The sequence below is a fragment of the Malania oleifera genome, chromosome 2, assembly GCF_029873635.1.
Source record: "Malania oleifera isolate guangnan ecotype guangnan chromosome 2, ASM2987363v1, whole genome shotgun sequence".
Lineage (NCBI taxonomy): Eukaryota > Viridiplantae > Streptophyta > Magnoliopsida > Santalales > Ximeniaceae > Malania > Malania oleifera.
The window spans coordinates 23,514,794-23,586,882 of record NC_080418.1 but is presented as its reverse complement, the minus strand read 5'-3'; the positions used below and the strand labels follow the sequence as shown (position 1 = coordinate 23,586,882).

At 36.4% G+C, this 72,089-nt stretch overlaps 4 protein-coding genes and 1 long non-coding RNA gene across 7 annotated transcripts; 4 read left to right on the top strand and 1 right to left on the bottom strand.

The window, feature by feature from the left end:
* Positions 1-7,803: 7,803 nt before the first annotated feature.
* LOC131149852 (vicilin-like seed storage protein At2g28490) lies at positions 7,804-10,292 on the bottom strand. Its single transcript, XM_058100623.1, has 5 exons — positions 9,655-10,292; positions 9,337-9,521; positions 9,135-9,215; positions 8,554-9,042; positions 7,804-8,460 (listed from the first exon to the last, which is right to left on the bottom strand). Exons 1-5 carry the CDS (start codon positions 9,977-9,979, stop codon positions 7,993-7,995), a joined length of 1,548 nt encoding a protein of 515 aa, XP_057956606.1. The 5' UTR covers positions 9,980-10,292; the 3' UTR covers positions 7,804-7,992.
* A 1,355-nt stretch (positions 10,293-11,647) lies between these two features.
* Positions 11,648-12,259, top strand: LOC131148085 (uncharacterized). Its single transcript, XM_058097821.1, has one exon. The coding sequence runs from the start codon at positions 11,648-11,650 to the stop codon at positions 12,257-12,259; it is 612 nt and encodes a 203-aa protein (XP_057953804.1).
* Positions 12,260-25,518: 13,259 nt separating this feature from the next.
* Positions 25,519-30,442, top strand: LOC131149851 (exonuclease V, chloroplastic-like). Of its 3 annotated transcripts, none has more exons than XM_058100620.1 (7): positions 25,519-25,998; positions 27,192-27,296; positions 27,981-28,102; positions 28,461-28,613; positions 28,772-28,925; positions 29,442-29,518; positions 30,031-30,442. In XM_058100620.1, the coding sequence occupies exons 1-7, from the start codon at positions 25,621-25,623 to the stop codon at positions 30,245-30,247; spliced, it is 1,206 nt and encodes a 401-aa protein (XP_057956603.1). In that variant the 5' UTR covers positions 25,519-25,620; the 3' UTR covers positions 30,248-30,442. The 3 variants fall into 3 exon arrangements, with proteins under 3 accessions (XP_057956603.1, XP_057956605.1, XP_057956604.1); XM_058100621.1 differs by having other exon boundaries at positions 25,539-25,998; positions 27,228-27,296; XM_058100622.1 differs by lacking the exon at positions 27,192-27,296.
* Positions 30,443-42,551: 12,109 nt separating this feature from the next.
* On the top strand, positions 42,552-47,769 carry LOC131149850 (uncharacterized). Its single transcript, XR_009135308.1, has 2 exons — positions 42,552-42,770; positions 47,281-47,769. It is a non-coding gene; the product is annotated as an uncharacterized LOC131149850 (long non-coding RNA).
* A 16,765-nt stretch (positions 47,770-64,534) lies between these two features.
* LOC131149849 (exonuclease V, chloroplastic-like) lies at positions 64,535-71,779 on the top strand. The gene is made up of 7 exons (XM_058100618.1): positions 64,535-65,130; positions 67,697-67,801; positions 68,589-68,710; positions 69,780-69,929; positions 70,106-70,259; positions 70,852-70,928; positions 71,278-71,779. Exons 1-7 carry the CDS (start codon positions 64,549-64,551, stop codon positions 71,489-71,491), a joined length of 1,404 nt encoding a protein of 467 aa, XP_057956601.1. The 5' UTR covers positions 64,535-64,548; the 3' UTR covers positions 71,492-71,779.
* Positions 71,780-72,089: the final 310 nt, after the last annotated feature.

Here is a 72,089-nt window from a genome sequence, read left to right as displayed (position 1 = left end):
TGAAGTATAGGGAGTCCTAAGGTCAGTTTAAGGCCTTTGAGAAATAACCCTAAGATCATTTGGTCCCTATGGTCATTCTATGGTCATCTGAGCGTTTGAAACATATCATGCAGATGCATGCATTATTACAGACCAAAGATAAAAATTAAATGCAATACAAATAAAACACAAATGTCTTCTTTTTTCTTCTTTACTCTTTAATTCTATGGAATACGCCAGATATGAACTTTATGTTCCTTCAGGTTTCCATGTCCTTTACCTCATGTGTGTGTTGAATTATGAGCCTGTTCAAAAACACTAAATGCATACATGAGATACTTGTACTTTGTCAGCATCAAAATAAGGATCGGACTTAAAAAGTAAACATTCGTAGTATAAATAATTAAGAATTTAAATCATCCACGCAATTTATATGTGCTGAAAATAAAGAGTAAGGGAAAGAAAGAGTGAAATCGGGATTTTTACGAGGTTCGGCTTATACCCAGCCTACGTCCTCGCCTTTGGCAAACTACCAAAGGATTACTAAAATTAGTTTCTTTGCCGGGTGGAACAACACCATTTACACACTCCTTTAGTAGGCTAGAGCTCGTCTCTCCAAGTGATATCTCCTCACTTGGTCACTCCTTCAATTAGGCTAGAGCCTGCCTTTTCAAACAATATATTGTTGTTCGGTCCAATGATTCAACACTCGAACCATCAATAAATTTGCTAAAAAGATTTGAAACAAGATGTACAAGAATTGCTCCTAAAAGAGCTGATTAGTACAGTTCAAAATTATATACTTCAATGTAATTTACAATATGAAATTCAGATTGAAGCTTTAGAAGTATTTCACCATATGATTCTTTCAATGGATGAAAGAATTAGTAGTTGTAGCACAATATCAGTGAGAGAATCAGCTAGACTTTAGTAAACTTCGTGCCAATTTACAGCAAAAGAGAGCTTTGAGAATTTCAGAACACTTGAGAGAAATTTTGAATGCTGAATTGAATTCTTGTATATTGAATCAATATAACTTGGGTGTATTTATAGATGTAGAAAGGTATCTAACTTTTTCCCCAAGTTTACTTGGAGTAGGGTCCAAGATTTAAATAAGTTTGAGTCCCAAGCAATTGAAAATTTCAAAATATGTCTGTTATTTTTTTTTTAAATTTTTCCGCGTGACAGTCGACTGTGAGGACTCTGGCAGTCGGCTGTTAGTGTATTTTACATATAAAATTCACAAACAGTAAGGTGATAGTTGTCTGTCAACAGGGAGTCAGGCTCCTATCACTGAACAACTCATTTTTTTTTTTTAAAAGATTGGAAGGGTGACAGACAACTGGCAAAACACAGTCAGTTGTCTCAAGTTGCACTGACAGTCGCCTGTCCAGTTCTAGACAGTTGACTGTCATGATTTTGTCTGTTTATTTAAAATCCTTTAATATGGCAGTTGACTGTCCATGTGCAGTCAGTCGCCTATCAACAATTTTTTCTTGTTTTAAAATATTTTTGTTCTCTCTCTTCTTTGCTTATTCAATCTTGGAATATCAAATTTTTTTTTCTTTGAAAAATATGTTCCAAGACTTAAAACTAAGGTCGCTAAGTCTCATTTGCCTAATGAGCTTCAAAATGAAAAGTCATACTTGAAGTACTTACAAAACTTGTTCTAAAGACTCATTTGACTCTTCTTTGCTTTAAGTTCTCTTTATAGTTGAGCTTCAATGATCCTGAAATTGATGTGAGCTTTCAAGATTCATCTCTCTTGATCTTTCAATATTACTTTAGATTATAAACTTCATTGATCTTTGAGCTTTCCATGTTGATCACTTGAGCTTTCATTCTTGAAGCTTTTTCTTTAATATCAATGTTCTCATGATTTTCATCCATGCCTTAAGCTTGATATAATCATCCTTCTTTGAAGTACAAGCTTTCATGAATTCTTTAACCATCATTCATCATTGAGTCTTGAAAAGACATTACTAAACAAAGCATATTTAGTTCTACTTGTTTGTTAGCATCAAAACAGGATGTTAAGCCTTGTAAGGCCAACACATGTCAGCAGGTAAAAGTAGAGCACTAGAGGCCAACTGGACCACTACAGCCACTTGATATCCCTAAGTGGAAGTGGGAGCATATCTCGATGGACTTTGTATCAGGGTTGCCTTCGATAGTGCATGGGCAGAATGCTATCTGAGTTATTGTGGATCGACTGACAAGGACTACGCACTTCGTCCTGCTTAGAGTCAGTTACTTTATGAATAGGCTGGCAGAGCTTTATGTACAAGAAATTGTACGACTCCATGGCGTCCCGATTTCTATTATTTTAGATCAAGATCCATGACTTAATTCTCGGTTCTGGAAGAGTTTGCAGGACGCTTTGGGATCTCAACTCACTTTCAATACCGCGTTTCACCCACAGAGGGATGGGCAGTTCGAGAGGATCATTCAGATTTTAGAGGATATGCTGCGGCGTGTGTGCTAGATTTTGGGGATAGTTGGATTCGGTATCTACTGCTTGTTGAGTTTGCATATAATAACAATTATTAGACCAGTATCGAGATGGCACCATATGAGGCTTTGTATGGTCGCCGGTGCTGATCTCCATTGTAGTGGGATGAGGTAGGTGAGCGAAAAATTTTGGGGCCAAATTTAGTTCAGCAAACCTTTGCAAAGGTTGAGCTTATCAGGGAGAGGATTAAAGCAGCACAGAGTCGACAGAAGAGTTATGCGGATATTCGTCGACGGGAACTAGAGTTCGAGATTGGTGATATGATATTTTTGAGGATTGCTCCGATGAAAGAGGTGATGAGGTTTGGGAAGAAAGACAAGTTAAGTCTTAGGTACATTAGGAAATTTGAGATCCTAGAAAGAATTGGTCCAGTTGCCTATCGAGTGGTGTTACCCCCAGCATTGTATAGGGTTCATAATGTTTTCTACATATCAGTACTAAGGAAGCACATGCCAGATCCTTTGTGATACCTCGTGAAAGAAAGACTTAAAAAGATTAGATGTTACTACCCATATCAACAAGGTGCACCTTTTTTTTTTTTTCAGGAATCTTCGCATAAGAACTCTACGGTTAAGTGTGCTTGGCTTAAAGTAATCTTAGGATGGGTGACCTTCTGGAAAGTTTTCTTAGAAAGTGTGTGAGTGAGGATAAAACACATTGAAAAGGACATGTACTGGTCTGTGGGGCCAGTCATTAGTCTGATAAGGCCCACCCCCTGTTGTCTGATCCAAGTAGAGGAAGAGAGACGTAGTGCTCCCTGAAAAACCCAGGTTGGGGCGTTACATCCTTTGCACATGATAAGTTATGAGCCTTTGGAGATTGGGGATGCTCTAGCATACGAGAAGGTACCAGTTCAGATTCTGGATTGGAAAATATAGGAATTGCATACTAAGGATATATTATTAGTGAAGGTGCTCTGGCGTAATCACGTAGTAGAGGAGGCTTCTTAGGAGTTAAAGACAAAAATATGCTAGAAATACCCACAACTTTTAAGAGAGGTTTAACCCCAGATAGATTAGTAGGCAACATAGGTAAGTGTTAGTTTTATTTGCAGGTTAGGTAAGGTAGGTTTGTTTAGTTTATTAGTTTGTTATGGTTTCTGTATATGGATGGTCTTTGGAAGAGTTTTGTATGATATTGTAATCTTTTGAGACTTTGTGTGTAACAACAATATTCTTCCGTCATAAGTGATGGTAATTAATAAACTTGGGTTGGGGCTGCTATGTGGGTGGCTACCGAATCTTCGGTAGAGATGGATCGTGATTTTAGAAAGTGATTAGTATAAGTTAGCGAATTTCGAGGACGAAATTCTTATAAGGAGGGGAGATTGTAGAAACCCGAACCTAGAAAATAAAAGAAATAAATAAGAAAAGAAGAAATGAAATTTAAAAAGGGCAAAGCAGTAGGGTTCGTTGACGAATCCCCTAATTTCATCGATAAATGCTTTTATGTTTCTCGTCGATGAAGTTTAGGCGTCGTCTATGATGAAATCCCAAACAACAAGAATTTCAAACTTAAGGTTTGTCGACAAACCCTTCCTTTCGTCGACGAACATCCTTCTGCAATTCATGGACGAAGGCACCATTTCGTCGACGAATGCGTCTAGGTCAACGACCTATAAATAGCTTTGGAATTACTTGATTAAGAAATCAGAAAATATCTCTCTTTCTCTCTCTAAAAATCGCACCCCTCACTCTCTCTCTACGATATCTCGCCATTCGTTTCTAGAATGGACAATCAGAAGTTACCATGAGGATAGGGGAAGTTCTCTACAAGTCTAGCGGAGTGAATTTTTGAACAGGGTCTTTCTAGGCATCACTCTAAAGTTGAGGTAAGGATAGAAATGAGCCTTCTGTCTAGCATATAACTAGTTAAATAGAGTGTATGGATCTGGGGATATTTAATGGTTGCTAATCTGGGGTTTGTGTTTATTAAATTGGGGAAATGTGTTTTCAGGGTTCTAAAGCCCGTATCACTGTTGGGTGGGTTATAGGAGCGTTGTAGGAACTCTCCTAGTGAACAGGTAAGGGGATTATGTTAAGTCGGGATTTTTCTAAAGTTGAACTGATTAAATTGTTATATATGTATATTTATGTTTTCAGTTATTATTACAAAAACAAACCGTTCAAAATGAAATTTTCAAACCTAGGATATATGATATGGTATTTTGAGTAAAAATGAACTGTGGAAAGTTTGGTAAATATACTGTGTTTCTTGGTTGCCTACGAGTTATGTTCAAAGTACTAAAATCGTGTAGCAGATGAATACTATTTTGAGGGTTATTGAATAACCGAGCTTGTCAATGGTTTTGAAATACTAGAACTATTTGTCAAAAATATAGGGATTTTATTTAGCGGTTGAGAACCAAGTGTTATATAACGGCCGTGGGCCGAGATTTTATTTAGCGGCTGAGAGTCGAGTGTTATATGACGGCCGAGAGTCGAGATTTTATTTAGCGGCAGTGAGCCGAGTTTTATATGACGGTTGAGAGCTGAGTTTTATATGACGACCGAGGGCCGAGTTTTTATAATACAACATGGTTTATACTAAAGACATTTTTATTACTTAAATTGCATCATATTCTTTAAGAACTCTGAGAACCAATTATGTTATGAGCACGATACCGTTGCTAGAGATTCAGTAGTTGACCACGTGAGCCCACACTGTGTTGGATAGAAGTGTAGGGTGGTCCCAACCAATTAGCCTCAGTAGAGGGTGTACCTTCCTTGGAAGTCCGAACCAGGAAGTGGTGAGGCAATTGAACCCGCAATTGAGTTGTGGATGCCTGCAATCGTAGTTAGCAGCAGATGTATGATTTTGACTTGTCTGGGTTGATCCCCCAGGGCTTAGTTCAGCCTTTGGACCACACAACCCGTACCATGGGGGAAGTAAATGATGTTTAGTCATAGGGAGTATCTTTTATGCATATCTGTAGAGTTATGTAAATGATGTTACTTATTTACCGAATTGTTTATACTATGGAAACGAGATGATTATTTTCAACTATGTAAAGTGAGTACAATGTGAAATAACTATTTTCAGTTAAATGAAGGATGTATGTTTTCTGTAAACATTAAATGCATGCTGACCACACATTGATATTAACTTAATCTTCCTTACTGAGAAGTGTCTCACCCCAATATACAAATTATCTTTTCAAGACCATCTCTAGGTTGAGTTTAGTGAACTCCAGAGCAGTGTGATAGCCAGTTAGTTTTTGTGAGTGTCAGTAAGAACTCTACTGTATTTAAGTTGGGTTTGAAGCCCTTGAGATATGGACTGAGTTATTTTTGGTATTGTACTATGGTTTGTATTATGAGTATTGGGAGATTCTGGTGTATATTAGTAACATAGAACTTTGGTAATGGATTATGGAGACTATTTTTTTTCTCGCTACATTTAAATAATGATTATGATATGAGGTACATAGACGTCACTAAAGTAGCTCCCCGGGCCCACGTGGCGGGCCAAGGCTTTACATTATGCATATGTTGTTGGAAGCTTGATAATTTCTGCAAAATAACAAAATAAATTCTTACAAATGATAATTCCTGTCTTTGTATTATTTCGACATCTTAAGAATTTGAAGATTCTAAAGGGTTATGGCTATCAACTTCTCCAAATTAATCTTAACACATGGTTGAGGAAACTAGCATCTAGCTACAATGACTATTTTTTTTTTCTTTATTGAGGGTTTTCCCTATTGACATTTTTATCCTTAGAAAACGCTTGCTTCTTGAAATATTCAATCTAGCTATGTACCCAGAAACTTGATCATGATTGACATAAATGTGATTCAATCGACATCTAACTTAAAATAGGGCTTTTGTGTTTAGATTTTTAATTAAGGGCCTACAATAAGTTGAATACGCACCAAAAACATCTTCTTAAGATCATCTAAGACATCAAACTTAGCAAGATAGTAGTTATACGTACTTAAATAAATGAGCTTGAAATCTCCTTTCGTAGCTCATTTTGCTTTTGTCTTATCATCAAGAGGTTGAAAGACAATGATCTTCTTAGTTGTTTGATGATTGATGACTATTTCCAAATTTTTTTTGATCCAAGTTAGCTCCTTTTGAAAGTAAGATATATGACCAAAAGGGAATCAATTTCCTCTCACTCCTACTTTGACTCCATATAATTTCTTTCTTATTGTCACAATGTGCAACCTAGAAACTTTTCTCTATGACTCAATAGTTAGGGTTTAGTTTTAGGTTGGCAAAGTGGTGTAGTAGGTCTGCATTCACCTTATTCCATTATGGTATGGTGTTGGGGCAAGGGAGAGTTTCTTTAAAATCATTTTGATGTTATTTCTATTTTCTGTTTTTGTTTTCGTTTAGTAAAGAAATTGATATATTATGACAATGCATTTGTTTTCAACTCTTTTTGAAAAAAAAAAACACTAAAAATTTAACCTGACAACTTATGGCAACAAGACTTTAATTAATATGCATAATCAACTTCTAGAAATTAAATCATAATTTTTTGTTACAACTAAGATAAAATCACTTTGAGAATTTGAATTAAATATCCACAAATTTTATAAAAGTTTGGGAAAAATCATTTAAAAATATTTTACTATTATTAAATTTTCATGCATAAAAAAATTATTCTTGTAGCACTACATGTGTATTTTAAAATATAATAATTAAGTAAAATAATTATAGAAATTTCTATTATAAAATATTTTAAATTTGTACTTTAATATTTAAATAATTTTTTAATTTTTATTTAATTCACAAACAGAAGTAAGCATTTGTACAATCAAAATTTTAATTTGTATTAGCTTTTAAAAATATTGACATACAAAGTGCTAGTTTTTGATATTTAGATTTTGTTTTTATATGTTATTAGTTTTTATTTTCATAACTTTTAATAATGAAGCCAAACAAAACCTTAAAGGCTTAAACTTCCGAATTGAACACGAGTCAATGGTTTGAATTAAGGGAGTGACCACTTTACAAATCCCTCAACTCCTCAATTAATCATTCCCTCTAGGTGGACCTATTTCCTTGTCCACTCTTGATAGTTTAATACAATAAGAATGTAAATGCCCACTTCAAGGATCTGATTAATTGGAAATGTTTTTTAATTTAATGAAGATTCAACTGACTTTGATTTTTTACGTTGGATTGTTGTTGTTAATATGTAACTTGTAACCCAAGACTCAAACATTGTGGTTCAATTTTCGATTTAGCCTATAATTAATTAATGTAAACCTTGTCTTGCTTTTTACGTAGAGATATTAAGAAGAAATGCATGCATGGCACTGACAGAAAAAAAGTTCAGAATATTTCCAACGCCGCAAATTGGAGAAGATGAAATAGTGTCAATTCATCTTATTCACAGCTCTCAAACCCCTCGAGAAGATAAAGACACAGCAAGAAACAAAAGAAACAGAGAAACAAGAACGCTTCTAAAAACACTTTTCTAAACTAGCTAGCCAAAGCTTCTACCCACCCCATCTCCCAGTCTTCCCAATAATCAGAGCAAACCTATCAATTTTCATTCAACCTACCAGTGCCAAATCCTTTGATGACCCTCTCGATCCTCGTCATCTCCTCATCCACCTCCTCCTCCGTTCCCGGCGGCTCTGCGTATCGCGACGGCACTATCACAGCCTCCGTTTGAGCGGCGGCGACCAGCTCGAACTTCTTCTCGCTCATCCCGAACGCCGCCGCCATCTCCGGCCCCCTCATGACGTCGAGCAGCGAGTTCGCTCCGATCAGGAACTGCGGGTGGTTCTTGTGCGCCGACGTCGTGAACCCGAAGAACTCCAGCGGCCCACCGCGCGACGCGATCTGGCAGAATGGGAAGTACTTTGGCACCCAGAACACGTCTCCTCGCTTCACCCTCGCCGTCGTCCCCGTTCCGTTCGGAAACACCACCTGGATCGTCCCCGTTCCCCTCAGAACGATCCCGTATTCCGTCGCCGTCGGATTCACATGGGGCGCCATCATCGATCCCTGCAAAATCAACACGAAGCGAAGTTAGCTAGGCTAATTAATGCGCCACAATAACTAAACGCACAAGCATCCACCAACTGTTCGATGAATTACCGCAGTGAGATTGACGAAGTAGATGCCGATGCCGGATTTCTTGAGAGGAGTATAATCAGACTCGTCGAGGGCAATGCTCCACCCATAATCGTTCTTGAAATCGGGTCTCCTCTCGTAGAGGTTGTACGATTCTGGTTCGTCCACGGATTTCTTCGAGTTCTCTTCTCTTGGGGAGATGATATGTTTGAAGAGCTTCATCCACCACCATGACCTCTCTCCTCGCTGATAGCGTTCCTCTTCAATTTGCGCCAGTACGCTCCACAGCTGTCTGAGTCTATATTGGCGCTTCTGCTTTGTGAATTCCGATGCCGTGCTAGGTTGATTCAAATCCCTCTCGATCAGCACCAGCATTTTCTTGAGCTGTTTGAACCTGTCCTGCTGCTTCAGTTTCAGGATTTCCGACCAGAAGAATTCCTGTTCAGAATCTATGGACACGATGGGTCCTTCGTCAAGCCTGGTCGTCATCTCCTTCACTTCCGCAATCGATACCTGTCATGAGATTTCCGTCAATCGAACTGATTTGATGTCCAAATACGTTAAATAACCTAAATTCGGAGTTTTTTTTTTTTTTTTCTTCTTACATTTAACGCAGCCGAAAGCGTCTCCAAGCCGAACCCAGCAAGTACGGAAACGGGGTTATTTCCTCCACCGATGAAGAATGACTGCAGAGAGACTCGAGTTGAGTTATGTGTGTTAAAACATTTCTTAATAAATTAAAAATTGATCTGCTGTATATAGTACTGATCGTGATTAATGATGGATTTCATTGGTAAACGTACGTACCTGGAAAGCACCTCCCATTCCCAAGCTCTCGGAAGGATCAATGCTGCAAATGATGTGAAGCCTCTGCCCCTCCCCTGTGTTCACCAAGTAGAAGGTGTTACCAGCTGGGATTCTGTATAGATCTCCCATCTTCAACTTCTTCTCCACCAGCTCGTCTTTGTAGGTTGTTCCTATCTTTGCTTCCCCTGCAGCATTCAATCATTACCCAACGTTCACCATCAACGCCTCAATTACAGAACGCTGCATTTCTGATGAATTAATTGAAAACCTACACTAATTAATTAATTAATATTTGAATACAGAGAAATGGGTACGTACCGCTGTGAATGAAGAGGATCAAACTGGAGTCCAGGTACTGAGGGATGAACAGACTGCGAGGTTCCATGGTGATGAAGCCTATGTGGAGAGGCTTCTCCACAATTCTGCCTCCATAGCTTTTCACCACCCTCATCTCCCCTGCTTTCGTCTTAACCACGCGTTTGGACTCCTGCAGCAGGAAGATGTCCCTCCCGGCCTCTTCCTCCGGAAATCCAATGTCGACATCTCCGGCCACCGCTGCCGCAACCGCAAAGCAGAACACCTGCAGCAGCATCAACAGCAGCAGCGCCAGCACCGGCACCCATGGCGTTGCTCTGTTCCCCATGATCGAATACTTCCTCTGCTTCCTTCTCTCGATCTGAACTGGGTTAATTCTCCAACTTAATGAATTGGGTAGTGTTGATTGATGATCATCAGTTGCCGTCAGTGGAGATGGTGTGGAGGGGGAAGAAGGGGTAGTGGGGTTTATGAAGGAAAAGAGTGAGAGAATTACGGCGGACAAGTGTCGGTCATGCAGGGTAAAATGGGTGTGCTGGCATTTTCTGCAGTGAACACAGTTGAGGCCTAGAGAGAGAGCCGATCGGCGGGAGACAGGGTCTCGGAAGTTATCGATGTATGACTTGAAATGGTCTAAAATCTCAGTGTCATCAAAAGCAGAAAAAAACAATTTAAGGGTTCTAATTTGTAACATCTGATCTAAGTTGAGCAAGCGACAAAAGTAGAGAAGATAACTATTCAGTGCCAGGAAACGAATTTATACATATATACTGCATGTCCTTAGACACGGACACTTGTGGGTAGAAGTTAGATTTGGTTTATACTAGTAAATTTTCATGTCCAAAATAAATTAGCCAATAAGAGTAAGACAACACTTGATTTGTGGTCCCCCTCGAAATCAAGCAATTTGACGAGAGTAACTAACTCCAACTCAATAAAGAAGAGGAGAGATCTATGCCAGCGGCTTAAATCATTGAATGATGTACGCGAACAGTTTATGATCCGGGAGCAAATCAAGTCCCGCGCAATAAAGGCAAATCACTCAAAGGATCAACTCTAACTCCTATAAGAAGGGGGACAAGGAAGAGGCTGAGGTAAGTTATTCAACTCATTCTTCTGTTGTATTTCGCCTCTCTAAAAGCATTTCTCTTACTTAAGCATCAGAGTGATCCCCTGAAGCTCACCCCGGGTCCTCCAAGCCTTCCTTCTTTTCCCCTTTCAGGTCGGTGGAAGTCGAATGAGCAACCCTGCTAATTTTACTCAGCAATAATTGGCGCTGTTTGTGGGAACCTGCTTTTGAGAGGCGATCATATCTTACTCTCGACTTTCGACATTTAGGCAATGCCAACCTCACACAGTTCTACTTCCATCCCTGCTACGAGAAAAGAATCGTCCCAGTCCATCCACTCCACACCCATGCAACCAACGGGTGTCAGCAGGGAGGAATTCCTCGCTTTCCAAAAGGAAATTAAGGATATGCTCAACCAACTCTTACAACAAAAGAGTCAGGAAGGGCACATCCTCCACCAACAGCAAGAGAGCCCCAGTACAAACAAGAAAGCTGACAAACCAAAGGAAAACGAGAAAAAAAATCTACCTCAACAAGAAGGTAGAGGACGCAAACAGTGTAGATGTCAACCAACCAAGATCCACGGAGCTCAAAGAAAGGATCAAGAAAATAAATCATATAGAAAAGATGATAAAAGAGGGCAGAACCAGACTCTTCTACGGGGAAGCGTCCCTAAGGTCCTCAGAGCCACCATTCAATAAAGTGATCATGGAGGCTTCATTGTCAAGTAGACTCAAGATGCCCACCTTCGAAAGGTACGAAGGTCTGTCTGACCCAATTGATCATTTGGACACCTTTAATATGGCGATGCAGCTGCAAGGGGCTCCAGACGCCATCATGTGCTGAGCTTTTGCAACAACCCTTAAGGGTACTGCCAAAGACTGGTACCGAACTCTGCGACCCGGATCGATCGGTTCCTTCTTAGAAATGGAACAACTGTTCACCGGTCACTTCCTTAGTAGTCAGAGAATTGCTAAAACAACGGATCATCTCATGAGTATGGCGCAAGGAGAGCAGGAAACTCTAAAGAAATTCATGCACTGTTTCAACACAGCAACACTAGAAATCTGCAACCTAGATATGGGGGTGGCTTTAGCAGCCTTGACAATGGCTCTTCAGCTCGAAAGTTTCTTATACTCTCTAAGGAAAAAGCCGTCGATGGATATAGGGGAGTTGATGGCTCGAGCACAGAAATACATCAACCTGGAGGAGATGATGGACACAAGAGGAAGTCGCGTAGAATGGAAAAGGAAAAGTAGTAACAGGGAGATGGGAGAATCCTATAGATCTGCGAAAAGACAAGAGACTAGTACACTACACGCAAGCCCAAAGATAAGAGGGCAACCCAGTAAGTTCTCCACCTACACACCCCTGAATGTACCGCACTATGAATTACTAATGCAGATTAGAAAGAAGGATTACATTTCGTGGCTCGAGCCCATGCGAACAACTCTTCACAAGCGAAACGTGTCCAAGTTCTGGGCATTCCATAGGGATCATGGGCATGACACAGAGGAATGCATCCATTTGAAGGAATAAATCAAAGCTCTAATAAGAAGGGGATACCTGTCAAAGTTTATAAAGAAAGAAGATCCACAAAGGGAACCTCTCGAGCAGATGAGGTCCAGCGTAAAAGAGAAGGAAGAGCATGTCGTAGGAGAAATTGCAGTGATCTTCTGAGGATTCGCTAGCGGAGGAGATATTGGGGGTGCTCGCAAAAGATATGCTAAATAGGTGCTTTTGATGGAAAAAGGGGAAATAAGTAGCAAACGAAACAAAAAAGATAACGACATAATCTTTGGCAGTGGAGACAAAGAAGGGGTACAACAGCCGCATGATGACGCACTGGTACTCTCCCTACTAGTGGCGAATTACAAAGTCAGACTCATATTGATAGATAATGGGAGCTCAGCAAACGTCATGTTCTGGTCGGAATGAAAATCGGTAAGGAACGACTCAAACTAGTCTCAACTCCCTTGATCGGATTCAGTGGAGACGTTGTTCACCCCTTGGGTACAATCACGCTACCGGTGACAATGGGGACAACCCCACAACAAATTAGTAGGCTGACAGAATTTCTTGTGGTCGACCGACCTTCGATATACAATATCATATTGGGCCGCCCTTTGCTTAATGCAGTTCGGGCTGTAACATCAACATATCACCTCAAAATCAAATTCCCTACACCACACGGGACAGGGTTTGTCAAGGGAGATCAAGCAGCTGCTCGGAGCTACTATGTAACGGCTCTAAAAGGAAAGATGGAGGCAAGAGAAACCTTAACGGTGGAGGACATAGAAGTAAGGGGCAAATATCCTCTGATCAGTATAGTGGATGTAGTGATCCGAAGAATAATAACATTTTAATAATAAGAGGGAGAGAAATACAGAAACATAAGGAGGCCGTAAACTTCGTCGACGAACAAAGAGCGTTCGTCGATGACATTTTGTTCATCGACGACATTGCATTTTGGAGATAATATTAAATAATCATAAATTCAGGAAATTGCCCAGCTTCGTCGACGAACATAGGGTCTCGTCGACGAAGGTCTTCAGAATTTCGTCGACGAACACAGGGCCTCGTCGATGAATTTTGTGAAGGGCTCGTCGACGAGGTGATGTGTCTCGTCGATGAAGTTGACCCTATAAATAGTAGAAACCCGGGATATTTTACCATTTTTCACCGAGCTCTCTCTCCTCTCTCTCTCTCTCTCTCTCTCTCTCTCTCTCTCTCTCTCTCTCTCTCTCTCTCTCTCTCTCTCTCTTTCTCTACGTCTCCCTCTCCCTTCTCTCTTCGATTTCGACCCCACCAGTCGCCGAATCGACATTCCGAAGCTATTACGATGCTCTTGGTGGAGTTCTCTGCAAGACTGCCAGAGCGGATCGTCAGGAAATCGAAGTTGGATTTCATCCCAAATTCAGGGTAAGGTCTTTTATTCAGTTTTTGACTTCCTGACAGGTATACGAAATGATATAGGCAGAAAAATACTGATGTTATGTTCTGGCATATGTTGGTTTCAAGGTGTTTTGTAGAAGGCCCTGCGGGTGTTAGACTTGTATTTCCTAGGGGCTTTTCAAAGTTAAGGTAAGGGAAATTTGCTATATTAGGAAATTTCTAAATATTATACAGTTTATTTAGTTACAAAAATTATGTATTTTAGTATGGTGTGGCTTGTGATTATATATATGGTACGAGGATATGTTTTACGAATTTAGTTTCCTGATTTTATGAATTCCAGTATTATGGTTATACGAACTTCAGCACCATGATTTTACGATATTTTAGTACCATGATTATACAAATTCCAGTATTACGAATATGCAATTCCATGTTATGATTATTCAGATTTTAGTACGTTATGCAACATCATGGTTATTATAGTTACTTCAGAATCATGGTAAATCAGATAGATATGTATAGAAATATACTATATGATATCAGACCCTGTTGGACTTGCAGCTACAGAGCACGGTACCGTTGATACAGATACTATGTTACTTTATGAGTGCAACCACCTATTCAGATAATACGTGGTACGGTCGACCACCTAGGCCCTTGAAGAGGTTAGGCTCCCCATCCAGATATGGGTTGAGGTGGGCAGGTCGACTGACGGAGTTCAGTGATTTATTCTTGGTTGGCCAATCAGGGTAAATCCAGCCTACAGACCGTACAACCTCGTCATGAGGGGCATGTCATGACACAAATAGCCACAGGGAACAGTTTCAGTTACTATTACTTACGTATTGATTTACAGAAACGGGGATCCTACTATATATACTAGAAGTATTTTGAATTATAACCATAATACTGATATGTCAAGCAATAGGGAAAAGGGGTGGTGTACTTTATTATTTGTGTTGTACTTTTGTACTCAGTTATTCATGTTTATATGAAACAGATTTCATGATATATAGTAGCTCATTTGCCACACACTAGTAATAACATATTTCTTCTTATTGAGCGTTGGCTTATCCCAGTGTTGAAATATTTTTCCGGTGATCCAGGTAAGCGAGTAGATCAGGCTTGCAAATAGAGGGGCGTCTGTAGTGCTCTGTCAAAGAGTGATTATCATTTTTGGGAGCGTTTTTATACATCCCAGTATAGTTGAGGGAATTTTTGAAAAACAGTTATATGTGTATATTTTGGGAAACACAGTAATACTCTGGTATTGGTTTTGTATTGTATAGAAGGGTTATGTTTGTATGATTTCCGCTTCTTGCTACTTAGGTTTATGAATGGGTTTTTACTCACTATGGTATCAGAGCATGTAGAATATTATAATATGGAAAAAAAAAAAACCATTTAACTAAGCAGATCGTTACAGTGGATATGTTAAAAAAAAATACTATTCTTGAGTGTTTCTTACAACGTAGTAATAAAAGTTCCGATTACAGCAATTGTACTACGTCAATAAAGTTTAAGAATATATATATTACAAGTAAAGTTCCAGCCGACTAGCTTGCCTTGCTCCCCTCTCTAGCTTCCTTTTCCTCCCCATCTTCTTCCTCGTCCAGATCTTCCCCAGATTCGGGACTCTCGTTGCCATATTCGTGTGAGCTCACACCGTCTAGGGGAAGGTCAGGGTGCTTGGTTTTGACCTGTTCTCGGCACCACCTGAACCCCACCCTGTAAGCTTTGGAGGTGTCCATAACGAGCCGCAGTAAAGGAGTACAATGGCTCCACACAATTCGTTACTTCCCAAGGTACGACACATTTAAACATGCATTTATCACATTTCCGTAGGATAAATAGGACGATGATGACGCCTCGGAAAAAGGGTTAGATTGAAACCCCTAATAAATGAGCACGACTCATTAAGCATCAAAGGCCTAAATGACGAGTACGACTCGTAAGGCCAAAAACAGCCCAACATATGAGCACGGCTCATTAGGCACAGAGACTAAACTGACGAGCATGACTCAAAAGGCCGAAAACAGCCCAGCAGATGAGCACAACTCATTAAACATCAAAGGCCCAAGTGACGAGCACGACTCGTAAGGTCAAAAACAGCCTAGCACATGAGCACAACTCATTAGGCAAAGAGGCCAAACTAACGAGCACGACTCAAAAGGCCAAAAATAGTCCAGCATATGAGCACGACTCATTAAACATCAAAGGCCCAAATGACGAGCATGACTCGTAAGACCAAAAACAGCCCAACAAATAAGCATGACTCATTAGGCGTAGAGGCCAAACTGACGAGCACGACTCGGAAGGTCAAAAATAGACTAACAGATGAGCACGACTTAGTAGGCATAAAAGGCCATGAAGCTGATTGGTAAAATCAGTTCGGAAAAACTCGCTCTATGAAGCAGCTTGGCACGAACTGCTTGGCAAACTTATTCGGCAAGCTCTACTCTGAGAAATTGCTCCATGAAGCTGCTCGGTAAGATCAGTTTGACAAAATTTGCTCCATGAATCAGCTCGACACACTTAAGTCCCGCTCCAAAAAATTGCTTCATGAAACTGCTTAGCAAACTCAGTTCGGAACATGAGCTCGGAAAATGTTCTCCACCACTCAGTTCGGAATATGAGCTCGGAAAACATTCTCCACCACTAAACTCGGAACATGAGCTCTGAAAATCTCCTCCACACTCAGTTCGGAACATCAGCTCAAAAAATTCTCCCCAGCTCGGAACAGTTTGGTAAAAGCCCTCCATGAAGCAGCTCGGAACATCAGCTCGAAAATTCTCCCAAGCTCAGAACATCAGCTTAAAAAATTCTCCCCAACTCAAAACATCAGCTCGAAAAATTCTCCCCAACTCGGAACAGTTTGATAAAAGCCCTCCATTAAGCAGCTCGGAACATCAACTCGAAAAATTCTCCCCAGCTCGGAACATTAGCTCGAAAAATTCTCCCCAACTCAGAACAACTCGGTAAAAGTCCTCCACGAAATAGCTCGGAATATTAGCTCGGAACATTAGCTCAGAAAATTCTCCCCAGCTCGGAACAACTCTGTAAAATTCCTCCACAAAGCAGCTAGGAATATCAGCTCGGAACACCCAAAAAAGAAAAAAAAAGAGGAGGAAGAGAGAAAGAAAGAAGAAGAAGAAAAAGAAGAAGAAGAGGAGGGAGCATTACATATTCTGGGGGGAGAGTGCAGATTCAAAATTTTGTCCAGAAATTTGAAATTGAGGGGGGGACAACTGATATGCCCAAAATAAACCAGCTAATAAGAGCAAGACAACACCTAACCCGTGGTCCCCCCCTGAAGTCAAACAATCTGATGAGAGCAATCAACTCCTACTCAATAAAGAGGAAGAGAGATCTATGCCAGCGGCTTAAATGGCCGAGTGATGTGCGCGAACACTTTATGACCCGAGAGCAATTCAAGCCCTACGCAATAAAGACAAATCACCTAAAGGGTCAACTCTAAGTCCTATAAGAAGGGGGGCAAGGAAGAGGCTAAGGTGAGTCATTCAACTCATTCTACTGTTGCATTCTGCCTCCTAAAAGCTTTCTCTCACTTAGGCATCGGAGTGATCCCTCGGAATTCACCCCAGGTCCTCCAAGCCTTTCTTCTCTTCCCCTTTCAGGTCAGTGGAAGTCGAAGGAGCAACCCTGCTAATTTTACCCAGCAACAAGTATGAAATCTAATGTTTATCCTGAATCTATTAAGAAATCATTTAATAGATTTTTCTCATGCAGACTTTGTGAGGACGATTTCGTAATCTGAAACAAGAGAATGGTTACTTACACTGTGCCTATTAATTCCTATTGTCAAAATTTAAATGTTGAATGCCACGTATTGAAAGTTTGTGTAAGTTAAAGATTAAAAGGTTAAATTGTAATTATGATAAAACTGTACATGTTTAAGATAACATGAAGAAAGTAGCTATGACTCCTCTCCTTATTGTTATCTTTTAAAAATACTGAATAAGTATTATTGTATTTCTTATCAACAAGAGTATACATGGGTGCCTATTTATATAGGAGGCATGAAATGCTGTACAAGTATAGTACAAGTGCAGTACAAATGTAGCACAAGTAAATACGAAATACACGTTAACTAAATAAGGAATACACATTAACAGCCCCCCTTGAACTCAAGGTGGGTGGGAGACCAGCTTGAGCTTGTCAACTAAAGCACGATGACGTCCCTTAGGATGTGATTTGGTGAAGATATCTGCAAACTGATCTCTAGAAGAAACTGAGAAGAGCTTGAGAACACCATGGACAAGGTGATAACGAATAAAATGACAATCAATCTCGATGTGTTTAGTCCGTTCATGGAAGACATCATTGTGAGTAATGTAAATGACACTTTGATTGTCACAATAAAGAGGAGTTGCTAAAGATGTGAACACACCTAAGCCCTTGAGAAGCCATCGTAGCCAAAGGAACTCAAATATGGTATCAGTAAGGGCAAGATATTCTGCTTCAGTACTAGAGCGGGCCACAAGGGTTTGTTTCTTACTTTGCCAACAAATCAGAGAAGTGCCAAGAAGAAAAAAATAACCAATGTTGGACCTGCGATCAGTGGGATCTCCTGCCCAATCAACATTAAAGAATGAACAGAGAACAAGAGGAGACTGAGTAGAGTAGAAAATGCCATGGAAGAGAGTGTCCTTCAGATATCGAAGAATGTGCAGAATAGCAACATAGTGAGTCGATCATGGAGCAGACGGATATTGGCTCTCTTTGTGAACAACATAGGAGATGTCTGGACGAGTGATAGTGAGATAAACTAGGCTGCCAACCAAGTGTCTATAAAAATGTGCTTTGATACCATGTTAGAAATACTGAATAAGTATTATTATACATGAGTGCTTATTTATATAGGAGGCATGAAGTGCTGAAAAAGTGTAGTACAAGTGCAGTACAAATGTAGTACAAGTAAATAAGGAATACACGTTAACATTACCAAAGCAAGGTCATCTAACCCCCGCCCCCCTAAAAAACATTAATGTTTTTACGAATTTTACAGCAAGGTTACAAACATTAGAGATGTTTGTGAGAAGACCTTTGTGAGTGGCATCAATAGCAAACTAACCATTTTCTATCATGTCAGCTTCTTCCCAAAATACAAGAGTCTCACTACCAATGACAAGCTCCTATTGCTTATCTTCCATGCCGCCTCGATTTATCAGTCTATGGCGATGCTCAATTCCAAAGAGGGTATCATGAATACCTAATTAATCTATTTTTTGTTTGACATTAATCATTGATCAGAAGAAAATATTCTCTGTAATACCATCTCCCTTCCTAAAACTAGCAATCTCTCTTTCAACTCATTACTACCACTAACACTACTACCATTACTCTTCTTAATTTTCTCTAATTTTCTTTTATTGTTTAAACCTAGAATAGCCATCCTTTGCCTTTTGTATCTGATCTCATAGGCATTGCACAAAGTGTAACGCCCTGAACCTATAATCCCGGGTTCGGTGCGTTATACCTAATAATATCCTGATTATCCATAATTCAACATATACGCAGCGGAAAAACATGAACATAACCTCCATAAACAATACCATAATACCGTAATACCATAATGTCGTAATACCAGAGTTTACTATCTCTTTCTAAATTCCATATTAACCATCCAACACTTGCATTTCCATGGATACATACATCTTCAAAACATTTCAGTATTTTAACAAGCATTCCTTTCTCAACGGGCTTAAAATATAAAGACATAAAACATAAGCTTAAACTTAAAATTTGTACAACTCCTCATTTTATAAAAAATATACCCTTTCCTCTTTACAACCCTCAAAAGGCTATAAACCCTCGAGCTCCTAAGCCTGACCTCGAGGATGTCGTGAAAAAGAAACATTCATATTCGCATGAGACACATCTCAGTAAGGGAAGAAATATACATATTAAAATAGCGTGTGGCTTACATAAGGTATATAGATATTATTTTAAATACATTTGTAAATCATTAACAAATTCTGAAATCATTTTCTGAACCTAATCAAATACATGCAAAGATTTGACACACGAGATTACCTAAGGATAGGGGTGATTACCCGCCCATAAAAGTAGCACCTCTCTACTCTGATACTTAGGTAACCCCAAGGTCACAACCAAAGCATACCAGGACACTCACCTTATTTAGTAAGTCCTCAAGTGTTAGTTTGATCTCCTACTCACACTGTTCAACAATGGCTTACTGGCAAAGACCCTAACGATAGGGAAATCTACTTGCCCATATACGTAGATTCCCTCTACCCTAGTACGTTATGCGGCTATTGTCACATCTTAAGTTACTAGTACACTCGCCTTTCTTAGCAAGCCGTCAGGCGAAGAGTACGCCTCGCCTATTCATAACATGTTCTACGTATATAGATACTTCTAGTACCATATTACATTATTCTTTCTATCATTATTCATTCATACACATATGTTCATGTTCATAGCTTAAACATTGCATTGCGTTTCACTTTACGTAATTCTTCAATATTACATCATTCACATTTTTCATTTCATTCTATTGTCATTCCTTGTCATTTCATTACATTTTCCTTCCTTTCCTTCATACTACAGCTAGTCTTTAATCATCATCAGTTAGTCTACAGCTCCTTTTAGTTGTCATCAGTTAGTCTACACAGAAGTGTGCTAGAATCTGCCAATATGACGGTCTTTCAATTGTCTTACATTTACATGGTTGCATTTAACATACACAAACAACATAGTCCTTATCATATTTTAATCTTAATACTTTACTTACTTAGCCTGCATTTCATACATTTAACATATATTTGCATAGAATCTCATGCCACACAATTTAACAGTAAAATTCATATATATTCCTGTAAAATAGGTCAACCCACATTTAACATTTATATGCTGAAAATACATTTCATTTCTTACATAATCCCTCATCAATCACTTTCATCCGCTTACTTTCACATATACATAGCTACATAAGCAATCCTAGACTCATAAACATAGTTTTACATGGTTGGCATTTTGTACCCATTTAAAAACATATATACATAAATAATACATAATTCATTTTAATTCTTGAAAACCTGATTTAATACATAAATTTTCCCTTACCTGATTTCTGAACTATGCTAGTAGGATCCCTGAATCGATACTCACAACATTCACTTGGATCTTGAATCCAAAAATCCTAGTTTAATTAAAATAAATTCCAATTAACTTAAATCTTAAGAAAAATACTTATTTACTACTTCTTAGACTCCAAATAACAACATTCGTTAAGGAAATCCCAAAATAACACACTTACCCTGATTTTGGGATGTTTCCCAAACCTCTCAAACTAATGATCAACTTCTACAGTCTTGTAGAGAATGATCCCACGAACCTCGTGGTGGTTCCGGATTGTCAAACCGGGTCTAATCTGACTCGAAATTGAAGAGAGAAGGCTGGAGTTTCTTTTTTTAAGAGAGAGAAGGAGACAATTCTCGAATTTTATGCTGAAAATGAAGAAAAACTCTATTTATAAGTAGGACTTCGTCGACGAGACACGTGAGTTCATCGACGAGGTATCTTCTCGTCGATGAAATTCAGAGTTTCAAATATACTCTCTCAGGATTCCTTCGTCGATGAGGAACTGGAGTTGGTCGATGAGCTCTAGAAGGACACTCGTCGACGAAAACAGGACATTTGTCGACGAGGCTTGGTACTTCTTCTTCTAGTTTCGTTCCTTTTCCCCCTATTATCCTTTAATCCATCTCATTTATTATATTTTCTAATTATTTCAATAATTTTAATTCTCCGGGTAATAGAGCATTGATAAAATCATCAAATAAAAAAGGATCATTCTAGGTGCAGATTGTGGCTAGGATGTTAGGTTGAGGACGAAGGCTGTCATTGCGCGCCAAAATAACCAAAGCCCTTGTCGTCGAGCAGCCGCTTGCGATCTACATCGTTGACAAGGTTCTCCTACTAGGGAGCTCTTGAAGGTAGGGACGCCAACGCTAGCATTGAAGGTGGAGGCATAAAAGAAGCCCTTTAAAAATTATAAGGTCCTTCAGTGGATTTCGGTGAGGTACACATGATATTTTTCTTATTTTTTGCCATTTAATTTCTAGAGAGTTAAGGATAAGGTGTAGAGAAGGAAGATGCAATACATTAGCTACAAGAAAAGAAGAAACAACTACAATAAATATATATTTACTTTACAAAGCGTTCAAAACCTCTTACAACTTGGTCGTGAAATTTTGTAGTGGCAACGTCATCGGTAGTCTTTAGTCCCTTGAGAAAATTAAGCCAGTTTAAACTGCTAAAGACGTCAATATTTTTTGGAAGTCAAAAGGGCTTATTTTGGTCACTGAGGGCTACAATCAACTTTGTTCAGTCTTGTTTATTGATTTCACAAATTTCCCTATGGTGCGTTATTTGGGGTGTAAACAACGATAGTCCTCTTCTTCTAGGAGAGGAGCCACAACCGAATGGCCAAAGCAATATGTGAAGAGTTAATTATATGATTTTTGTTGTTATAAAATAATTATTTTATTAAAAATAGTAGGTTAAGAATATTTTTGGCTACATTTTAAGATTACGTTCAAATTAAGATTGATGTAATGTGTTAGTACTGTGATCTAAAAAGAAAGAGCAGCATTTCAACATTTTAAAAAAGGAGACTATATACACCAAAGAAATAAAACCATCATATTTTGCAAACAACAGAGCATTTAAATATTTTCCGAGTTATATTTGATTTCTTAAAATAAAATAAAGCAATAATGATACGTATATATTATATATGAATATAATTGATTATATATATAAACGATGCTATTTTGAGGTGAATGGCCGCACAAAAATTGACATATTATTTCAACTAACATTAGATAGCATGAAAATAAGCATTTTATGACAAAATTTGAAAATAATAATTATCCTTAAAGTATGTCGTGTTGAATCAACTTTGTCATTTTCATTTCATTTTAGAATAGTAAATACATTGTATGAACAATTAGATTATACTTTTACACGATCACTATATTAATTATACTAAATTAATCCTATTCCATTAGGATAACTATTTATTCTTTTTTAGGCGTGTGCATATAATTAATTCTCTCAAAAAGTAAGACCCACATAACATTATCACTCACCCTACAATATGTATAATATATATGAGCATGAATAACATAATCACAAACAAAGTTTCAAACAAATATATGTTGATAAGGAAAATGCTAGCCTTGTTGTTTTGTTTAAGAAATTCAATATTCCCATCCACATGAAACAATTTGTATCATTCACGGGCCCTTTGCATATGTTGGCATCAAACTACGGCAATAGGTGCATTAACTTGAATTCCATTTTTGCGCCCAACTTTAAATTCCCATTCTCCTTCGAGCTCTCTTCCATGCCTTTTGTGTCAAAATACTCGAGTCTACAAGTAGGCCAAAAAGAAAAAAATAAGAAAAAAAAAAAAAGGATGGCAAACAAAGCAATCATAGCTACTTATTATATAACTGTTGGAAGGAAAAATCACATTAAAAAGGTAGGTTGATCAACATAACGCTTATCTCAAAAAGTACTATTATAGTTTGCACTTTTCTTGAAACACCCTAATTACCAAGAATTGAAACACGTATTTAACTATAAGTATAAAAGATTAATTAATGAAAAATAGATTATCATAATCACTTCTTTCCAAATCTCCACTAATACCAAATTTTTTGGTGATATGACATATACCAAATACTAACTTATTTCCCTTCTATTAAAATTGTGCCTCCCTTATTAAAATTATTTTGCATAAACTTTTATGAAATTATATTATTTTTGTCGTAACAAAAACATTTATACTATCTTTGAGTTTATGCATTTTGGGTTAGAAATATGGATTTGGATGGAATGATTTGAACAAAATTCAATATAATTTTATATATATATATATTTAAAAATCTACATAAATCAAAATTTAAGATCTATCCCATCGATGTATATTTGGTACTTATAAATAAAAATTTTAAAATTAAATTAAATTTAGCACTTCATATAAATTTTTCATCAAGTCCTTTCTTTTTCCATCTTAACAAACCCAGCACATTAATGTTCTTTTTCCAATCCACTAAAGCTTTGGACGAATAGATTTTCTCCCTTTACCTTTTCCTTTTATTATCCTTTTTCTCGGGAAAAAGCAACGTACGCAATGTCTTGCATCTTTTTGCGCGTCTTTATATCGGTTGCCATCTTTTGCACTCAGTGTCCGCAAATTACTTATTCAGTAAGAAACCACACCATCACGTGACTTATGTCATGCATGCATGCTCCTTGATTGCGGACCAACTGTTGTGCCCAACAAATCAGAGCATGCCATGTGCCACAGACATGCAGGGGTAGCAGACTATTTAGGTTCGAGTGTTAAAGAGTTTTTTTCCGGTTTATCTTTTTTTTAAAATAACATATATTAAATAACACCTTATAATATTTCTCAGAATGACCATTTCTTGATCCAGCGAGATTTGGATGAGATTTGGTTGGGGAGGTCAAAGTTTAATGGGCTCAATATCCTCGATCCTCCGCCGTCGGAGATGCATCCGTTGATCATGTCCAGAGAGGTTCCCAGGCAGAGCCCAGACTGGAGTCGTCGAAGAAGAAGTTGCCGACGGTGGTCGTAGTAGTGTTGGCGTTGTCGATGCAGGAGACGATGGGATCCTGTGTTGGAGATTGGGCGGATTTGTCCTGTGCCAATTCCATGATTAACGAGGAGATTTGCCTGCTGGAGTTGCATGTTGATGAGCTCGGCCTGGGCTTTGGTCAGCTGCGCTTGCAAATCGCTCACCTGTTTCTGCAGCTGGCAAATTGCCCTTGCGCATCCGTAAACAGGGTCTGGAAAATGGCCATTTAAATATTGCGAAGGAACTCTTAAAATTTTGAAAATTTAGTTGAATTTGGATCCCGCTGCACATGGAATACGCTCCAAAAGTAAAACCCAGAAAAAGAAAAGGACCTGCTTCTTCCTTGGATTCTCTTCAAAAACCCAAATTGTGTTCACACAGATAGAGCTAATCAGGTAGGGAGGAGAGAAAAAATATAGAAGAATTGGAAAATGGCCATTTAAATATTGCGAAGGAGCTGTTAAAATTTTGAAAATTTAGTTGAATTTGGATCCCGCTGCACATGGAATACGCTCCAAAAGTAAAACCCAGAAAAAGAAAAGGACCTGCTTCTTCCTTGGATTCTCTTCAAAAACCCAAATTTTGTTCACACAGATAGAGCTAATCAGGTAGGGAGGAGAGAAAAAATATAGAAGAATTGGAAAATGGCCATTTAAATATTGCGAAGGAGCTGTTAAAATTTTAAAAATTTAGTTGAATTTGGATCCCGCTGCACATGGAATACGCTCCAAAAGTAAAACCCAGAAAAAGAAAAAGACCTGCTTCTTCCTTGGATTGTCTTCAAAAACCCAAATTGTGTTCACACAGATAGAGCCAATCAGGTAGGGAGGAGAGAAAAAATATAGAAGAAAAAATGAAATACCTGCAAGAGCTTGATGCATAACAATATTTAAGATCTATCCAATCGATGTATATTTGGTACTTATAAATAAAAATTTTAAAAATTAAATTAAATTTAGCACTTCATATAAATTTTTCATCAAGTCCTTTCTTTCTCCATCTTAACAAACCCAACATGTTCTTTTCCAATCCACTAATGCTTTGGATGAATAGATTTTGCACTCACAGTGTCCGCAAATTACTTATTCAGTAAGAAACCACACCATTACGTGACTTATGTAATGCATCCATGCTCCTTGATTGCGAACCAACTGGTGTGCCCAACAAATCAGAGCATGCCATGTGGCGCAGACATGCAGGGGTAGCAGACTATTTAGGTCCGAGTGTTATACACCAGAGAATCCCTTCCTCCAGCTCCAACGGGTCGATCTGCTGCCTGCCCTCTAAAAAACTAAAGACTTCAAAAGGCACCCTCCCTCCCCTCCCCTCCCCTGCTCTGCTCAAATGGCGGATTCACACTCAAAAATACCAATCGAGATTGTGAGCGAAGAGGAGATGGCTCTTCTCGACGCCGCCTTGTCCGCCGCGACGGCTTCTCTCCCTTCTTCCCCGCCACCCTCGACTCCGCCCGCCGCCTCGCTTCTCTTCTCTCCCCCCTCTTCTTCGCCACCATTCCACGGCAGCACCAAGGCCGCCAGGTCTGTTGAGTCCATCGCTCGCCTCTGCAAGAGGCGGCTCGTCATGGGTTGTGAGGAGGCTGATATAGAGGATTCGGGTCGTTTTTTCAGTGCCCAGAAGAGGGCCAGGGCGGATACGAACGAGTCGCTGTTGCGTAGATTTCGAAAGAAGAATGGTTTAGCTGTCAGTGACATCGCTGCAACGGTATGAGGTTTCTTAATTTCTTCTGTTTGCTTTTCTTTTCCCTTAGTAGTTTGGAAATGGGTCAGCATATTTTTGAGGACCAATGCAGTTTATTCATTGAAACTACAAAGTTTAATTTATTGTGTTTATATTGCTTTTCTGAAATTTGTGCTAGATTTTTTAAGTCAATGGTTCATCCAAAGGAAAAGTGAGGGAAAATAGTTCGTTCAATAATCATTGAACCAATATATTATGAACTTTTTTTGGATTAAACATTAACTCCCTGAAGTTAAAAATTACTGGCGGTTTAGTTCGTTCAATAATCATTGAACCAATATATTATAAACATATGAAAAGAATCATAAATATGCATTCTGTATATAATTAATTGGACATAAAAGTTTAAACTGATTTGGTTTTGGCTCAGATTTTTGGTGAATTGAAAACTCAGTTCGATCAATGGTTTAAGGGAATAGTTGGGTTAATGGAACAATGTCTAGAATTACCATCTATTGGGACACAATAAGGATTTTACAAAAGAGACTCACATATTGCTCACTAGTTCAAGAACTAGCTTTAGAGGTTGAGAAGGCTAAGATCACCCTACACTGGTATCAAACCCCATGATTTCTCCTCGGGGTGTTGGGCATGTGGTGCTGCCGATTTGGAGCCCAATGCGTGAGTGGGAGACTGTTGGGGTTATCCTAAATTGGTGGTGGAAGGGACTCGGTGGTCCGTTATTAGGTATGGGAAAAAGCCTCATTCCATGAGCTAACTTTTGGGGTTGAGAAGAGCCTAAGACCATCCAATGATTACAATTTATTTTTTAAACTTGAAAGTTCAAGGAGGTCAATGCCATGGTGAAGTTGGGGGAATACGAATAGTCTGACGACAAAATATATAAGCTCAAGGAGAGATATTTTATTTTCATTTTTTTGAAAGTTTAGGGAGTTAAATGCCATTGATTTGAGCACTTCAGGGAGTAATGTGCAATCTTACGAAAATTCAAGGACAAACATTAATGAACAATTTAAAAGTAAAAGCAAAAAAGGTGGAGTGCCAATGCATTTTTGTAGAGTGCCAATAGCGCCTCCGATCCCTTGCAAAATGTCCTAATTTAGTTTTTCTGCTGTGAAGTTAGATTTTTATTGTTCCAATGCAAGTAAATTGAAAGAACTCATCCCCGCTCCATCATTATTTCTCATCGGCAATAGGAATGGTGTGAAAAACAAATGGAATTTGTTCTCCAGCTTGGCAGGTCAGAAAAAACTAGGGCAATGAAAGCAGGTAGTGCTCGGCATATGAAGCTTGAAGAAGAGGTATATGTTTTAGCTCAATATACCGCTAAACTTCTATTGCACATGCATGATTCAATTCAACTGTTTCCATTTAGTTTCTTACCCTCGCCTTGTGAAAATTTTCAATGCAGCACTTATCACTCAATAACATTATTTGCTTTTTAAAGTTAAAAGAAGCTCCCACGCAAGTCTTAAATTTCTAATAACTGGGTTCCTAATCCCTGTTTGCCATCAGCAATTAACTTTTTCAATTGAATAGAAGCATTTGTGATGGCAAAATTAATTTCCTTTTAAAAATTGTGTTGGTTTATCTCACATCGGTTGTGGAAGGGGTTGATGGTTAGTTATTAAGTGTGAAGGAAAGTCTCATCCCATGAACTAACTTTTGGGGTTGAGAAAACCCTAAACCACCTAACAAATTAAAGTTAAGTTTCAGCTGAAATGGTATAATTTTTTTGAATGTAAATTTGGGTAGATTTAGACAAATTTTAATATAATTTTGTATTACATCTCAACCAAATCATCCCTTCAATTTTTTTCTATTTTTGGATTTTGAAGTCCATTTATCTAAGAAATCATATGCTAAATTGAATGACCTATATCAACTCATTGGAGAAACCAACAAAATTTTTTGCTTATTTTGTGACCATCTTTTCCTACTTTGTGATATTAGTCACTCATTTCTTATTTACTGATACATGGCAGGTTGTAAAGAAGGTAAAGATTTGTGTTGAATCAGTTGAAGATGATTGGGCTGTCATGTTTGTGAATTTTATGGTTGGTGCTAATCAATTATTGGTTGAAGGATTGACGCGAGAGCTACCCCTGTAAGTTGAGTTTCACGGCCACTCTTTCACTTCCAATCAACCATCCACCTGAATCCAACGGATCTGAAACGCACATGATCCGATTTCATAACTATTGCTTGATTGCATTATTTCAATGAAATTTCTTAGGGATTGTTAAAATAAGCATAGTGGGCAAAACATGGGAAAAGGACACCTTGTTTTCTTGAATACATATAACAATGTTAAAATCGTCTATTTGGGCGTGTGGTTTGCTTTTGCATGTTTTGGTTTGAATCTCTTGCTCTCTCTCCCTCCATTTCTCCCCCTTCCCTCCACCACACTGATATGACATAACATTTTTATTTTCTGATGTTTTATACTTGTTTAAAACCATCAGAATAGGCTTTGTGGAAGGTGTATGGATGGTTGGAATGATAGATGAAATCCGCATGCCTCCATTAACTGAAACTGATAGAAACCCAACATTGGTAGAAACGAAAACTCGAGAGAAAGCCACACTGCCTGCTGAAGCACAATGGAGAAATGGAAGGTTTGCATACTTTCACTGCTCCTGTTTCAACAGATTGGTACAGATACGGTCAGCTAATGTATTAGGATCTCCTGTGAAATCTGCATTTATCTATGCGATCTTTTCAATATGTTCTCAAGTAGAAATTAGCATGGGAGTTCAACCATTTCTCTTGGCAGGTTTCAGTTAATGTGCTACAAGCTTTTGTGGGACAACATAGTTGCTGTTGAGTTCCCCTCCAAACAATTTTTCAATTTCTTCGATTTGAATCCCCATTATATTCTATCTGAAGAAATCAGGAGGAGTGCTGCTAAATCAGGTTTTACTGCAGAGGTGAAAAATCTATCATCATCCAGTAGCTTCAATTTATTTTCCTTTGGAATGAAACTTGATGTTGAAGTGCATGATGAACCCCCTCATCCTTTACGCATATGGATATATCGATCCTAAAACCCAGAAACATGAACGACATCAAATGTTCCATATGTGCACATTTTCTGAATATGGAATTCAATTCCAAAACAAACTTATTTTACTAAACTTTGAAGTACCATCTCAATTCTCAACTCAAATTTTTATACGGGAATGAGGCTTGGCTAGTTGGCCTTTGTCCAAAGAGTTAGTGGCCAGATAGCTTCACTTTTGTAAGCCAAGTATGAAAGCAACCCTTCTATGCAAAACTAAAGTCTTCAGGTGTAGTTGGATGATGTGACTGATTTGTAAGGTTGTGTTTGATGACTCAAACTAAGGCATCCTTGTCTCTGTACAGGATTAACTAAAAGATAAAATTGGAAAGCTGTTTAAATATTTCCTCTCCGTGAACACTTTGATATTATGTTCGCTGTGCAGACCCTCGATGATTTAGTGAGGTGCTTCAGAGAGAAATGTTGCACGCTGCCCGCAGCTCACAACCATCTACTGTTGAGGTGAGTTACCAAATTGAAGCCACAGACAAAATCAAACACACACACACACAGACTCGTGTATCCTGATAGGAGAAACATGTGGAATTCATCTTTAATCGACACCAAAGTAACAACATTTGTTCTGTACATAAATACTAGTATTTGTGTAAATTGGGTTCTAACTTCAAAAGATTATATCAACGTCAAGGTCAGAACTACGAAAAAGTAGCCAATTGTTTGATGCTTTGCAATGGTATAAATTGCTATGGGCATCCAACCATTGTGATGTGTTGAGAATTTTGGACTGATTAAAAAAGTTAAAGAGGCATTCCAAAGGAAGAACCCAAAAAATTTTGGACTGGAGGTGAAGTTGTAGGACTGGTTGAGTATGGGAATTTTTCAACGACAGTTCATATTTATCTATAGGCGATATTAATGTGGGATCTCGTTGAATGCATTTAGAAATATTTAGCAATATGGTTATTCCTTCCCCTCTTTAATTTAGTGAGAATTTTTTGGTTGCTTTGGAACAGGTACGAATTCCAGGATAATAATTCATTGCTTTGTGAAGATAAATTTGGGTATGAACCTGATTGGCTCAAAAGCCAGCTTAAATTCTGTCTCGAGTTCTGGTCGGGAGAACGAGCAGCAATGTGTGCTCCAGAGGAAGAGCGTTGGAAGTGTCGCTACTGTCAATTTGCTTCTATTTGTCCTACAAATACCAAAAGAGATAATACGACATTAAGCTAGAAAGAATTATGAATATTATTTTATGTTAGTTCCCAGTGCTTCATTCCCCCAATGCTGATATTTGTCAAATGATGTCTCCCCCCTAAGCAAAAATATTGTCCAAGTTTCTTCGTGAAGAATGTTGACTAACTTTATTCAGGGATGTGCTGGTGTTATGTGCATGTCGTTGATTTTTAATCAAGTGATTATATGCAAGTTTGTTGCCCTCTCTCTCTCTCTCACACACACACACACATGAACAGGAATTTTGAAGTTTAGGCCCAACTGTTGGAGTATAGCCTCATAGATTGAGAAAATGGAATTGAAATCTAAAGAAGCATGTGTCAAAGTAGGAAAACATGAAGGAAAATTAGTTATTCTTTCTGTTATTGTATTTTAACTCTATAAATACCTCTTTGTACATAATTAATTCATTAAGTAAAAATTCATTCTTCCTCTCAGTTTTTTGTTCATCAGAAACTTGACATGGTATCAGAGCAAGATTTCTGATTCTTGCTTCCCCACATATATATATTTTTTTCTTTCTTCTCTTTTCCTATCCTGCTTCGGAATTTTTTTCCCTCCTATAAAATTTTATGCTCCTACGATTCTTGCATACATTCTTATCTGAATTTTTTTTTCAATTCAAAGTTTCTGCTCTGGAATTCTGTTCTTGAATTCTGCAATTCAAGAATTTTCTTATTCTTGTATTTTTTTTTTTTTGATTCTGCAATTCAGATTCCTCCAATTCAATCGAGTCAACGTCTCTTCAATATCTTGGACCCAATTCTCAGCTACAATCGAGTCATCTCCTCCAGCAAAGGATGGGGACTTCATCCGCTTAAACTGCTCAATCGAACAACCACGCTCCCCAGAGCTCCTGGCCATCTCAGCCATCACCTGCTGAGTGACGCTACACAGTACAGCATCTGTATCTCCTCCACCTATGCTGGAAGGTTCTGGCCTATCCTCCCCAGCATTCGTGCCATTGCTTCCTGGGTCCATCATGAAAACAAGAAACACACTTAAGTACCTCATCTCCTACACTAACCTATCCTATACCAATTCAAAATTAACTGTCTTCCTTGACCTTAACTCAATATCTAGTTCTGTCACCTAGACACACGACCCGACAATAGTTTACTATGATTTTCCTAAAATCGTCACCCCAAGAAAAACACAGAAACCACCACGGAAATCCTGTATCCAGACAACCGAACAAACCTCAAATCCTTTTCCTATACTCTGGTATTGCTTCTGCTGCACTCTAAAGTTCTTTCAACTGCCTGGACACATATGCTACCACCCTACCATGCTGTATCAATACACAACCGAGCCCTTTCAAAGACACGTCACTGTAAATAACATAACCATCACCTCCTGATGGAATCGTTAATACCCGTGCAGTGACGAGCCGTTGCTTTAATTCCTGGAAGCTCTACTTGCACTCTTCATCCCACACAAATCTGGCATTCTTCCTAGTCAGACGCATGAGGGCTCCTGACAAAGCCGAAAACCCCTCAACAAAACAACAGTAATAACCTGTCAATCCTAAGAAACTCCTAACTTCCTGCACATTCCTCGGCCTGGCCGAACTTACCACGACATCAATCTTGCTGGGATTTACTGAAATTCCGTCCCCTGAGATCACGTGGCCTAAAATTGCTACCTTCTCAAGCCAAAACTCACACTTGCTAAACTTGGCATAGAGCTTCTACTCTTTGAGTGTGTGCAGCACCTGCCTCAAATGTACCTCATGATCCTCAAAACTCCTCGAGTACACCAGTATATCATCAATGAAAACTATTACAATGACCTGCTATTTAAATGGGGGTTTTTTTTTTTCTTTTTATACTATATCACTTAAAATGCTCTGATACCAAATTGAATCTTCAACCTAAGCAGCGGGAAGAAGCAATCAAATAAACATAACCATAAGTAATTATATACAATACCAAAGTGCTAAATTGTTTCCCAAAATATACATATATAACTGTTTCCCTAGAAATATTCTCAACTGGCTTGGACAATACAAAAATACTCTCAAAAACATATTCATTATCTACTGACAGGGCAGTACTGAAGCTCCTCTACCTGCGAGCCTGATCTGCTTGCCTATTTGGATCACTTGAAAAAAAAATTAAAGTAATTAGAATGAACCAACGCTCAGTAAGACGAAATATGCTATTGCTAATGTGTGGCAGATGAGTTACAATATTATGTAAATCTGTTTCCATAAAATCATGTATAACTGGATCTGTGAATACAGTACAAGTAATAGAAACCACCACTATTCGCATGTTAACATATCAGTATTTTAGGTTACTATTCAAAATACTTTTAATGTACATAAGTATATTCTCTGTTTCTGTAAATCTGTATATATATATAATAATAACTAAAAACTTCCCTATGGATAACTGTGTGTCATAATTTAACCCCTTATGACAGGGTTGTGCGGCCCGTAAGAGGGATTTACCCTGGCTAGCCGACCAGGGTAAATCACTATACTCCGTCGGTGGGATCTACCCTCCTCAATCCATATCTGACGGGGAGCCTGTCCATGTCTAGGGCACTATACGATCGATCTACAACCACGTATTATTTGAATATATGGTTGCACTCTATAAACTGTATGTAGCTACGATACCATGCTTTATAACTGTATGGTCCAACAGGGTCTGATACTATATAATACATCTATATATACAACTATCTGATTTACCATTATTCTGAAATAGTTGTATTATCCATGACAATGAAATAAACTGTAATGAACTGTAATCACATCATCTGTATCTCTGAACTGAACTGTAATCTGTAAGTTATGGTACTGAAAACTTTATAATCATGGTACTATAATTATTATAAAACATAACCACCGGCTATATATTTTGTAAATCATATCCTGAAAATACTATAAAATATGTTTCTTTACTATACCCATATCCTCAAGCCACACTAAAGTTTTAAACATATCATACATAAATAATAAGCTGTATAAATTTCTATTGTGAATAATCATCTGATAAAAACGTATAATTTATACTAAAACTTAGTAAAATTGCCTAGCATAGCATATTTCCCTTAGCTGACTACTGGAAAGCCCCTATGGTATACTGGCCTAACACCCACAGAGCTTCCTACACAACACCCTGAAAACCTCATTTTTCAGAACAAAATATCAATATTTCTTGGCCTACATCATTTCCTACAATTTTCAGAAGGCCAAAAACTAAATAGACCTTACCCTAGATTTGGGATGAATTCCAACATCGTTTCACCAACGATCCGCTCTAGCAGACTTGAAAAGAACTCCTCCAGGAACGTTGTGGTGGCCTCAGATCGTCGATCTGACGACTGATGAAGCCAGAATCGAAGAGGGAAGAGGGAGAGACCGTAGGAGAGAGAGAGGAGAGGGTTTGGGGCCAATTTTTAGTGATTAAAATCAGTTTAGGGCTATTTATACTGCGGGATTCGTCAACGAGCCACGTCATCTCGTCATGAGTCCTTAAGTAATTTCGTCGATGAACCTTACCCTTCGTCGACGAAATTTAGAGTATCACAAATTCCTCTCTCGGTATTTTCTCGTCAACGAGATGAGACCTTGTCGATGAAGTCCCGAAGAACCCTCGTCGACGAACCCCTGTATTCGTCAACGAGGCCTGAAAATTCTTGAATTTGTTATTATCTCCAAAGTGCGATGTCCACATTCGTCGACGAAGTCTTCTGCCTCCTTCTGTTCCTGTTTCCATTTTCCTCCCCCTTTATTATTAAAATACTATTATTCTTCAAGTCACTACATTGAGAACACCATGGATAAGGTGATAACGGATAAAATGATAATCAATCTCGATGTGTTTAGTCCGTTCATGGAAGACGTCATTGTGAGTAATGTGAATGACACTTTGATTGTCACAATAAAGAGGAGTTGCAGAAGATGTGAACACACCTAAGTCCTTGAGAGGCTATCGTAGCCAAAGGAACTCAAATGTGGTATCAGTAAAGGCACGATATTCTGCTTTAGTTCTAGAGCGAGCCACAAGGGTTTGTTTCTTACTTCGCCAACAAATCAGAGAAGTGCCAAGAAGAAAAAAAATAACCAATGGTGGACCTGCGATCAGTGGGATCTCCTGCCCAATCAACACTAGAGAATGCACAGAGAACAAGTGGAGACTGAGCAGAGTAGAAAATGCCATGGAAGAGAGTGCCCTTCAGATATCAAAGAATGCGCAGAACAGCAACATCGTGAGTCGATCGTGGAGCGGACGGATATTGGCTCACTTGGTGAACAACATAGGAGATGTATGGACGAGTGATAATGAGATAAACTAGGCTACCAACCAAGTGTCTATAAAGATGTGCTCTGATACCGTGTTAGAAATACTGAATAAGTATTATTATACATGGGTGCTTATTTATATAGGAGGCACGGAGTGTTGTACAAGTGTAGTACAAGTGCAGTACAAGTGCAGTACAAATGTAGTACAAGTAAATAAGGAATACACGTTAACTAAATAAGGAATACACGTTAACATTACCAAAGCAAGGGCATCTAACCCCCCGCCCCCCTAAAAAACATTAATGTTGTTACGAATTTTATAGCAAGGTTGCAAACATTAGAGATGTTCGTGAGAAGACCTTTGTGAGTGGCATCAATAGCAAACTAACCATTTTCTATCATGCCAGCTTCCTCCCAAAATACAAGAGTCTCACTACCAATGACAAGCTCCCGTAGCTCATCTTCCATGCCGCCTCGATTTATCAGTCTATGGCGATGCTCAATTCCAAAGAGGGTATCATGAATACCCAATTAATCTATTTTCTTGTTTGACATTAATCATTGATCAGAAGCAAATATTCTCTGTAATACCATCTCCCTTCCCAAAACTAGCAACCTCTCTTTCAACTCATTACTACCACTAACACTACTACCATTACTCTTCTTAATTTTCTCTAATTTTCCTTTATTGTTTAAACCTAGAATAGTCATCCTTTGTTTTTTGTATTCTTGATCTCATAGGCATTGCACAAAGTGTAACACCCCGAACCCATAATCCCAGGTCTGGTACGTTATACCTGATAATATCCTGATAATCCATAATTCAACATATACGCAACGGAAAAACATGAACATAATCTCCATAAACAATACCATAATACTGTAATACCATAATGTCGTAATACCAGAGTTTACTATCTCTATCTAAATTCCATATTAACCATCCAACACCTGCATTTCCATGGATACATACATCTCCAAAACATTTCAGTAATTTCACAAGCATTCCTTTCTCAACAGACTTCAAACATAAAGACATAAAACATAAACTTAAGCTTAAACTTTGTACAACTCCTCAGTTTATAAAAAATATACCCTTTTCTCTTTACAACCCTCAAAAGGCTATAAACCCTCGAGCTCTTAAGCCTGACCTCGAGGATGTCCTGAAAAAGAAACATTCATATTCGCGTGAGACACATCTCAGTAAGAGAAGAAATATACATATTAAAACAGCGTGTGGCTTACATCATGTATATATATCATTTTAAATACATTTGTAAATCATTAATATAACTCTGAAATCATTTTCTGAACCTAATCAAACATATGCAAAAATTTAACGCACGAGATTACCCAAGGATAGGGGTGATTACTCGTCCATACAAGTAGCACCCCTCTACTATGATACTTAGGCAACCCCAAGGTCACAACCAAAGCATACCAGGGCACTCACCTTATTCAGTAAGCCCTCAAGTGTTAGTTTGATCTCGTACTCACACCGTTCAACAATGGCTTACCGAAAAAAGACCTAAAAATAGGGAAATCTACCCATCCATACGAGTATATTCCCTCTGCCCTAGTATATTATGCGGTTATTGCCACATCTGAAGTTACTAGTGCACTCACCTTACTTAGCAAGCCGTCAAGCGAAGAGTACGCTTCGCCTAATCGTAACATGTTCTACGTACATAGATACTTCTAGTACCATATTACATTATTCTTTCTATCATTATTCATTTATACACATATGTTCATGTTGATAGCTTAAACATTGTATTGCGCTTCACTTTACGTAATTCTTCAATGTTACATCATTCACATTTTTTATTTCATTCTATTGTCATTCCTTGTTATTTCATTGCATTTTCCTTCCTTTCCTTCATACTATAGCTAGTCTTTGGTCATCATTAGCTAGTTTATAACTTCTTTTAGCTGTCATCAGTTAGTCTACACAGAAGTGTGCTAGAATCTGCTAACATGGCTGTCTTTTAGTTGTGTTACATTTACATGGTTGCATTTAACATACACAAGCAACATAGTCCTTATCATATTTTAATCTTAATACTTTATTTACTTAGCCCGTATCTCATACATTTAACATATATTTGCACAGAACCTCATGCCACACAATTTAGCAGTAAAATTCATATATATTCCTGTAAAATAGGTCAACCCACATTTAACATTTATATGCTGAAAATACATTTCATTTCTTACATAATTCCTCATTAATCACTTTTCACTTTCATCCGTTTACTTTCACATATACATAGCTACATAAGCAATCCTAAGCTAAAAAACATAGTTTTACATGGTTGACATTTTGTATCCATTTAAAAACATATATACATAAATAACACATAATTCATTTTAATTCTTGAAAACCTGATTTAATACATAAATTTTCATTTACTTGATTTCTGAACTACGCTGGTAGGATCCCCGAATCGATACTCATAGCGTTCACTTGGACCTTGAATCCAAAAATCCTAGTTTAATTAGAATGAATTCCAATTAACTCAAATCTTAAGAAAAATATTTATTTACTACTTCTTAGACTCCAAATAACAACATTCGTTAACGAAATCCCAAAATAACTCACTTACCCTAATTTTGGGATGTTTCCCAAACCTCTCAAACTAACGATAAACTCCAACAGCCTTGTAGAGAACCATCCCACAAACCTCGTGGTGGTTCCAAATTGTCAAACCGTATCAAATCCGGTTTGAAATTGAAGAGAGAAGGCTGGAGGTTCGTCTTTTTAGAGAGAGAAGGAGAGAATTCCCGAGTTTTACGCTGAAAATGAATAAAAACTCTATTTATAGGCAGAGCTTTGTCGACGAGACATGTGGGTTTGTTGACGAGAAGATACCTTCGTCGACGAAATTCAAAGTTTCAAATATACTCTCTCGGGATTCCTTCGTCGATGAGGAACTGGAGTTCGTCGACGAGCTCTAGAAGGACGCTCGTCGACGAAGACAGGGCATTTATCGACAAGGCTTGCTACTTCTTCTTCTAGTTTCGTTCCTTTTCCCCTTATTATCCTTTAATCCATATCATTTATTATATTTTTTAATTATTTTAATAATTTTAATTCTCCGGGTCATTACACAAAGACTGAAATAGAGCATTGAAAAAATCATCAAATAAAAAAGGATCATTCAAGGTGCAGAATGTGGCTAGGATGTTAGGTTGAGGACGAAGGCCGTCGTTGCGCACCACAATAACCAAAGCCCTTGTCGACGAGCAGCCGCTTGCGATCTACATCGTTGACAAGGTTCTCCTACTAGCAGGGAGCTCTTAAAGGCAGGGATGCCAACGCCAGCATCAAAGGCAGAGGCATCAAAGAAGCCCTTTAAAAATTATAAGGTCCTTCAGTGGATTTCGGTGAGGTACACATGATATTTTTCTTTATCTTTTTGCCATTTTATTTCTAGAGAGTTAAGGGTGAGGTGTAGAGAAGGAAGATGCATTACATTAGCTGCAAGAAAAGAAGAAACAGCTACAATATATTTATACTTTACAAAGCCATCAAAACCTCTTGCAACTTGGTCATGAAATTTTGGAATGGCAACGTCATCGGTAGTCTTTAGTCCCTTGTGAAAATTAAGCCAGCTAAAACTGCTAAATACGTCAATATTTTTTGGAGATCAAAAGGGCCTATTTTGGTCACTGAGGGCTGCAATCAACTTTGTTCAGTCTTGTTTATTGATTTCACAAATTTTCCTATGGTGCGTTATTTGGGGTGTAAAGAACGATAGTCCTCTTCTTCAAGGAGAGGAGCCACAACTGAATGGGCAAAGCAATATGTGAAGAGTTAATTATAGGATTTTTGTTGTTATAAAATAATTATTTTATTAAAAATAGTAGGTTAAGAACATTTTTGGCTACATTTTAAGATTATGTTCAAATTAAGATTGATGTAATGTGTTAGTACTATGATCTAAAAAGAAAGATTAGCATTTCAACATTTTAAAAAAGGAGACTATATATACCAAAGAAATAAAACCATCATATTTTGCAAACAATAGAGTATATATATTATATATGAATATAATTGATTATATATATAAACGATGCTATTTTGAGGTCAATGGCCGCACAAAAATTGACATATTATTTCAACTAACATTAGATAGCATGAAAATAAGCATTTTATGACAAAATTTGAAAATAATAATTATCCTTAAAGTATGTCGTGTTGAATCAACTTTGTCATTTTCATTTCATTTTAGAATAGTAAATACATTGTATGAACAATTAGATTATACTTTTACACGATCACTATATTAATTATACTAAATTAATCCTATTCCATTAGGATAACTATTTATTCTTTTTTAGGCGTGTGCATATAATTAATTCTCTCAAAAAGTAAGACCCACATAACATTATCACTCACCCTACAATATGTATAATATATATATGAGCATGAATAACATAATCACAAACAAAGTTTCAAACAAATATATGTTGATAAGGAAAATGCTAGCCTTGTTGTTTTGTTTAAGAAATTCAATATTCCCATCCACATGAAACAATTTGTATCATTCACGGGCCCTTTGCATATGTTGGCATCAAACTACGGCAATAGGTGCATTAACTTGAATTCCATTTTTGCGCCCAACTTGAAATTCCCATTCTCCTTCGAGCTCTCTTCCATGCCTTTTGTGTCAAAATACTCGAGTCTACGCGTCGGCCAAAAAGAAAAAAATAAGAGGAAAAAAAGGATGGCAAACAAAGCAATCGTAACTACTTATTATATAACTGTTGGAAAGAAAAATCATATTAAAAAGGTAGGTTGATCAACATAACGCTTATTTCAAGAAGTACTATTATAGTTTGCACTTTTCTTGAAACACCCTAATTACCAAGAATTGAAACATGTATTTAACTATAAGTATAAAAGATTAGTTAATGAAAAATAAATTATCATAATCACTTCTTTCCAAATTTCCACTAATACCAAATTTTTTGGTGATAGGACATATACCGAGTACTAACATATTTCCCTTCTATTAAAATTGTGCCTCCCTTATTAAAATTATTACGCATAAACTTTTATGAAATTATATTACTTTTAAGGTAACAAAAACATTTATACTACCTTTGAGTTTATGAATTTTGGGTTTTAAATATGAATTTGAATAGAATGATTTGGACAAAATTCAATACAATTAAGATAAAAATCTACATAAATCAAAATTTAAGATCTATCCAATCGATGTATATTTGGTACTTATAAATAAAATTTTTAAAATTAAATTAAATTTAGCACTTCATATAAATTTTTCATGAAGCCCTTTCTTTCTCCATCTTAACAAACCCAACACATTAACGTTCTTTTTCCAATCCACCCATGCTTTGGACGAATAGATTTTCTCCCTTTACCTTTTCCCTTTCTCCTCCTTTTTCTCGGGAAAAAGCAACGTACGCAATGTCTTGCATCTTTTTGCGCGTCTTTACATCTGTTGCCATCTTTTGCACTCACACTGTCCGCAAATTACTTCAGTAAGAAACCACACCATCACGTGACTTATGTCATGCATGCATGCTCCTTGATTGCGGACCAACTGGTGTGCCCAACAAATCAGAGCATGCCATGTGCCACAGACATGCAGGGGTAGCAGACTATTTAGGTTCCAGTGTTAAAGAGATGTTTTTCCGGTTTATCTTTTTTTTTTTTTAAATAACATATATTAAATAATACCTTGTAATATTTCTCAGAATGACCATTACTTGATCAGGGGCGGCTCTTTAGGCCATTGAGGCACCCACCTAGGGCTTCCAAATTTTTTTTAATATAATAATATACTTTTTGGGCTCCAAAATTTTTTTAATTAAATAATATTAATATTATTTATTATGCTCTATTCCCATAATTGACTTCCCAACTAACAAATAAATGAAATTATATTTTAAAATATAAAATAAATATAATTTAATTTTTTTTTCAAGTCTTATACTTCCCAACTAACAATACTATTGTATTTCAAATTATCTATTACTCCCATCTCTCTCTCTTAGTCTTTTTAAAATTTTTTTTCATCTCTCACACTCTCTCACTCTCATCTCTTGGTCTTTCTATGATTTTTGCTCTAACTATTGTGTTCATCATTTTCGGGCCTCCGATTCTTTGTAATTTTCTTCAATTCTAATTTTGATTTCAATTTTGTATATTATTTTTCTATTATTTTCACAGTGAATTTTTTTTTTTTTCTATTTTTTCTTAAATTTTGGAAGCTTTGAGGTTAGAGCGCTGTATCCGACAGGAATCCGATATCTCTAAAGTCTCGCTCGCTGATCGATTTGCAATAATAATAATAGTCAAGTTATATTGTTTCAATCTACTATATCTATAGATTTATAAATTTATTTTTATTTTTTTACATAATTTGTCAATTTATAGTGTTAATTTTGAAATTTAACTATGTCAATGAGAAAATATGAATCCAGATATGAAAAACGAAGAAAAAAAAAATAGAAAAATTAGTGTCATCACAAAAGGGAGCTCTTGATAAATTTATTTTTAATTCTAAGCAAAATATAAATGAGCTCGCTCCAGTCCCTTTACGAAACTATGTCACAAGAAAAATTAAATAAATTGGGTATGTTATCAATAAAAAAAGAAATACTTAAAAATCTTGAATATAAAATTTTAATTAGTGATTTTGCATCTCAAAAAGTTAGAAAAATTAATTTTAAATAAAAATAAATATTAAGGATTCTTGATTAAATCATTCGCCTAGGGCCCATATTGTGAAGAGCCGGCCCTGTACAGGATTAACTAAAAGATAAAATTGGAAAGCTGTTTAAATATTTCCTCTCTGTGAACACTTTGATATTATGTTTGCTGTGCAGACCCTCGATGATTTAGTGAGGTGCTTCAGAGAGAAATGCTGCACGCTACCCGCAACTCACAACCAGCTACTGTTGAGGTGAGTTACCAAATTGAAGCCAAAGATGAAATCACACACACACACACACACACACACAGACTCGTGTATCCTGACAGGAGAAACATGTGGAATTCATCTTTAATCGGCACCAAAGTAACAGCATTTGTTCTGTACATAAATACTAGTATTTCTGTAAATTGGGTTCTAACTTCAAAAGATTATATCAACTTCAAGGTCAGAGCTATGAAAAAGTAGCCAATTGTTTGATGCTTTGCAATGGTATAAACTGCTATGGGCATCCAACCATTGTGATGTGTTGAGAATTTTGGACTGATTAACAAAGTTAAAGAGGCATTCCAAAGGAAGAACCCAAAAAATTTTGGACTGGAGGTGAAGTTGTATGACTGGCTGAGTATGGGAATTTTTCAACGACAGTTCATATTTATCTATAGGCGATTTTAATGTGGGATCTCGTTGAATGCATTTAGAAATATTTAGCAATATGATTATTCCTTCCCCTTTTAATTTAGTGAGAATTTTTTGGTTGCTTTGGAGCAGGTACGAATTCCAGGATAATAATTCATTGCTTTGTGAAGATAAATTTGGGTATGAACCTGATTGGCTCAAAAGCCGGCTTAAATTCTATCTCGAGTTCTGGTTGGGAGAACGAGCAGCAATGTATGCTCCAGAGGAAGAGCGTTGGGAGTGTCGCTACTGTCAATTTGCTTCTATTTGTCCTACAAATACCAAAAGAGATAATACGACATTAAGCTAGAAAGAATTATGAATATTATTTTATGTTAGCTCCCAGTGCTTCATTCCGCCAATGCTGATATTTGTCAAATGATGTCTCCCCCCTAAGCAAAAATATTGTCGAAGTTTCTTGGTGAAGAATGTTGACTAACTTTATTCAGGGATGTGCTGGTGTTATGTGCATGTTTGTGTAGCATACTTCTTTTGTAGGGTGTATACTTTTCTTTTGTTGAGTGTCAAGCTTAGAGAAAGGAAAACAAAGCAATCTGAGCCGTCCATTTTATGGAAATCCAACGGCTGCTGTTTCACTTTTACTATGGGGGCATGGATGTAATTTTGCTTTTTAATGATTGTAAATAGAAAAGAAAACAGAGGGGCGGGGTTTTTTTTCATCTTCTGTTTTTGCAGCTTCAGAGGGCACCCGCGAGAGTCTTCTGCTTCACCTGAGCGTGAGTCTTCAGCGCACAAGGGAGACCTGCAACCCGAGGAAGCCATCACCCGCCGAGAGAGCCTTTCAACCGCAGCGCACAAGAGAGGGAGACGGCAGGAGGTGGGTGCGGCGTTGGGGATCTCCAGCCTCCTGCGGAGGTTCACACAAGGGTAAGGGAAGGTAATGCACAAATCTATTTCTTTAGAGGTTTCTTTTAGGGAAATCAGGGAGGAAGATAGGAAGAAACCTAGGGTTCTTCGTAGGTGCGAAGAGGGGTTTTCTTGAGTTATTCTTGAATTGATTTCCAGAGAAGATTGGTAAGCCAAGAAAGGATTAATCTGTGTACTTGTATTTATTTCCACCGATTTAATATAGTGTCTCCGAATGTGAGTTTCTGCCGTGGATGTAAGCCAATTTTTGGTCCGAACCACGTAAATGTGTTCTTGTGATTGTGTGATTGACATGTTTATGTTTTGCTGAATTTATTGAGGCTTTGCTAAATATTGGATTGGTGAATAAAATATTTTTCTTGATCAGGCTTAGCACACACGCACACGTTAAAATAAACAGGTTTTAGTTTAGGTGTGGTTGTGGTTAATGCTTAGATAAAATCAGATTCTTATTGTGGTTTGTTTATAATTGATTAAAATCTAAAAATTAGAATTAGCAATCAGCTTATACACACAACAAGTGGTATCAGAGCCTAACTATGTGATGGGGACCGCTAGGTTTGAAATAGAAAAATTCACTGAAAAAAATGACTTTGGTTCATGGAGGATTAAGATGCGTGCCATCTTGGTATAGCAAGGGCTTGAGGAGGCTCTTCTTGGAGAAAAGAAGGGGGCTTCCACTTCACAAGAGGGGAAACCAAGTTTTCCCTCCATCAATAAAGTGAAGCCTGAAATCCTCCAAAAGGCACATAGTGCCATTATCTTGTCCCTAGGAGACAAAGTGCTTAGGGAAGTTGCCAATGAGGATACGATAGTTAGAGTTTGGTCAAAATTAGAAAGTTTGTACATGACAAAATCCCTAAAAAATAGGCTCCATAAGAAGACTAGACTCTACACCTTTAGAATGACCCCTGGAACATCTATTGATGAACATTTAGATGAATATAATAAAATTCTTTTAGATCTTGCTAATATTGATATTAGTATAGATGAAGAAGACTAGACAATTCTTTTATTGAGTTCTCTTGATTCCACATATGAAAATATTAAAGAAACTATGATGTATGGGAGAGAGAGGGCTGACTTTAGAAGATGTGCAAGCCGTTTTGCACTCTAGGGAATTACACACTAAATTTGAGTCTAAATCAGGGTCAGGGGAAGGGTTAAATGTGAGAGGTAGGTCTGAAAAGAGGGACAAGAAAGGAAAAGGCAAAAGGTCTACATCAAAATCTAAAAGCAAAGCACTAAAGTGTTTTGTCTGTCACAAGCAAGGACATTTTAAGAGGGACTGCCTTGAAAGGAAATAGGTTGTCAATGTTATGACTTCTGAATCAAAGGGTAAGGCAGGTATAGTTTTAGATGGGTAAGATAGTGTAAAAGTGTTGAACGTCTCTGAAAAAGATTCAGGAAAAGAATGGATATTAGATTTAGGATGTTCCTTCCACATATGTCCATTGAAAAACTGGTTTGAGTCCTTTGCATGCTTAAAAGGAGGTCATGTTATCCTAGGAAACAACAAGTCATGTAAAATGCAGGGTATTGGGACTATGACACTTCTAATGCATGATGGAATTGAAAGAGTGCTAAGAGATGTGAGGTACATAGCTGAGCTGAAGAGAAACTTGATTTCTCTTGGTAGCTTAGATAAGAATGGGTACACGTTTAAGTCTAAAAGAGGTAGCCTAAGAGTATGTAGAGGTTCACTGGTAGTGATGAAAGGGGTGCTAAAGAATGGGCTGTACACCTTGGTAGGAAAGACAGTGATTGGTGAGGCTTCACCTATCAATCACAGGGTAGAAAATCGGGTTTCCTTTGTGGCATAAGAGACTAGGACATGTTAGCCAACAAGGCCTAAAGGAGCTAGAGAAATAGGGGCTACTTGGGGATAGGAAACTTGAGGAATTTTCATTCTGTGAGAAGTGTGTCTTGGGTAAGTCTACTAGGGTTAGTTTTAAGAAGTCCACTCACACCATGAAACAGACTATTGATTACATACATTCAGACTTGTGGGGGCCTGCTACGGTTAGTTCTCATGGTGGTTCTAGGTATTTTATGTCAATTATAGATGACTTTTCTAGGAAAGTATGGGTTTATATTCTAAAACATAAAAGTGATACTTTGAAAAGTTTAAAGAATGGAAAACCTTAGTTGAAACTCAAGTTGGCAAAAAAGTTCAAACACTAAGAACAGACAATGGATTAGAATACATGTCAAATGAATTTTCTAAATTTTGTAAAGCTGAGGGCATTGCTAGACATTGGACTGTTAGGGATACTCCCCAATAGAATGGATTAGCTGAAAGGATGAATATGACTATTGTGGAAAGGGTAAGATGCATGTTAGCCACTTCAAATTTGCCCAAGACCTTTTGGGCAAAAGCGGTGACCACTGCTGTATACCTTGTTAGTAGGTGTCCTTCCTCAGCCCTAAATTTTAAAACCCCTCAAGAAATCTGGTCAGGTAAGCCTGCTAATTATTAGGGTTTAAAAATTTTTCGATGCGTAGCCTATGCCCACATTAGAACTGATAAATTAGAGCCTAGGGCTATTAAATGCATTTTTGTAGGATACCCAGAGGGGGTTAAAGGCTATAAGCTTTGGGTTGTAGAACTTGGAAAACAAAAATGTATTATTAGGAGGGATGTAGTTTTTAATGAAACTAAAATGGGGGGAAGACCAGAAAATTTAGATGAAAGTGTTGGGTTCTCTAATACTAGTGACTTGCAGCTTGAATTGGAGCAACCCCCCACTTCTCATAGTTATTTAGAAACAGATGCTACAGATTTTGAGGAGCAAAACTCAGAATCAGAAACCTCTAAATTAAGTAAAACGTACCTTCTAGCACGAGATAGGGAGAGGAGGGTTATAAGATCTCCTCAAAGGTATGGGGAAGCTGATATGACAACTTTTGCTTATTCTATTGCTGAAACAGAAATTGAGGTGGAACTTAGGACTTTTAGAGAGGTCATGGATAGTAAAGAGGTTGAAAAATGGATTCTTACAATGTAAGAAGAAATGGAGTCTCTAAACAAGAATAAAACATGGGTGATGGTACCTAGACCGGAAAAACAGAAGCTCATAGGATCCAAGTGGATCTTTAAGAGGAAAGAGGAAATCCCTGGAGTTGAACCACCTAGGTATAAAGCTAGGTTAGTGGCTAAGGGGTTTACACAAAGGGAAGGGGTAGACTAAAATGAAATATTCTCCCCTGTTGTGAGGCATAATTCAATTAGAATTCTATTATCTTTTGTTGTTGTACATGACTTGCATTTAGAACAACTTGATGTTAAAACTGTTTTCTTGCATGGTACTTTAGAAGAAACAGTTTATATCCAACCTCCTGAGGGTTTTGATATAGAAATGAATAAAAATCATGATGTTTATTAAAGAAATCTTTATATGGGCTGAAGCAATCACCTAGACAATGGTATAAACGATTTGATTCTTACATGATTCAAAATGATTTCTGTAGAAGCAATTAGGATGGCTGTGTTTATTCTAAATCATGTGATAAATGTGATATATATTTGTTATTATATGTTGATGGCATGTTGGTTGCTTTTGGAGACTTGGATATGTTAAATCAAGTTAAGTGCATGCTTAAATCTGAATTTGAAAAGAACAACTTAGGACCTATTAAAAGAATACTTGGTATGGAAATAACTAGAGAAAGGAATAAAAAGTTTTTCTATTTGTCTCAAAATTCTTATATTTCAAAGGTGTTAAAAAGATTTGGAATGAGTCATGTTAAATCTACTTCTATTCCTGTTGCACAGCATGTTAAATTGTCTAGAAAACAGTGTCCTGAAACTGAAAAATAAGTCACTGTTTATGAATAGAATACCTTATGCTAATATAGTTGGTAGTGTAATGAATGCTATGATATGTTCTAGACCTGATCTATCTTATGCTGCAAGTCAAGTGAGTAGATTTATGAGCAAACCTGGAAAACCACATTGGCATGCTTTGAAACAAATTTTTCAATACTTGTCTGGAACAAAATAGCAAGGATTAATATTTGAAAAACGGGATATGCATTGTGAAATAGGGTTATAAGGATGTGTAGATTCTGACTATGTTAGAAATCTAGATACCAGGAAGTCTTTGTCTGGTATGGTCTTTTCTTTTTTAGGTAGTGTTATTAGTTAGAAATCACACATGCAGTCAGTGGTAACCTTGTCTACCATAGAGGCTAAATATATTGCCATGACTGAAGCCTTCAAGGAGGCTATATGGATAAAAAGACTGTGTTTAGAGTTAAAAATGTATAGTGAAACCGTTATAATTTATTGTGACAATCAAAGCACTATTCATTTGGCTAGGAATCATGTTTATCATGGTAGGTCTAAACATATAGATGTTAGACTGCATTTTGTGAGGGATATTATTTCTAGTGGTGAAATAGAAGTAAAGAAAATTCCAACAGAGGATAATCCTTCTGATATGATGACGGAAGTAGTACCTAAATCTAATTTGTTCAAACTTGGTTAACCTTGGAAGTTGCTAATGTTTGTTTTGCAGAAATCATCATAGGAGATGCTAAGGAGGTGCAAGGGTCACAAGCTTGCCAATGTGGAGAATTGTTGGAGTGTCAAGCTTAGAGAAAGGAAAACAAAGGAATATGAGCTGTCCATTTTATGAAAATCCAACAGCTGCTGTTTCACTTTTACTATGGGGCATGGATGTAATTTTGCCTTTTAATGATTGTAAATAGAAAAGAAAATAGAGGGGCGGGGATTTTTTTTCCATCTTCTGTTTTTGCAGCTTCAGAGGGCAGCCGCAAGAGTCTTCTACTTCGCCCGAGCGTGAGAGTCTTCAGCGCATGAGGGAGACCTGCAACCCGAGGAAGCCATCACCCGCCGAGAGAGCCTTTCAACCGCAGCACACGAGAGAGGGAGACGGCAGGAGGTGGGTGTAGTAACCGAGAAAAAAAATTTTTAATTAAAAGAAAATATATGTTAATTAAAAATAAATAAATAAAATATAATAAAATAAATTTAATTAATTAAATTAACAAGTAAAATGAATAGTAGGATAAGGAAAAACAAATATATTGAAACAAGATATATATATATATATATATATATATATATATAATAGTGCAAGCTTCTCTAAGAAGCTTTGTTTCAATTTCATCAAATCAAATTTGAATTGGATTCCGGATTCCTGTGCCCAGTGTTCTCAACTCTCTCTTAGTCTCTCTCAGCGTCCACGTCTCCCTTGTCTCTTCTCTCCCATTCTCCTCCACCTCGTCTCCGTTATTTGGTCAATCAAAAATCTGAAAATACCATTGGGCTCTGCTCGCCGCCATCGACATTTCTACTGGAGGGGATCTATCGTGGGAGCGACGTAGGCATATCACCTGGGGTAAGGCCAAATCTCAAACTTACCTCAATTTTTCTTAAATTATAAGCCCCATTAACAAACGAAAATTGTCAGGAGACTCGTGGGAAGATTCGCTACAATCTAACAAGAGCGAGTTTTCGAATTGGAGCTCCGGGGTACCAATCCTAAATCGAGGGTAAGTTTGATAATTTAGGATTTTATTAGGCTATTTAGGGTATTCAGAACCTAGGGAAATTTTTGGGAAAGTTACTCTAGGAATTGTGACGAATAATATAGTGAATTTTGAATTTCAGGGCTCAGTGATTTTTTTTTTTTTAACGCCTAGGGCGTAGACCAGGCTATTAGTGGACTTTTTCAGGAATCAGGTAAGGGGATTAAGTTAAGTTAGGAATTTTATTTAATGTGAACCGATTAAATTAATATATTTATTTATTTATTCATTTGAGAATTTAAATGCTATTTTGAAAACCAACCGTTCGAAATGGGTTTTACAAACGCAGGATAGACGATATGATATTTTTGAATAAAATGAACGGTGGAAAACTTGTTTATTAATATGGATATCTTAGAATGTGGAAAATTGTGTGGCAGATGATTTAATTTGTATGAATTATTCTATATCTAGATTTGAGATTTTGAAATACTGAATTGTTTGTGAAATACTGCATTGGTTGAAAAATACTGAAAATGCTTGTGAAAATACTGGAACTGTGTATGAAATGTAAGAGTTTGAACTAATAACCAATGGTCGGGTGTTATTTGATTGGCCAAGGGCCAAGATTATTATTTGACGGCCGAGTTTTATTAATGACTATATGCCGAATTGTATTTTGTGGCCGGGGGCCAAATTTTTGGAATAACAAGAAATATATGTGAATTGATATTTTAAATGATGATTTCTATTATCTAAATTGCATGATATGCTTTAGGAACCCTGGGGACCAATGTATTGTGAGCATGATATCATTGCTAGTTAGATCATGTGCATCCACACTGTCTAGATAGAAGTGTAGGGGGTCCAGCCGACTACCTGCATGAGGTTGAAGTAAGGGCGTCAGACAACTTTGCTGTTGATGCCTGCAAATGTGTTTGCAGAGGATATTATATTTGACTTTGTTTGGTCTGATCACCCGGGCTTAGTTCAGCCTTCAGGCTGCACAACCCGTGCCATGGGGATGTAAATGGCGTGTTTGTCGCAGGGAGTGTCTTATGTGCATATTTGTTAATTTATGTGAATACGGTTAATTAATAAGATAATTTCGAGGGCTTACTAAAAAATGTGAGTGCCCTGGTAGCAGTAATGGTACTAGAGCAGAGGGAATCTATAACGACCTGCTTAATTAACTGTTTTTTTTTTTTTTTATATACCATGATATTTAACATACTCTGATTCCATACTGGGATAAACCCAACCATAAACCTAAGCAGCAAGAAGCAGAAATTGAATAAACATATCCACATGTAAATATATACAATATCATACCATACAATACCAAAGTTCTACATGTTTCCCAAAATATACACATATCACTGTTTCCCAAAATACCCTCAACAATGTTGAGATATACAAAAACACTCCCAAATCATACTCACTCTCTGACAGGGCACCACTGAAGCCCCTCTATCTGCGAGCCTGATCCATTTGCCTACCTGGATCACCTAAAAAATGATTCAACACTGGGATAAGCCAATACTCAGTAAGACGAAATATGATATTACTAGTGTGTGGCAAATGAGTTACAATATCATGAAAATATGTTTTCGTATAATCATGTATAACTGGATATGTAAGTACAGTATAAGTAATAAAATACACCACCCTTTTTCCATGTTACTTAACATAACAGTGTTGTAGGTTACTATTCAAAATACTTCTAGTGTACATAAGTTATTCCCTGTTTCTGTAAATATGTATATACGTAATAGTAACTGAAGAGATATGCGGCGTTGGGGATCTCCAGCCTCCAGCGGAGGTCCACGCAAGGGTAAGGGAAGGTAATGCACAAATCTATTTCTTGGGAGGGTTTCTTTTAGGGAAATCAGGGAGGAAGATAGGAAGAAACCTAGGGTTCTTCGCAGGTGCGAAGAGGGGTTTTCTTGAATTGTTCTTGAACTGATTTCCAAAGGAGATTGGAAAGCCAAGAAAGGGTAAATCTATGTACTTGTATTTATTTCCATTGATTTAATATAATGTCTCCGAATATGAGTTTTTGCCGTGGATGTAGGCCAATTTTTAGGTCGAACCACGTAAATGTGTTCTTGTGATTGTGTGATTGACATGTTTATGTTTTTCTGAATTTATTGAGGCTTTGCTGAATATTGGATTGGTGAATAAATATTTTTTCTTAATCAGGCTTAGCTCGCGCGCGCGCGCACACACACGTTAAAAAAAAATAGGTTTTAGTTTAGGTGTGGTTGTGATTGGTGCTTAGATAAAATCATATTCTTATTATAGTTTGTTTATAATTGATTAAAATATGAAAATTAGAATTAGCAATCAGCTTATACACACAACATCTTTATGTAAAATGGAATTTCAATTGTTGATTTTTTATCAAGTGATTATATGCAAGTTTGTTGCCCTCTTTCTCTCTCTCTATCTCTCTCTCTCTCTCTCTCTCTCTCTCTCTCTCTCTCTCTCTCTCTCTCTCTCACACACACACACAAAAACACACACATGAATAGGAATTTTGAAGTTTAGGCCCAACTATAACAAAGGCAAGTTCTCAATTAATGCATATGGTTCCAAAACAATTGTGAAATTACGTCGATTATGCATGCACAAACAAAAATACGAAAATTAAAGAAAAATCAAAGAGAGAAGAAGAACATGAATTGACGTGGCTCGACAATATGGCTACATCCATGGAGTCCCTGTGCAATTTCCACTATCAATGAAAAATTATCTTTAAGGTTTCAACCCTCGACTACAATATGTATATATATGTATGAAAACCTCAAAATACCCTCATATCACTACAAGAAATAAGGTTATTAGTGGCGGCTTTAAACCATCATTAATAATCAAAAAATCGACACTAATAGTATTAATCACGGTTTTTTCAGTATTAGTGACGGTTCTAACTTTGTCACCATATCTGTAGATACTATACTTATTAGTGACGAAATATTCAAACTGTCACTAATACTCAACTGCCACTAATATCGTAAGACCATCACTATAAATCATATATATTATCTGGTCAAATACGTCACCAAAATCGAAGTATTAGTGACAGTTTTAATAACCGTCACTAATATAACATTATTAGTGACGCTCAATAAACTTTCACTAATGTTATGCTTTTCGTAGTGACGGTTACTAAAACCGTCACTAATAATATACTGAGTAATGATTATAAAACTATTACTAATATTGTGCCTTTAGTGCCGATTTTGAAAGCAGAAAATGTTGATTCTATAGTAACGGTTTTAGACTTTTAGTGACGATTAATAAACCGTCACTAATACTTTGAAATATATAATTTTTTTTTAAAATTCCTATAAAAACCTATAATTACATTTTGGCACACATAAAATTAAAACAGAATTACTAAAACATTCATAAATTATTCAAAATTCAAATACATATAAACAAATACAAATTGAAATTAAAAGATAAAAAATAATTTTGTTTAGAAAGTTTAGAATACAGGAAAATTCGAAATTAAAGTTGTAGTGCATCGACCCAACTATAGTTGTAATGACCCAAAAATTCATACCATTATATATATAGACTGTAAAATTATATTACTCTGATACCTTTTATAAAATCTACTATAATGTCTCGGTCCCAAAGTGGACATTGAGAATTCCTGTTCATAGAAACAAAACACCTATGCAACAGAAAACATAATTTACATCACCATAATTACAATATCAGAGTTTCAATAATTTCCAAACATACATGCACATCTTTCCAAAATCCTACACCAGATCACCTAGGAGCTACCCAAAAATATATCTTCCAAAATCACTTACCCTACAAACAAGGCAATACAAGGGTCTCCTCTATCTCCGAGCCTGATCTGCTCGTCTAACTGGATCACTTGAAATGTTTATAAATACTGGGATGAAACAACTCTGAGTAAGACGAAATATGTTATCATCAGTGTGTGACATATGAGTTTACGTGAGCAATATATTTATTAATCAGGCTGTAACTGAGATAGCAAATAAATATAAGTTACATCATAACTCACACCTATGTCACTTAAAGTACAAGTGTTTATTAAATTTCTATTTAATCATACTTTTAGTTACTATATATATATATATATATATATATATATATATATATATAATTGTGAAAACTTCCCTGGATGGACAACTGTATGTCATGATTTAACCCCTCATGATAAGGTTGTGCGGTCCAAAGGCTGGACTTAACACTAGCTGGCCTACCAGGATAAGTCAACTAAAAACCTCTATCGTCAAATTGTCCGCCTCAACTTGGACTACTAGGGAGTCTTTGTCTCTCCCAAGGCACAATCTACTACTCATAAAATCCACACTCTATCTAAGATGTGTGGTTGCACTCTGAATTGTAATAGCTACGGTACCGTACTCTGTAATCTGATCTGGTCCATCAGGGTCTGATACTATATAATATTGTTATATACATATTTTTCTATTTTACCTAAAATAAATTGTGTTAACCATAATGCTGTAATAAACTGAGCTGTATAAACTGTAATATCTGTGTGTTATAATTTTGAAATCTGAATTTCATGGTATTGTGAAAACTGAATATTATAATTCTGTATAGCCATGTAAACTATAATTCTGTAAAACACTGTATAAACATAGTTCTATAAATAAAACTATATAATCTGTACATCATGATTCTATAAAAACTATATAATCGTAGTTCTGTAAAAGTTGGGTAAAATTTTGTACTATACCAATATTCTTATGCCACATAATAATTAAAACTCATTAAATATAATATGTAAAACTATATAATTTCTTACTCTAAATTAGTTAAAATCTTACTCTTGGAAACTCATAATCATATACTATATTTTTTTGGTAAAATTTCTAATTTATCTAGTATAACATATTTCCCTTACCTATCTCCTGATAAGCCTGCTGAAACTCTAAATTTATGCCTCACAGCGTTCGAAACTCAAAACTCTGAAATTATACATATATATCTCGCTGTCAATCAACTGAATATCCAGAATAATTATCATATTCACATCTTTCCTGAACACGTATATTCATAATTTCCTAAACTATAAACTATTTATTATCTTTACCTGGGTTCTTAAGGAAACACCTACTAGGATTCTTAGCCCGTGCCTGCGGCGTTCTTACCAAACGCTGAATTTCACAAAATCCTAATTCCTTAGTTCGACCCCAAAATTATGTTCATATACACATTCCTAAACCTATACACCCATTAAATTAATTAAATCACCAATAAACACTCAAATAATATCCTTACCTTAGTTTTGGGATGGTGCCTGAATTCCTCAAATCAAAATTCTGCTTTGGTAAACATGTAGAGAAACATGGAGTCGGATCGTCGATCGAAGGTGTTTGGAGTGAGAAAATGAAGAGAGAGAGAGAGAGAGAGAGAGAGAGAGAGAGAGAGAGAGAGAGAGAGAGAGTCCATTGGAGAAAGAGAGTTTTTGAAATCATGTAAGAAAAATAACATGCAGCCCCTTTTATATATTCTGTCTCTAGTAAAAACCATCGACGATTTTCTCTGACTCTTAGAAAATCGTCGCCGATTTTCTATTTAACCGGCCCAAAATTACCATTTACCCATTACTGATCCACGGTAAATTCCCATAACCATTGACGATTTTCTATGACTCTCAGAAAATAGTCATCAATTTTCTCATCTCGTAGTCAAAAATCCACTTTTTTTCCAATTCCTTTCATTATTATATTATTTGGGTCTCTACAGTAGTGCCTGTAATAGTCGTAGTGGTCTAACAACCGCAAACCCTATAAAATAATATTATACAATAAATTAGTATACAATGTTTGAAAATATACGTATATACTATAATTAAATATGATTTGATAGCAAAATGATTGGACATTCGGATATAATGTAAAAAAATGATACAATTGTAAATAACTAAATTTGATCGGTCGAAAGTCACCTCACTTGGTTCGAACCTCGTATGATCGAATTTGTAAGCTAAGTTTACTAATTAGTTTGTCTATATTATAACTTTACTTCCAAGTGGGGAAAAAGCTCTCGGGGATGAGTTTTTGGGGACCTTCAGATTCGGTACATCCAATTCGATGTGACAGACATGTTAAAACTGACTGAACTCAGTTTGGACCTTGTATGCCCGAATTTGACACATGAATGATTAAATTTAACTAAGTGTACTAAGTTCGCCGCTAAGCGTATAATTTTCAATTGGAATGGAGTTTTTAGGCACCGTTAGATCCGACACGTCCAATTTGATGTGACGAACGTGTCGGGATTGCCCATGTTTGGTTTGGACCCCGTATGCCCGATTTGGACACCTGAGTGCTTAAAATGAACTAAGTTTACTAAGTTTGTTTCTACTTTAACTTTGCTTCTAACTAGGGAAAAAGATCTCCAGGAAAAGTTTCTAGGGACCGTCAAATCCGACACGTCCAGTTCGATGTGACAGACATGTCCGGACTGAAAAAACTCAGTTTGGACCTCGTATGCCCGAATTGGACACATGATTGGTTAAATTCAATAAAATTTACTAAGTTTGCCTCTAAGTGTATAATTTTCAATTGATATGGAGTTTTTGGGTACCGTCAAATCTAACACATTCAGTTCGATGTGACGGATGTGTCAGGACTGATCACACTTGATTTGGACCTTGTATGCTCAATTTGAACACCTGAGTGCTTAAAATGAACTAAGTTTACTAAATTTGTTTCTATTTTAACTTTACTTCTAAGTGGGGAAAAAGCTTTCGGGGAGGAGTTTTTGGGGACCGTTAGATCCGGCACGTCCAGTTCGATATGACAGATGTTTTGGGATTGACCAAACTCAGTTTAGACCTCAAATGCTCAAATTGGACACATGGGTGGATAAATTAAACTAAGTGTACTAGTTCGTCTCTAAGCATATAATTTTCAATTGACATGGATTTTTTGGGAACTGTCAAATATGGCACGCCCAGTTTGATGTGAAGGACATGTTGAGATTGACCACGCTCGGTTTGGACCTCGTATGCCTGATTTAGACACCTAAGTGCTTAAAATAAATTAAGTTTACTAAGTTTGTTTTTATTTTAACTTTACTGCTAAATGGGGAAAAAGCTCTCGAGGAGAGTTTTTGTAAACCATCAGATCCGGCACATCTAGTTCCATGTGAGAGACGTGTCGGGACTAACCAAACTCAAATTGGATATATAGGTGGTTAAATTCAACTAAGTGTACTAAGTTGTTTTCTAAGCGTACAATTTTTCGATTGACATGGAGTTTCTGGGCACTGTCAGATCTGGCTCATCCAATTCAATGTGATAAACGTTTCTGAATTAACCAAACATAGTTTGGACATCATATGCTCCAATTGGACACATAGGTGGTTAAATTCAACTAAGTGTACTAAGTTTGCCTTGAAGCGTATAGTTTTGGGCACCGTCAGATTTGGCACGGCCAGTTTGATGTGACGGACGTGTTGGGACTGACCATGCTCTATTTGGACCTCGTATGCCTATTTTGGACCTTGAGTGCTTAAAATGAACTAAGTTTACTAAGTTTGTTTCTATTTTAACTTTGCTTCTAAGTGAGGAAAAAGTTCTCGAGGAGGAGTTTTTGGGGACCGTCAGATCTGACACGTCTAATTCGATGTGACAAATGTGTCAGGACTGACTGGACTCATTTTGGACCTCATTTGCCTGAATTGGACACATGGGTTGTTAAATTCAACTAAGTATACTAAGTTCTCCTTTAAGCGTATAATTTTCAATTGACATGAAGTTTTTGGGTACCATCAAATCCAACATGTCCAGTTCAATATGATGGACATATTGGGATTGACCACGCTTGGTTTAGACCTCGTATGCCCGATTTGAGCACCCGAGTGCTTAAAATAAACTAAGTTTACTAAGTTTATTTCTATTTTAACTTTACTTCTAAGTTGGGAAAAAGCTCTCGGAGAGGAGTTTTTAGGGACCGTCAGATCCGGCATGTATAGTTCAATGTGAGAGATGTGTCAAGACTGACCAAACTAGGTTTGGACCTCAAACGCTCGAATTGGACACATGGGTGGTTAAATTCAATTAAGTGTACTAAGTTTGCCTTTAAGCGTATAATTTTCAATTGGCAAGGATTTTTTGGGTACCGTCAGATTTGAAACATCCAGTTCAATACGATAGACGTTTCGAGACTGACCATGCTCAGTTTGGACCTCGTATGCCCAATTTGGACACCTAAGTGCTTAAAATGAACTAAGATTACTAAGTTTGTTTCTATTTTAACTTTGCTTCTAAGTGGGGAAAAAGATCTCGAGGAGGAGTTTTTGTGAATTGTAAGATTCGGGACATCTAATTTGATGTGACAAATGTGTCAGGACTTATCGAACTCATTTTGAACCTTGTATGCTCAAATTAGACACATGGGTGGTTAAATTCAACTAAGTGTACTAAATTCACCTCTAAGCATATAATTTTCAACTGACATGGAGTTTTTGGGCACCGTTAAGTCCGGCACATCCAGTTTGATGTGACAGACATGTCAAGACTGACCAAACTCAGTTTGGATCTCATATGCCCGAATTGGAAACTTGGGTGGTTAAATTCAACTAAGTGTACTAAGTTCGCCTCGAAGCGTATAATTTTCAATTGACATGGAGTTTTTGGGCACCGTTAGATCCAGTATGTCCAGTTCGATGTGATAGACGTGTCGGGACTGAACGAACTCAATTTGGATCTCGTATGCCCGAATTGGACACATGGATGGTTAAGTTCAACTAAGTGTACTAAGTTCGTCTCTAAGCGTATAGTTTTCAATTGGCATGGAGTTTTTTGGCACCGTTAGATCTAACACGTCCAGTTCAATGTGACTGACGTGTTGGGACTGAACATGCTCATTTTGGACCTCGTATGCCTGATTCAGACTGTAACGCCTCAAAAACACGTACATTAAATACTTAAAATCTCATATCATATCCACATCATTCGTAAACACATGCCTTTAAAGCTCATTTGTAAAATTGTTAAGGACCTAGTGGAGTCCAAAATATCAGTGTCCATAATTTAATTAAAAAGCAACAAAAGCAAAGTGTTTTTATACAACCATAATTACCAGAGAGATAACCCAACCTTGGCATCAACAAGTCCCAAAATAAACATGTGTCCACCCCAGAATGTCCAAAAACATCTAACATAAACAAAACAATATCTTGCCTACACTCACCCTCGACGAGATCATCTAAGTCTCGCCCTAGAGCTCCTAGGCTTGACTCCCTGAAGGCCCTGAAAAGTTGATGTTTCGATGGGGTGAGACACCTCTCAATAAAACGGAATACATTATTATCAGTGTGTGGCAGATGAGTTTTATTGTATATTCATTTATAAACATTTCTTATATTGTCCCTAAATACATATGTCATCGATATAAATAATATGATGCAGTTCAGATAAATCTATTAACGTAGGTTTTATGACATATCTCAAATAATATAAAGCAATTCATAATAAATCTACTAACATAGGTTTTACAACATATCACAGATAATTTAATTAACACTTTTATATACACACAAATTTACTATACTAAGCATACCTCCCCATCAGCATTAGTACGGACACCACACAGGCTTTCTACCCTATTTATATGCCACACAAGCCTTCTACTCCAATTTATATACCACACAGGCCTTCTACTCCGATTTATATGCCACACATGCCTTCTACACCGATTTATACGCCACACAGGCCTTCTACTCCAATTTATTTGCCACATAAGTCTTCTACTTCGATTTATACGCTACACAAGCCTTCTATACAGATTTATATTTAGTCACTTCATATTTCTCAATTCGATGCAAAGTCTAACTTACCATAAAACAAAATTAAATTGTCATATTCATATCAAACTTGTCATTTCATAATTAATAGGGGGGGAAAATCAGGAGCAAAAATTGTTGACAAAACTAATTGTGTAAAGGAGGAGAAGAATAGCAAATTTTTTTGGCAAAACTAATTGTGTAAAAGGGGAGAAGAATTAGGCTAAACAACTTTATGTATGAACATGAGCATACTTCATTTGACATGAGCATATTTCATTTGTTGAATATTTAATGCATTATTTGAGGGGGAGCCTTGTTAGGCGTAACCCATTTTATATTTTTACTCGTGTATTTGTCATCATAAAAAAGGACTCTATCAGTCCAATCCGGTTTTGATAATGACAAATTATTTGGTATTTGATCTGTGCATTGAGATTGTGAACATGAACAATATTTAGCATGCACAGAAAGATTAGTCATGGAAGCCATAAAGATTAAAGCATACACAACTTGGCACAATCCATGGAACTAAAAGAGTTGAAGAATGAAGATGCAAGCGTCAAGTTCAAGATAGTCATGAGAATGGGTATTTAGAACTAAATGTACTCACATCTTTCATATGATTTAATTTGAGACTCAACATATACTCTAGACTGACCTTAGGACTCATGCATCTCATTAACATCATTAGGGGATATTTATGGACTTAGTCATATTTTTGAAACCCCGAAAAATATTTTATAAAAGAGCAAAGCAGATTTTTTAAACTAGAAAGAAAAAGAATCTAGGAAATGGTCAATTCAGAAGACCGAACTCAACGCTCAGTCGTCCGAAGATGTAACATCAAAAGACCGAAATTAAGTTCAGTCGTCTGAAGAATTAATGGTGAAACACATAACCTAGTAGAAGCACCTCAGAAGACTGAACTCAAATTTCAATCGTCTGAACCCGACACTTTAGAAGACTGAACCCCAACTTCAGTTGTTTGACCTTGTGTCCAAGTTAATTTTTCGAAACTCTAAGGAACTTCAGTTAGCTGGGCCTTAACCCTTAATCGTCTGAACCTATGGGGAAAGTTTAAAATTTTAATTTTTAATGAGAGAACTCATGAATTAATTTTTGATCTAACGGTTAAGATTCATTCTAAGGGCAAGATACCTACATAATGAACATCTAAACCCTAGTGCCCGAGAAAAAAAAAAAGAGAGAACAAACCTTTGGCATACAATTGAAAAGATTGCATGTTTAGCACAACTTTGAATACACTGCTGAAACTTTTACGTGGGATTTCAAAGTTCTTACGTCGATTCTGAGTTAAGGCTATCTTGATTTTCAAAAGACAACCTAGCAATCATTCTGGAATCATTTTGGTATTAAGGTTTGGTAAATTGATCTGCACGTTAATATTTATTCTCATAGAGTTTTTCATCTAAACTGATTTGCTTGTTGATATATATTTTTCAAAAAACTTTTCATCTCAAAATCTATTATTGAATATAAGCTAAGTGATTGATCTTGAGTGTACTTACTTATAGATTATTTAGATAAGATCACTACTTAAGAAATATTTTCGCCATTAGTTAAATGGTTTTGATTCAAGTGTGTATTCAGTTAAATGCTTTATATTTATCTTAAAACCACTTGATTAAATATCCTTAGTGTTCATAACTATATATTTTATTGAGAGATATTTTCTAGAAAACATTATATTCAGTTTTTGATCCTTGGAAATCACATTATGTATATATATTTGCATATTACAAAGATCGTATTGTGGTTGAATATTTGAAAGAAAGCATTCTGAATTTGATCGATATAATATTCAAGACAAAGCTTTTGATAAGTTCACATTTGATATTCGTACATGTTAGCAAAGAGAACTAGAACCCTAATTTTCTCCAAAGCTTTTACATAAATCATTACTTGGGAGATTTGATAAAAGAGAAATTGGTTGAAACATTTCACTCATATAACGATTGTATCGTTTCATACATACTAAGCTTCAAGTTTCATCATGTGCATATGTGATAGGTTTCAATTGTACTCACTAGCTTTGTTAGAAGCGAATCTTGAGTTGTTTTGCAGATTTGATATTATATTGTAATCACAATTCGAGTTGTGAACCGGGTGAGGAGGAAGTTGTACCTCTTGTAAGCAGCGGATGTAAGGGAAGCTTCATCTCGGTTAAAGGAGCAGGGATATAGTGGAATCCTTGAGTGGGTTGCTCAAGACGAGGACGTAGGTTGGGTTAGCTGAATCTCGTAAAATCTATGTTTGCCTTCTCTCTTCCTTTATCCTTTTATTTTCTGCACTGCATATTCATTACTCGTATTTCATATGTGTATGTTTAAATAACCTCACACGCACTTGATAATTAATTGGGAAAACATTCATTGAATCCCTGTAATTGATTTGTTAAATTTAAAAATAGGGATTAAGTGGTAAATAATTTTAAAGTTTTTAAAAATACCCAATTCACCCCCACCCCTCGTGGGATTACACCTAAATTAACACCCCTCTTTCGTCGACGAACGTCCTTCTGTATTTCGGCAACGAATTTGATAGGGTCAAGGGGCCCATAAATAGGATTTTGGTTGCTTCATTGTTAAGAAAAGTAAATCTCTCTCTCTCTCTCTCTCTCTCTCTCTCTCTCTACAACCTGCGCCCACACTCTCTCTCTCTTCGATCTTTAGCCGATCATTGCCTATTTTGACAATCAGAAGTTACCACGAGGATCAGAGAGCGAATATCTACAAGTCTAGTAAAGTGGATTCTTTATCTTGGGAAAAAACTAGGGTTCGGTGTTCGAGCGTCTCGGGTCGTTTTTCAGGAAATAGGTAAGGGGATTATATTATCTCAACTATATTTATGAGTTCTAATGAAATGAAATGTTAAAACGGTTTTTAGATAAGTAGTTACGACTTTTCTAGGGTTTCTAGGCTTAAGGTTCGATTAACTAACTTTATTTTTGAAACCAACCATTTAAATTTAAGTATGATATTTTTAAAGTATAGTATTGGACTTTCTGAATGTTTTCATTGGTTGGGAAATTGTTATTTCAAACCATAGACTTGTTTTAAAATCAACCAAAGACAGTAGGGTTGATTATCTCCATTTTTCTCGTATTTAGCTATATATCTATATTTAGTAAAATAACAACTTGAAGATATTCATACCCCAGTTTTAGCAACAATATTTACTTTCTTAAGCAGATGATTTATTTATGAGTTACCAGATGAAAACTTGTGTGGCATGAGTGTATTTTTAATTGGTATCAAATAAGCAGGTTTTGTGTAATACTGAAATGTAACGACTATATGCCGAGATAAGAGATATGATGGCTATATGCTAAGAGATGAGATATGATAGCTAAAAGCCGACTTTATGATACGCTGGTTTTTACCGTGGCAACATCTAACAGATATTTTATAGAGATACATACAGATTATATTGTATATAGTTTTATGAAATAAATTATGATTACAGTTTTATACGATGTAAATTGTCATATATGATAGTAGAGCCATGTTATGATGATCTCATGGTAAGAACACGGTACCGTAGTTATATGTATGTAGGGGTACAACCACACATCTCAGATAGAGTGTGGATGGAAAAGGCAATCGATGGCCTGGGTAAACTACTCCCCAATGCAGAAATTTCGGGGCCCCATCCGATGGAGTAATTCCAGATGACTTACCATTCAGGTAGCCTTTGGGCACAAAGAGAATAGGCACCATCGTACTACTTTATGTTTGATCTAACATTAGTCGGCCGGCTATTTGTTAAGTCCAGCCTCTGGGCCGCACAACCCATCATGAGGGGAAGCATGTCACATGTGTGTGTGATGGCATGACGACGCTAGTCCTACAGACTAGGTTGTATCTTCTAGGCATATATGGGCATATTTTTTTATAGAAAGGGCTATATTGAGCCAATAGTATGTTAGTATGAAAGTATGTATTTTTCAGATTTACAGAGTAATACAGATTTTTCATATGCCAATTAAATATATTTTAATGTTAGTAATATATGTATATACGAAATCTCATGCTAGTCACACACTGGCGATAATATAATCCGTTTTACTAAGAGGTGTCTCACCCTAACATACAAATGTCGTTTCAGGTCCTCCGAGGGATCGAGCCTAGCATCATGTCAGGCTGAGTTTGGATAGTAGACATTCTTTGTCAAAGTTGGTGAGATATTAGACAGTGTTTGTCTCTTTTGGGGATTGTAATATATAACAGATTATGTTTTCAGTTATGTATGGATGTATATAAGAAATAGTTAGAAACTCTGGTAAGTGTTAGATGATGTATATATTTCCACTGTATATGTTTATACAAATCAGTATGAAACACCAATTTTTCCCTTTTTGGGGGGGGGGGGGGGATGTTGTATATGTATAGTATTAGAGAAATGTATGTTATGTATGTTTAGTGGCACTTCGGACCCACTGAGAGAGTCGAGGCACTACAAGAAAAAAAAATGAGGAATCTTTTAATATGAGAATATTCTTTTTATTTAAATGATCAACACCTTCTTTTCTTCCTTCCTTTAACATATTTCTTTTCCTGCATTTTAGTTTGTAAACAAGGGGAATACTTGGACAATTTTCATTTAATCCATCATCTTGAAATTTATATTAATATTTCATATTTCCAAATTTCGGTGTTTATAAAAATTTTCACCAACACAATAGGTGCCATAAGATTGATATTTCTTATGAGCATTCTTGTTTTGTTTTATTTTTTAAAGTACAAAAGAAATGCTTTTTTTCTTCTATTGGATTTTTGTAACCTTAGTCATTGAATAGGTGATATTTAGGATTTGTTTGGTATTATTGATATTTTCTATTTTTCATTTCCCTTTCTATATAGTAAAGAAAGGGATTATAAAAAGTACGTTTCTTTAGTTTATTTGGTATCATTGTTGTTTTTATTTTTTGTTTTTGTTTCTACACAGTGAAAAAATAGATCATAAAAATAGGTTTATTTATGTTGTTAGTTTTTTATTTATATTTTTGATTTTCAATTGTTAGTGAAAAGAAAAAATGAAAATCATACTGAAAATCAAATTTTATGATTTTCACTTATTTTGACAACCTATTGTTAGAAAGTTTAATACCCAAAATATTTTTTTTAGATTAAATCATTCATTTTATATGCTTTAAAATAAAAATAAAAATAAAATGATCATATAAATTTAAATATAATTAAAATAAAAATATACATAAATTTTAAAAAATAATAGTAAAGCCAATTACAAAATAATTTTACTATTTTTCAATTGTCATGTCAACTACAATTTTTATTGTAAAGTAAAATTTGAAAGTATAATAATCAAGTAAAATAATTATAATAACTTTTATTTTTATTATACTATTTTTTTTATATGTATTATTTGAAAATTTATTGTTTTTATCATATTTTTATAATATTATTTGATTTAAAGATGAAAATGAGCATTTTAATTAAGTTTTTTTAATTTGTGTAAGTTTAATAAATATTAACCAACTAAGTTGTTGATTTCTAGTTTTTAGTTTTTGTTTCTGGTTTTTAGTTTTCGTTTTTATTATTTTTTACTAACCCCTTATATCGTGAGTTTTTTTTTTTATTTCTGTCGGCGATTTTCAGTTGTTTGTGCAAAAATTAAAAACTATATTTTATTATCTTTAATCATTTTGACCACCTTTATCAGAAAATTTTAATGTTTAGAAATAGTTTTTTTTTTTACGTAAATCATTAATTTATACATATTTTTATTCAAAATTAATGATCATAAAAATATCTATAAATTTAAAAAAATTAAAAATAATAAAAACTAATATTTTTACTAATTTTTACTTGCATGTACGGTACAATTGTTACTACAAAGTGAATTTTAAAAATATAATAATTAATTAAAATAATTATAATAATATTTATTTTTATTGTGGTATTTTTAACTTATATAATTTTGTATTGTTGTTATTCAAATCATATATATTTTTAAATATTATCTAATTTAATGACAAAATCAGACATTTTTCAATTAACATTTTAATATATTACTTTATCAATACTAAGTAAACAGTTTTTAGGTTTTGATTTTTAATTTTTAATTTTTAATTTTGTTTTCTTAATTTTTAAAAGTATTACCAATCCGTTCATAATTTTCTCTTTTTTCTTGCAAAAGATGCAAAGGTAATGCCTCGTAGGAATTCTTAAATTTGAAGTGACAGCCTTACACCGTAAGAATCCCGCTGCAAAATGTGTAGCAATTTGCAAAGCAACATAAAGATATTTAAAAAGAAAAAGAAAGTAAAAATTCCGATGTTGTTGCTCATACCAATGGTCTCCCCTCTCCCTCAACTATTTGCTTGCCACTTGTCAAGTCAGAAAAATTCATTGGACCCACTTCAACGTTATTGGCCCAGAGGTATAAATACTGCCACGTGTACTAGTATAGGAAGGAGAACCCACGACTCATGTATGAGCGCAAAATACAGGGACATTCCTCTTCCAACGGGTAACGGGTCCAAAGCCTCAATCGTGAATCGCGATTCACAACGGACAACCGGAGTCCCGGCGATCGCGACGGGGAGTGGCCGAGTGCTTCGAAGACTCGCCAGATCGCCCAAAATGGCGGAGTCCGAACCGCCACCACACCCCGCGACCACCCCGGCCAACGATAACTGCCAAGTCCCTGAGATTGAGAATGAGATCCCCATTGAGATCGTGAGCGCAGAAGAGATGGCTCTCCTCGACGCTGCCCTTTCCGCCGCGCGCTCCTCTCTCTCCTCCGCCGTCGCCGCCGCGGCCGCCTCTTCTTCCCCGCGCTCCTCCGCCTTTGCTTCTCTGTCCTCCACTCGTTTCCAGAGAAACGTGAGGTCCATTCAGTCCATCACTCTCCTTTCTAAAAGGCGGATTACAGGTTCTACAGGACCCTGTACGGTCGGAGATATTGAGGACTCGGGTAATTTTGGGAGCACCCAGAAGAGGATTAGAGCGAATGAGTCGTTGTTGCGGAGGTTTCGGAAAAAAGGCTTGTCCGTGACAGACATCACTGGGACGGTATGGGTTTTCTTTTTCGATTAGTTTCCTTTGGTTTTGATTTCTCGGTTGTGGGTTAGAATTGTTATTGCTAGATTTTGGAGCTCGCAGTTTGAATTTGAGCTAGTTTGGTTCGTTTGAGTCTTGTCGGTTTGGATTATTTTTTCTAGATTATAACGTTGATAGTTGTTTAAAATTTTAAAAATTGCTAGTTTTAGTTTCTGTTGGAAGTATGCTTGATTATGTTTGGCTTCTAAGAAAAGGTCTTTGATACTGTTCCAAGATTTTGAAGTCTAATGCTTGTTTGATGTTAACTCACTACGATTTGTTCAAATTCAAAGATTGAGAATACAGTAGATGATCGGACTGCACGTATACTGTTTTGGATTTGACCGTTAATAGACTCTAATAAGTTGGGAATGTTTCTTTACTTTCATGCGGTTGTTGTATATAGAATTCCAAATAAGAAGTATCATAGTAACATTTACCGTTTTATGTAGCTTTGAAAAGGGTTAATTTCTGCATGCTTATGGACTTCTTCTTAACCTTTTACATAATGTTCTGATTGGTTGCTGAGAAAGGTACCAAATGTATTAGAAATTAACTTTTGGTTCCATTGGTAGTTTGGTGCTCGAGAAAACAAAAACTGTCCACCCAACTAAAACTAATGCCACTACTTGGCTTGTGTGGAATGTTCACAAAACAACAACAACAACAACAAATCTTAAGTCTCACTAGGTAGAATCAGTTACATGAATCCCTTTCTGCCAATGCACTCGGTCGGGAGTATTTGCCATCTTATAGAACTTTCATTTTAATTTTAATGGTATTCTATGATCACACAATACACCTTACATGCTCCTCCATTCTACTCAATCTGCTTTAATTTTATGTATTATATCATCTTCAATTTCTCCTTTCACTTGTATAATAAATCCAAAGATATTAAAATATGTAAGTGTTATTAATTTCTTGATTATCAAACTTAATCTTCTCTCCACTACTCCTTTTTATATTGCTGAAATTACGTTTCATATATTCTGTCTTATTCCTACTTGTCCTAAAATCTTTAGACTCTAAAGCGGTTTTCCAAAGTTCTAACTTAGATTTTATTGAAATTAAACTTCAGAATACAACTGTAGTTTTCGGAACATTAAAATGATCACCTCAATCTGTCACTGGCATTTGTATATGAAATAGATAAGGTTTTAGAACATGTACCTTGCATCACAAATTCCATCATTGAATATCCGAAAAGTTCTATAGAGTTTGAGGAGAATCTGTCACCCTCTTCCCTTGCTGTATGTGTGACTTGATGGGGAACTACACTGAAAACTAGGGTGAGGGCAAGACCTCTCCTTATTGTTCATATACTAACATAAGGATACCCTACCCATCACAGTCTTCTTGTGCAAACAAGACCCACCATACAAAATCGCATGGACTAGTACTTTAAGCTCATAACTATAATATGATGATTACTTACCATAAGACCTATTAATCCATGCTCCTAAAATGTCTGATATTCATTTAATCCAGGTTTTATAGATAAAACTATGTAAGTCCACAAAAAGTTCTAACATCCACTCCACTCCTACTTTCATCAATCAAGACAATATCATCTGCAAGCAACATACACCAAGGGATCTTGTTTTGGAATTCTAAGCGAGTTCATCAATTATTAAAGCGTGAAAATAAGGATTCAAAGTAGGACCTTGATGTACATCTATTGTGATTTGAAAATATCTAGATTTCATACCTACAATTCTAACACTAGTCATCATACATATCCTTAATGACTTTAGTATATCTACTACATACCCCTTTATTTTCTAAGATCTACCAAAGAATTTCCCTAAACACTCTATCATATTGTCATTAAAAATCATATGCAAGCCCCTCATCTTTTCTCTAAACTTATACATTAATCTTATTAAAAGATGAATAGCTTCTATTGTCAATCTTTTAGGCATAAATCAAATTGTTTCTTTGAAACCCTTGTTTTTAGTCTTATTTTTTGTTCAATTATCCTTTCCCAAAGTTTCATTGTGTGGACTGTGCTGACAAAGAATTTTTCAATTTTTGAAGATCAAATAAATGCCCATCTTCTTTCTTTTCCCCAGTTTCTTAACAATCAATCAGAGCATTAACATCTGTGTGACAGATAGTATGATAAATTACTGTAATTGGACAGAATTATGAATCTCTGGACATTTTATTGTCTGTTATGATCTCTCTCTCTCTCTCTCTCTCTCTCTCTCTCTCTCTGTGCATGCATGTGTGCATTGTGGTACAGGGGGTGGGGTGGCACAATCTTGCATTTCACAATATCACTAAATCCTATCTCCAGGGAACATCATTCCTTGCATGTATGTATGCCTGGCAGGCATTCATAGAACTTATGAATTTGATATCCTTTTGTATTTTTTTCGTCTCAACAGAAATTATGGTATACAATATGTTTGAATCCTTTGCTACATTACACTTGTTGCTTGTTGGTGACATGATGCTAGATTTTTTGTCATGTGAATTCCATGACATTGACTGATTCGTCTTATATGTCCTTTTTCCCCTCATTTGGCAATAGGAATGGTGTGAAAAACAAATGGAGTTTGTTCTTCTCTTTGGCAAGCCTATAAAAACTAAAGCTATGAAGGCAGGTTCTGCTCGCCATGTGAAACTTGAAGAAGAGGTATATTTTTTAGATTCAGCCTTCATCAAACATCTTTTGGGTGTGCGTGTGTCCTTCCTACGGTAGTCATCAGGTTTCTCACCCCAGATTTTGAAATCATCCCTTGAACCACTTGACACTGAATTTCATTTGAAAACATCTGATTGTCTTCTTGAACTTAAAATGACTTTTTCCTTTCTCAAAACTTGTACCACTAACTTTTCCGTCATCAATTGCTTTTTTTTTTTTAAATTTCGCTTTTTCCCTTTTTCACATTGAACGTTTTATATTATGTACTATTATTTTCTTTTGAAAGATGAAACCATATTTCCAGTCTATTGAAATAGAAATTTTCCAAAATATTTGTACAAAGATCCAGATTCCTGAATCTGTGAAATCTTTTAGTCCCTAAATTATTGGTTAGCTCATGTGCTATTGTATTTACAATGCAAGGTATAAATAATGTCTGAAGATTCTTCAGATTTTCTCGTGGCTTGCTGCATTATATTTAAACTTATAGTATCATCATCATTAACAACAAAAACCAAACCTTTATTCCAGCTATTTGGCTTGGCATTTAAACTTATAGCATAAATCTTAAATTTGTTCCCTTGGAACCTGTATATGTTTTATTTGGAAGATCATTTTAATGTATACGATCTCGAAGAGTTCTTTGTCGCTGCTAACCTTATGTCTTGTTTTCTACACGTCATCATCTATGTGTACTTTAATCATAATTCCCGAACACACACTTGTGTGCATGCACATGCTACGTGTTTTGTTCTGAATTCTTGATTGTGTTGAACAGGTTGTAAAAAAAGTGAAAGTTCTTACCAAATCAGTTGAAGATGTGTGGGCGCTGAGGTTTATAAATTTTATAGTTGGTGCAAATCAATTAATGTTTGAGGGATTAACACGTGAGCTGCCTGTGTAAGTTTGCTTTTCATGTTCATGGGTAATTATAAGTTCAATACTCTGCTCCTTCTGGTATAGCTAGATGTCATTTACACCATCCTAATAATGTTTTTGTGTGATAAAGCCGTTGATTATTTCTTTTGCACACCAGTATGCTGAGCAGCTTATAACTGAATGTTAAGCTACTTTATACTTGATAAATATGGAAATTTTGAATGTCTTGGTTTCGTCCACAGCGTTGGACTATCCCTTGTTATTCTTTCTAGAGGCAATGAACCATAAGAATTTTATTATTATTAATAATAATTTACTATAATTTGTAGCAGAGAGGCTTTTGAATCAAGACCTTCAGGCAATATATAAGATACTTATACATTAATGGTGTAAAATGAACCAAGGTACTTGAGATAGGCTTCTGTGAGTATGGCTCCTAAGATAAACCAGCAAAGCTCAATTGCGTTTAGAGCTTGACTTGATAACTGATTACAATCATCATCTTCAACCACAGTGGCAGTGGACAAGCATTTGAATTAAAGCGTTAACATTAGCAATGGATCAGATTGTGGCTGTAAAACAAATCGAGCGACTTGAGCTCAGCTTGAGATACATCCTATTTTGAGTGTCACTTGCAAAAGAAACCAGACAAGCTTAATCACATTTTTTGAACTCATTGACTTTGAAAGTTAAGCTTCACCTCAGCTTGATAAGCTTTTAAAATTGCAAATCTATGTAAAAAGTCAAGCTGCTTGAGTTCTGCTTGAGATTGGCTGGCTAATTGCCCATTTGAGCTCCCCCATAAAAAGCTTGTACATTTTGTGCCAACCTTGACCCATGTTTAATATAATGTGGAACCTGAATCAAATGGATCTGAAATAATGATCTATTTATGATTGCATTTTTAATGTGCTCTTCGAATTCTTTGGGACAGTTAAAAATTGGTATGGCAAACAAAGCATGAAAATTATAAGCCTCTCTCTCTCTCTCTCTCTCTCTCTCTCTCTATATATATATATATATATTGAGTTGATTTGTACAGGAATTTTATTTTTTCCTCTTATGGACTTACACTTGCTTGTACCATCAGAATAGGCTTTGTGGATGGTGTATGGGTTGTAGGTGTGATAGATGAAATCCGAATGCCTGCAATTGAAAATGAGAGAAACCCAACATTGGTAGACACAAAAACTCGTGTGCAAGCCACTCTTCCCGCTGAAGCACAACGGAGAAATGGAAGGTATGCAAGCTCTCATGGCTTCTGCATTTTCGATCTTGACTAGGAGACATTGTTAATTAATCCATCAGGATCTTTGGTGGAACTTGAAAGCCACATGTAATCATGCAATTTTAAGCATATTTTGATTGAAGATTACTGCAATTCATTAATCATTAAATGCTCATGTTCCTTGGCAGGCTTCAATTAATGTGCTACAAGTTTTTGTGGGACAATTTAGTTGCCGATAACTTCCCCTCAAAACAATTTTTTGATTTTTTTACCCTCAATCCCCATTATATCCTCTCTGAAGAAATAAGAAAGAATACTGCTTTATCAGATTTTCCTGTACAGGTACGAAAATCTGTCTTCACCCTAAAGTAAAATTTCATTTTACTTGAAAAAATTCTAGGATGTTTTTAGTGCATTCTAGGATGTCATCACCCTTTTAAATGTATCTCATATATCTTTAAACCAAAAGTATGGTTCACAAATCCCAAATATTAAATGTGGGAACAGTTCTTGAATTATATAATGATGAGGACTACATCACCCCATCTCCCACAATATATATATACATCAAATGGTATCTCAATCCTTGACCTGAAATTAATATCCAGAATAGCTTTTGAAAGGGCTGAATGCCTGTCTTGTTTCATTCAACAACCATTCAGGTTAAACCACAGCACAGAGATGAGCAATGCTTCTATCTCGTCAGTTAAATTATGCATATTCCTCTTCTATTTTAGCAATTGGATCAGAAACATTCAGCTGCTGCATGATGTGGTTCAATGTTTATGGTTCATCCATAACACAGGGTGACTCATAGCAGTGCATAATTGACAGAGCTTAACAGTATTGACTGAAAGACAAAATGATACTTCTTTCCTGATGAACACTTTGAAGTTATGTTCATTAATTGATTTAACTCGTCTTTGCTGCACAGACTCTTAATGATTTAGTGAGGTACTTCATAAACACATGTTGCGTGCTGCCCCAAGCTCATGGTGAGCTACTGTTGAGGTGAGTTCCCAAATTAAGCTCGCAGGGATATTATTCCTGAATGGTATTCACTAGGGACAGTGACATCTAAGTCAAACCAGAAAGTTCACGTGCTTTGTTTATTTGTGTGCGTGTCTGTGTGTGTTTATTCTTTTCCATTTTATGTTGAACACAATTGAGAATAGTTTGAATTTTTTATTAACTTATGAACTTGGTTCAGTTTTAAAGCATTGAATACTATACATTTTTAGGCGATCATATTGCAGTCCCCATTGGCCCATTCCATTCACCTGGAAAATATTTGGCTCTATAGTCTTTACCTTTTTTTATAACTGCTAAATAAATCCTTCTTTTGGTTGCTTTGGCGCAGATATGAACTCCAAAAAGATCATTCATTGCTTGGTGAAGATTTTTTTTCTTATGACTCTGATTGGCTCAAGAATCAGCTGCATAGCTGTCTCGAGTTCTGGTCGGGAGAGCGAGAAGGGAGATATGTTCCCCGGGAAGAATGTTGGAAATGTCGATTTTGTAAGTTTGCTTCCGTGTGTCCTGAAAGTACTGATCTCAACAGCACACGAAGATAGAAAAGCATTCAGCATTGTTCTCTTATTTAACTCAAAGAGCATTCTTCGTTTCTAGTAGTGATGGGCTCGATATGCAGCAGCCTTCCTGCAAAACTGCAAAGAATTAACACTCTTCTATAGGATCTTCTTTGCCAGATGCTATCTAGCTTCAGGCAGGCATATAATCTAATTGGTCCTCGTGTATATTCATGTGTAACGTATGTTGCAGCCTGTATCCATTCATTGTTGTAACAATGGAATAATTAATTATTAATTTCGATCAATTGAATGTGCAATCATATTACTGTTCGTCTCTTTTTGTCTCTCTCTCACTCAAAAAAAGAGGGAAAAAATGTGTGCTAGTTGTCGTATTGAGCTGGAATAACCTTGTGCATATTAAGATTGTGCATTAAGAAATAGGACAAAAAGACAATCTTTCTTGAGGTTTCAAAATTTAGGCACCTCTCATGAGTTTTGTAGAAAAGACACAAACTGTCCTTATATTTTATAAATAGACTAGTTTTTTTATAAGAGGTCTGTGTCTTTTTTGTAAACCTTAAGGGAGGTTTGGTATATTTTGAAACTTTAGGGAAAGTTTGTGTCATTTTTGATAAATCTT

Coding starts and splice junctions, on each gene's coding strand:
- LOC131149852 (XM_058100623.1), bottom strand. CDS start 9,979: ATGGGGAACAGAGCAACGCCATGGGTGCCGGTGCTGGCGCTGCTGCTG. Junction 9,522..9,654: donor GATCCTCTTCATTCACAGCG/GTACGTACCCAT, acceptor TGAATGCTGCAG/GGGAAGCAAAGATAGGAACA. Junction 9,043..9,134: donor CGCTTTCGGCTGCGTTAAAT/GTAAGAAGAAAA, acceptor ATCTCATGACAG/GTATCGATTGCGGAAGTGAA.
- LOC131148085 (XM_058097821.1), top strand. CDS start 11,648: ATGGAACAACTGTTCACCGGTCACTTCCTTAGTAGTCAGAGAATTGCT.
- LOC131149851 (XM_058100620.1), top strand. CDS start 25,621: ATGGCGGATTCACACTCAAAAATACCAATCGAGATTGTGAGCGAAGAG. Junction 25,999..27,191: donor TCAGTGACATCGCTGCAACG/GTATGAGGTTTC, acceptor CATCGGCAATAG/GAATGGTGTGAAAAACAAAT. Junction 27,297..27,980: donor ATATGAAGCTTGAAGAAGAG/GTATATGTTTTA, acceptor GATACATGGCAG/GTTGTAAAGAAGGTAAAGAT.
- LOC131149849 (XM_058100618.1), top strand. CDS start 64,549: ATGAGCGCAAAATACAGGGACATTCCTCTTCCAACGGGTAACGGGTCC. Junction 68,711..69,779: donor TTAACACGTGAGCTGCCTGT/GTAAGTTTGCTT, acceptor TTGTACCATCAG/AATAGGCTTTGTGGATGGTG. Junction 69,930..70,105: donor GCACAACGGAGAAATGGAAG/GTATGCAAGCTC, acceptor GTTCCTTGGCAG/GCTTCAATTAATGTGCTACA.